This window comes from Stegodyphus dumicola, chromosome 1, assembly GCF_044657685.1.
Source record: "Stegodyphus dumicola isolate Sdum_Otavi_A_Nest chromosome 1, ASM4465768v1".
NCBI classification, from domain to species: domain Eukaryota; kingdom Metazoa; phylum Arthropoda; class Arachnida; order Araneae; family Eresidae; genus Stegodyphus; species Stegodyphus dumicola.
In genome coordinates this window covers 77,324,625-77,396,713 of record NC_140768.1, presented here as the reverse complement: position 1 = coordinate 77,396,713, position 72,089 = coordinate 77,324,625, and the positions used below count along the sequence as shown (strand labels likewise).

Genomic DNA, 72,089 nt, shown 5'->3' with positions numbered 1-72,089 from the left:
AGTTTATTCTGAGTAGATTTTCTTCTATCCACATATTATACACTTTAATTATCCATTGTTAAAGAACTTCACTTATCCCCTATACTATTCTTAAATTACTAGATAACGTTTACACGCAAGCAACTCTCCATCGAACCTAGTAACTAGTTTACTTTCGCCGTAGGTAATGCCGTGTGTCTTGCGTTTAATTTAGTATCAAATATCAGTGCTCCTAAAACAATTATTAGGTATTTTAGGACAAATACACACACTGACACAAATTCAAACACAAATGGTTAAATGTTTTAATTTCGGACAATGCAATGAAACGTTTATCTGAAAACTTACAAAAAATGATGGAAAAACAATCTGTACTTTATATGAAAGCCTGCACTCTTTATCGTGAAAGGAACGGCAGCATTATCTTAAAGCTAAAAAGCTAAAAAAAAAGGAAGCCGAAACCAAAGAATAATATTGATTTATGGTAGGAAGATTCACCCATTTCTAAATCAGAAGCTTTAGAAAAGACAAAAGCAAATAAAAATTTAAAAATTTAAAAAATAATCACGGGGCAAAAATTTTTAAAAATGAGTTATTTATATATATAAATACTTTTTAAAAATTTTATGTACATATATATTATATATATAGGAACAGATGTGGGCGTCAAAGAAGAGAAGAAATCAATCTCTTATAAAACTGAACAGATGACTTGACCAAAAAATTTTTAAAAGAATTTTTGGGAAGGTTAAAGTATTCATCATCATCTTTTGAAAAACTCGAAATAAGCATTACTAGCATGTTATTCTTCAGATTTTAATAAAGATAACTAATTTCTAATCCGGCATCTAAGTTTACCTGTAAGGTATTTCCTCTCTCCTTTCCACATGCCTTCGGGGTATAATTGAAAGCATATTCGAGGCGTATCCATTGACGCGAATCTCGTTTGAGTGGTCCAGGGTTCGAGTCTCGGCGAGGGCATTGTACGTTTTTCACATCTCTAGGATAAATAAAAATTAATAACGCTACAAACTGTAATAAAGTTGTAGAGGCATTAGGTACTTTGGAAGCAGACAAGATGAAAAATTAACAAAGCCTTCGCCGGGAATCGAACCGTGGAACTCTGGAATACCGGCCTAGTGTGCAGACCACTACACTCCGAAGGCACGCCAAGAAGAAGAAGGTGGGAGAAATACCTTATAAAGTAACTAATTTCTTCTCTTATAAACATCCAAATTTCGCCTCAAATGGCATTAAAAAACAACAGAATGCGTTAGTTCATGTCTTGGCAAAATATAATATGATATGATGCAATTAAATAAGACACTTCGCCCCCCTCCAATGAGTTATGGATCCATGGCTATAATATCATAAGGATGACTATGAGTACTGTTACAAGATATTACCACGACCTCAAGATTAAAAAAATCGCATAATTATATCCTAAAAGCTGTTCATAAATATTTCATAGATGCTCAAAGTTTTTACTTTAAAAACTTATGAACTAAAGTACTGCGATTCACTTTATGAAATAAAGCACTGCGAATATCAGATTCAAGTGTACCAGGTCAATTTTATAATTCAGTTTGGTGAACTACACTGTGCAAAAATTAAGGACGAAGTCGAAAAATTAGCATATCAGCTGAACGAAGAGGCAGAGCGGACAGAAAAACCAATCAGGAGATTAAGTAAGGTGATGTACGGTAGCACATGCGCAGATATGCAGGTAGACGTAATGGGGGAGTGTCTGAGTAGTATAAATCATGTTGTCGGTGTAAGATCAGTATTTCTGGGAAAGAGATTGCACGCCGTATAGCAGTTAAAATCACACCGAGTTGCTGCCTCAGCGAGAAATGGCGAATAATCAATCTGTTAGACGACATCTGGATGCTTTTACCCGAGTTCGAATCATTGGGAAGTTGGAGGAAGGCCGCAGTGTGACAAGTGTAGCTGCAGAGTTCGGAATTGCTCACAGCATCGTTTCACGACTTTGGAGACAATTTCAAACTACAGGAACAGCTATCCGGGGGTTTAGTAGTGGTCGTCCACGAGGAACCCCCCCCCCGCAGATGACCGGTGTATTGCCTTACAGGCCAGAAGAAACAGGTGGCAGACAGCGGGAGAAATCGCTAGACACACGACACAGGCGACTGGAGACCGATATCGCGTTTTACCGTGGCCAGAAGACTGCACGGTGGTGGTCTGTTTGCACGACGCCCTGTACGGTGTGTACCTCTAACGCCTGCCCATCGGAGAAGGCGTTCTCTGTGGTGCCGGGAAAACCAGAATGGGAGAGACAATGAATGGGGACGAGTACTCTTTACAGATGAGAGCAGATTCAGTCTGAGTAACGATTCTCATCGCATACTCATCTGGAGAGAGCGGGGAAGCCGCAATCATCCCTCGAACATCATTGAAAGGGACAGGTATGGAGGTGGCGGTGTTCTCGTTTGGGGAGGCATCATGCTTGGTAGTCGTACAGACCTTTACATCTTCGACGCAGGTTCAGTCAACGGGACCTGTTATTGTAACGAGATTCTTCTTCCATATGTGCGTCTTTTTAGATACGCTATGGGTCCGCAGTTCCTTTTCATGGACGACAATGCACCATGTGATCGCACAGTAGCTGCCGAACAGCTCTTAGAGAGTGAGGATATTGAACGTATGGATTAGCGGCACGATCTCCGGATCTCAATCGCATCGAGCATGTATGGGATTTTCTAGGCAGACGCTTGGCAGCTCGTACCTTACCACTAGTAACGATTCCGGAGCTTCGATTGGCGCTGCAAGACGAATGGGCAGCAATGCCTCAACAACTCATTGACACCCTCATTCTCAGCATGGGCAGACGATGTGAAACCTGCCTAGCAGTCAGGGGAGATCATATCCCCTATTAAAGACCGGATGTTTCTTGCTGGACACCCATCACAGGGATGTTTCGGCCTTCAGTCGCATTGCGCTCCATGCTACTTTTTCAATAAAGCTTCTTTTTATCCCTCTGATTTCTCTTTTAGTAAGTGTTGCTTACATTACTCATGTCCTTACGTATTGGGGATCTTACGGTATTAAATGTGTTGATTTGGAAAGCTTTTGTACAAAGTTATATTGAAAAAACCGTCTCGTCCTTAATTTTTGCACACCAGTGTATATCATAGTTAAATAAGTTATCCATCCTCCTCAGCGGCGATATGAACTTTAAACAAAAATTAAAGTCACGGTCCTATGGCATAAATTATGCATATACAGGTTTAAATGATTAAATGGTTAAAAGCTTGTTGCAGCCTTATTCTGCATTAGAGGTTTCTTGTAGTTTTTAAAATTAATGTTTTCAAGCCTTAGCTGATATAGACAATTTTAGATTTCAAAATTTATTTCCACGGAAGCCTTTACGGCTTACAGTAGATGAATACGTTCTGATATTTATTGATAATTTTTTACATTTTTCAATGTTGTTATTATTATTATTTTAAGCTTCAGATTTGTTTCTTCTTAATCATAATCCCATTACCTTCTTTTTAAGCAACGCTGATGACTCTTTCTGTGAACGCAATTGATTCAGATTGCTCTTCATCAGAATCATTGTCTTCATTATATTTATTTGTTTCATGACTCATGTTAATTAACTCATGTTAATTAATCATCATGTTAATTAACCTCATTTAGTTCTTCATCGGCCATTATTTCCTCAATATCTGCCTGAGCTAAATCCTCAAAACCTTCTCCTCCTATAGTTTGAACCAATTTAGTGATCTGAGAATATTCATGCTCTAATGGTAATCTATCATTCTTAGCTTTAGCAGCTTCCGGTCACATTGCTTTCCAGCATGCGTTGAGCGTTGATTGTTTAATCTGAGTACATGACAGTCCAACATGCTTAATACAATCCAAGATTCTAAATTTCTTACAAGCATCCATAAGAGTAAGAGATTCATCATTCTCCATTTGTTCTAAAATATACCTGAAGGTTTTTTTAATATACAATGCCTTAAAATTTTAAATTATTCCTTCATCCAATGGCTGTAATAAGGGAGTTATATAATTTTTGGTAAAAAGATAACTTCTACATTTTCGTTTTGAAAATTTTGAGAATGACCATGTGCATTATGAATTAATAGAAGAGCCTTAAGAGGCAATCCCTTTTTACTTAAATAATTTTTGACATCTGAGACAAACATGAAACCATTCATTGAAAGCTATGGCAGTGACCTATGCTTTCTTATTAGCCATCCAATAAAGGGGAAGGTTATTTATGTTTATTCCTTTAAATGAGCGTCGTATTTTTGAATTGTTAATACAATCTTCAGGCGATTATATTATGAAACCAATGGTATAATCGCCTGAAGCGTTGCGTCAAAAAAGAACTGTTATACGACTTTTCGCTACCTTATGACCACTACTCGTAGTTGATCTTCAAGCTTTAGCTAAATAGGTTCTTTCAGGCATTTGTTTCCAGAACAACCCGGACTCTTCAGCATTGAACATCTGATGAGAAGTGTAGGAGTTGGCGGCAATGATTTCAGCAAATTTTGGTGGATAATTTGTGCTGTATCCGAATCAGCAGATGCACTTTCTCCTTTCAAGTTTACCTTATGTAAAGAATGTCTTTGTTTAAATCTCTCAAACCAACCATGTCTTACGGAAAACCATACCTTTCTTTTATCTGACGAAGTCGACGGTGACTGATTCTTAAGCGCTTTATAAATCTTTAAAGCCTTATTTTTAATAACATTAATATAAATTGGAATCTGTTTTTGATTTTGCCCTTCTATTCATACCAATAATGCCTTTTCATTTTTCATTGTATTATCTCTTACTTATGAAATTTTGCTCTTACTGCTGCAAGTTCCAGTACTACACCTTTTTCTAACAGAGTCTTCATTTTTTCTAATTGTCCTTATTGTTGCTTCATTCATGGCGTAAAATTTAGCAACATCTATTACATCTATTACGTAGACGATCTAATATTTTTTTGCTTCTAATGAAATAACTTTTCTTTTTACTGGAATTTTTTTCAAATCTTTTGGCAATATTAAACCTTAAAAAACTTACATAAATTATAAAAATGCCACAAAAAATATAAATATAAACTTACCAGTAAACATTCAAATATGTAGATAAAAATTATTTAAGCGTTGCTGCTAAAATACTGACACTGCACTAGTTCCATGAACCAAATAGCTTTACTATTGTGAAGTGTGTATACCCTTTTACAACATGAGGAATACCCATCTTGTTGTTGCCGCCAAGGAATGGCATTTAAAAATGACTTCAAATATATGTATTTGCGTATATGCAGCCGAATATACATTTTTAACTAGTTTTTGAAATTCGTTAATTTTTAAGCCGTGTAAAACCGAAATCGTGTAAAACGAGCACCGTGTAAATCGAGGAATAGCTGTATTTTGGAGTATGAAAATTATTCTTATAGTACTATGATATCACATTTATAAAGTTTTTTTTATTCTTAGTGGGGAATAAAGTAACTCAGTGTAAAAATTAGCACAAATAATCATGGATACTACTGACTAGAATTTCATTGAAATTTCGTACAACTACAAATATTGCGGCTGTACTACAGATATTATGGCTGCTGCTGTCACTAAACTGTTAAAATCTCTTTCATTCTGTCGACAAAACACTTCAGCCCCAGAATGTAAAATTACTACTTCTACCGTAACAACAACGCTTTTGATAAAAATTGATAAGAATACCAACAAAACTGCGCTCAGCATTAAATTTCATTCTTGCTTGCGCTAAGTATTTTTTGTGGATTTCTTCATTTATATATTATTGCGCTTTATCAAGCTATTTTTCATGCAATTAGTTTTACCATGCTGGTAATAATATAAACACGATAAAATTTCCAGTATCTGGAATTTCTTATTACCAGTATCTCTTGTTGTTCTATTGAATGCCATTTCAAATTATACATTTAATTAACTTATTCATATGTTTTAATTCAAAATTTTATTTATTTGCTTATTTATTTATTTTTATTGTTGTTGATAGCTAGAATAAAACAGTTAAAATACATAGCATTTTGAAAACGTTATTATATTTAAATTGAACCCATATACAGTCATTTAAATAATCTAAAACCTCATTTTGAACATAAAGTAAAATACTTTCTTCATTGATAAGCTACAAAAAGACAAAAAAGAGCAAAGTTAGCACCGTTAATAGAAATAACTAAAAATTTTTAACTTGCATTATAACAAGTACGTATTTTAGCTTAGATTTTTTGATTATTCGAATGCAGAATTAATTGAATCCAATTAATCAAAATCGTAAAAACAACCTTGTATTTAGCGTAAGTATATTGTAACACTCAATCGATTTCGAGGGCAGCTAAAGGTCCCTCCTCATCATGAGAAAGAAATACCTGGAAAGAAGAAAATAAAGGGGAAGGAGTCTCAGAAACACGTGGTCCTTATCAGCACTTTCTGAGACTCCTTCCCCTTTATTTCTTTCTCCTGATGAGGAGGGACCTTTAACTGCCCTCGAAATCGATTGAGTGTTACAATATACAAGGTTGTTTTTACGATTTTGATTGTCACATTAGCGTGTTTCTCTTCTAGTCTGAATCCAATTAGTCCAAATAATAGTGAACATGTGTATAAATCTATTCCACTTTCAATGCACAAACATACAAAGACATAAATCGAAATGCATATAGTTGAAAAAATATTAAATAAATATATAAATGGATACAAATAGAGACGATAAACGCTAAAATTTAATTAACTCGTATTTATCTTTCTGTGCTCAAAAAATGATATTCGAAGCAAAATATATCGCTTTTATTGCACAATGGAGGCAGATTTTAACATTCATTTGTAGATTTTAAGTTGCCTTGAAACTGGCCTGCAAAATATCCAGTCATTTAAAGATTTTTATTCATTAAATTTTAAAACAATTAGAGTTGAAAACAAAAGCAGATCATTCTTATTTTGGACAGTTATAGATAGATGTTATATATTTACGGTAAGTGCTTGAAAATAGTTATATTCGGAAGTCAGATTAATCTAATTAATTAAATCATATTCTAAATTTCAGCTATTCACATACAAAAGTGTTTTTAATCAGGATGTTAATTAGTTTTTAAGAGATTATTTGCTTATTTGCTTGTTTAATATAATTTCTGTTAATTAATTTGTAGGGTATATATTTATTTTAACTAACATTTATTTTAAGTTTAAACTATCTTTCCTGTCAAGTCTTACTTTCCCCTGGAACTGCCAATGCCAGAATATGTAAATTTGAGTAGAACGCGCAAGGATTCAAATTATCAGCGGAAGTATTCTGATTTAAATAGGAAGGAAACAAGTTCGAAGAGATTCTCTTACTTAGCGAGCGCGGAGGTAGTTAGCGAGAATTGAAGAACCCCGCGTTGCGGCCTATGTGCTTGGCGGGAGGAAGTGGTAATCGTTCCAGTGAGCTTCAAGTCTGCTGAATTAGCAGCGGTATTGTAAAACGCGGTGAGTTAGTTATTTTAGAGAGCCTCGTAGTTAGAATCTTGTCTTTACTTTCTTTTCAGGTTATTATTTTTATTTGACTGCCAAGTTGGCACAGTCTGTAAGCGTCAAGAGGACGCAATTGTAATTTATTACGTTGAATAAAAAGGGACTTAAACCCTTCACAAGGCTCTATCTTTTATACAAGCTTTCACAGTCACCTCTTGGTTGCGTGCAAGTTAGAGGCGCGCAACGTTATATTGGCGCCCGAACACCTATCGAACTGAAATGGCCGAAAACTGGATGGAAGCCGCTGGACAACACCAAGAAATGACAAGTCAGTTAGAAGGATTTGGATACCTGGTCCAGACTTTGAGAGCATCAATCAAGCCAAACGTCTATTTCGACGGAAAAAATTCGGTGGCGGTATTTCTCGAAGGTATAGAAAACCACTTTCAGCTCTACCCTGTGCCTGAAAGACAAAAAGTTGCCATCGTCACATCAGCACTAAGAGGACAGGCCGCGCTATGGTGGAAAAACATAGGAAAATTTCTTCTAGGTGAATTTGGAAGCCCGACGTATACATTTGAAAATTTCAAAAAAAGTTAGTAAAGGCCTTCCCCATAGTGAAAGATCGCGCACAGCTGGAAGCCGAACTATATAGTTTCTATCAACGGGATACAGCACAACTGACGGACTTTATTTTACGAAAAATCAAGCTAACGGATATGCTGTATGGAAAAAAACCCGATGCGGAGATAATTGAAATAATATTACCAAGATTGTTACCCGCTGTCCAAGACTACTTTGAAATTAGAAACCCAAGCACATTGCAGGAACTTTTCGAATTGACGGTGAAGTTTCAAAATCGCAGAATAGCGGAAAGAGCGAGATTGGAAACATATTCTCAACATACCCGAAGGAAGGAGGAAACCAGAAATGGAAATCGCTCGTATGGGGGAAAGAACTATCAAGCTAACGCATCGAAACTCGAAGGTCAAGGCCCAAAAAGAAAATTTGAAAATAAGCATCCGCGTACCCAGAAGACACAGACTGAAAGGAAAGCTTTAAACGACTAGAGGGGCCTGTGAAAGGGAGGGTCCAGACCCCGGAAGTTTTAAAAAAACCCTCAAATAGACATTTAAACACGGTCATCGTAAAAAACTCACAGCTACCAATTATACAAGTCCTGTTTGGCGATGTACCAGTAGAAGCCCTCATCGATACAGGAGCAGAAGGAAATTTCATGAGTGAAAAGTTCTTCAAAAAGAATTTTTATAGGATACGACTATTTAAAACCAGAAATACGGAAATTATAGCGGCGCAAGGAAAAACATGTCACTGCATCGGGAAATTATCATTAAACTTACAGGTAAAAGAGGAAAATCTCAAAGTATTAATTTTTGTGGTGAAACACCTGCAACACTCTCTTATTTTAGGTATGGACTTTTTAAGGGCCGCGAGGGCCAAATTAAATTTTCAAGATAGTTCCGTGGTGCTGAAGATGGACCAGAGGGTGGTGGAACCTGTGGAGACACCTGAATTGGACCTTAGCCATTTGAATGACCAGGAAAGTAAAGCAATACAGCAAGTGGTGAGTAATTTTTCTCATTTGTTTTCAGAAAAACCAGGAAACTGTCAAATCGTGACTCACAAGATTCAATTAAATGCCGAAAAACCTTGTAGGACTAAACCGTATCGCTATGATAAACAAACAGACTTAATCATCGAAGAACATATTCAGGAGATGTTAAAGAATAAAATAATAACGCCCATAAATAGTGAGTACGCGAGTCCAGTCGTACTATGTAGGAAAAAGAACGAGTTTCCTCCTTCAGATAAAAGGGCTTGGAGGTTTGCTATCGATTATAGAAAACTAAATAGTATCACTAAATTTCCAGTTTACCCTTTGCCGGTTATAGACGAGATCATTAGACAGATCAAATCGACAAGATATATGTCTACTTTGGACTTAACGTCTGGTTACTATCAAATAGCTATGAGACCCGAAGATATACATAAAACCGCGTTTATAACAAAATCGGGCACTTATGCATTTTTACGCATGCCCTTTGGGTTGTGTGGGGCCCCATCAACATTCCAGAGAGCTATGGACATTGTTCTAAAGCCTGTCCTAGGAAAATCAACTTTAATTTATCTAGATGATATAATTATAACGAGTAGTACGTTGGAACAACACATTAATGACCTCGAACAAGTTTTTAAATTATTAAAAGAGGCCGGTTTTACAATTAATGCCTCAAAATGCAAGTTCGCAACTAAAGAACTTAAATATCTCGGTTATAAAATTTCGCAAAAGGGTATAGAAACGCAAGATTCAAAAATAAAAGCTATTAAGAATTTCCCACCGCCCAACACCGCCAAGAAACTTTCATCTTTCCTTGGATTATGTTCTTACTATCGATCTTTCATAAAAGATTTCGCTAATATTGTTGAACCACTCTTAGTAATCAAAAGAAAAAAGAGTAAGTTTACGTGGACAGCGGAAGCTAACACAGCTTTTGAAAGATTAAAAGAAGCGCTTATTAATGCCCCTGTTTTAAAATTCCCTGAGGGGGACGAAAACCTGGAAATTGCAGCAGATGCGTCAGACTATGCGGTGGGTGCGGTTCTTATGCAAAATAACCATCCGCTGGCATTTTTTAGTAAAACATTGAATCAGACACAAAGGAATTATACAGCTACAGAAAGAGAAACATTAGCCGTATTAATGGCTGTACACAAATTTCGACTTTATTTCGGCAAATCGCCAGTAACAGTCTTTTCGGATCATGCGGCTGTTGGTAGACTTTACTCGGGAAAAAACCTAACGCCCAGGTTAATAAGATGGGCTTTAAAACTCCAAGAATATAATATCACAATAAAATATAAACCGGGTAAGGAAAACAATGTAGCTGACGCACTTTCTCGTATAAAACTGGACGATGAAGGAAATGAACTTAAATGCGCTGTGTTGACTTCAAAAATTTTAGATTCTAGAGATACGGTTATTACTGAACTGAAAGCTGATCCTGAATTTGGAAATATCTATGCTTATTTGAAAGACCCCGAAAGTTTTGAGCATACAGATATCGATGCGATAAGAAATAGAGCAAAAAACTATGAAATAATAGATAATTTATTATTCTATACGAAAACAACAAACGAAAATCTTGAGTATAAGCCAGTCATCCCAGCCTCGCTTCGATTAAGCATTTTGAGGGAGTTGCACGAAAAAAAAACAGCGGGCCACCTCGGGGTCAGAAAGACTATAAAAAGGGTACGCGAGGCGGTATATTTCCGCAATTATACAAAATAGTAACGGCGTATGTCAGGTCCTGCAATCAATGTCAGTTAATAAATGATATTAATTACAGCCCGGCCGGGTACTTAAATAGCATTCGCGCTACGTTTCCGAATGAAATTTTAGGAATAGATCTCCTTGGTCCCTTCTCCCAGAGCGAGTTAAATAAAAATCGTTTTCTTTTAGTAATAGTAGATCATTTTTCAAAATGGATAGAAATTGTTCCACTTAAACGCGCGTCAGCCGAAACAGTCGCAGATGCATTCTTACACAGATACATTTTAAAATACGGTGCACCGATAAAAGTCATTAGCGATAACGGAAAACAATTCATTAGTCAAATATTTGAAAACATATGCAATGGACTTGATATACGCCATATCAAAATGGTTCCGTATAAACCACAGGCTAACATAGCAGAAAGAGTTAATAAAAACATTGTAAAAATAATTCGCAGTTACGTGAGCACACATCACAAGCGCTGGGATGGCTACATAAATGAATTAGCTTATGCTTTAAGAACGGCACATCATGATACTACGGGAAAAACTCCAGCAGAATTATTTTTAGGCAGAAAGTTAATTACGCCTTTAGATAAATTATTCTTTGTGCAACAAAGAGAGCAGGAGTTTAAACAACAAGATGTGCAAAAGTTGATTGATCAGGCGCTTAAAACCTCGGATACGGCAAGAAATAGGCAGAAACTTTATTATGATAGAAAACGCCGCGAAGCAGATTTTAAAGTTGGGGATAAAGTATTGAAGCGGAAATTTTCTTTATCAAGTGCCCCAGACAATTTTATGGCAAAGCTAGCTCCAAAGTTTGAAGGCCCCTATGTAATTCAGGAAATCAAAGGGGAAGTATTATATCTTAAGAACGACAGAGGGGAAATCTGTAAAGCAAGTCCCGACCAGGTGAAAAAATACTATAATCCAAATGATTTTGAAATCCTTAAAAGTTTCTTGCAGGACTCAAGTAGGGCCAGAGACTGCATAGAAGGGCCAGAGACTGCAACAACTATTCCACCACCCAAGAAACGGAGAACTGAAGAGAGACCTAGCACTTCTACAACCCGGACGTCGGTATCAAAAAGAAAAAAGGATTTTCAAACTCCGGCGTTTAAGAAAAACAAAAATACAGATGAACCGGGTAAAGAAACCGTGGTAAAGAGAAAAACACCACCTACAAAGGATAGCAGGAGAAATTACACATCAAGGAGAACGCGCACACGGCCACAGAGTCAGGTGCCAGCAAGGCCGCCGTTCCGGAAACTGAAACGCCAACAGGAGGCACAAAAATACGAGGAACAGAAGAAATTCAAGAAGGACTCCAGACCGGAGGACGTCAAGACCAGCCGTCCCAGGCAGAAACGCAAAGGCCAACAACCAGACGATTACTCCGTCAAGAGGCCAGCATGTAGAGGACGCAAAAGAAAGAGCAACGTGGACGACACTCGGAGATCAATAACGAGAAGATTGACATCCATGAAACCTCTAACTTGGGATCAATTTTGTCAAAAACGGGTGACGGAGTTTCAAGAATCGAAAACTCAAAGATAAGTTAAAACCTTCTATAAATTTTTTTCTCTTTTGTTCCGAAATGTTATGCATAAGTACGAAGTTCTATGTTTTGACGAAAGTCAATATGTCTCGGTTGAGACTTAATTTTGTTTTACTTTATTTAGCTAAGGCAAAAGTATTATTTTCTTTAAGTGTAAAAGCTAACATAAAAAACAAGCATTTTCTGTTGGTCGAAAGACTAATTCTGTTATGTTAAAGCCAAAATTTGGCCGAAGATAAAAATAACTTCGTATTCTTGTATTAATAAGAATTTTAGTTTCAGTGGCGCCAGCTTGGCGAAGAATGAGTAAAGTAAAAATTTATTTTCTCTTATTCATTTTATGGTAAATTGTAAAAAGCATATGTATTAAACTTTTGTAAATGTATGTAAATACTTGCATGTTATGTAAAAGTAGAATTTAGTCTAGAAGCATAAAATTGTAGATGCTAAAAGTGAATGCTTAAAAGCAATGAAGTCAAAATTTAAGTATTAAACTGTAAAGTCATGCTTTAGAGCGAAAGCCTGCATGTTTAAAGATGAATGAGGGGGAAGTTAGAATGAATGTGTTTTGTAGGGTTCTCCACCTACATTTGAATTTTTAAGACTATTAAAGTAGCTCATTGAGTTGTAGAATGTCGAGTAAGGTGTGTCTATATGGTTGTTGAATTCTAACAAATCATGGTGGTTAGGGGAAGTGTTGTAAGACTAAAACACGAATATTCCCGTTTGACACCACACACGGTGGAGAGCCAGGGTAAAGTTAAATTAATGCTTGAAAAATTGAATGAATGTGAAGTAAGCAATAACTAAGAAAAACGAATCGTTTAAAAACAAAAATTTATTGTGTCAAGAAAGTGTAAATTATAATGTATGTAGAAAGATACTGATACTTATTCCTTCCAGATGCTGGAAGAAAAGACCAAGATTGATTGATGAAGTCCAGGAAAAGTTGCTGTAAGAAGAAAGCTTTGTAACGAGCAACAGAATTTTAGTATAATTGTTACATAAGATTTTTTTTTTTTTTTTTTTTTTTTTGTGTAAACGAGGTTCTCGCCAGTTGGTTCAGAATTAGATAAACTTACAACAGATCGTTTGTAGGACCTGCTTCCAAGTTTTCCAAATTCTGGCAGCGGCAAATGTAAGGTTTATATTTATTTTAACTAACATTTATTTTAAGTTTAAACTATCTTTCCTGTCAAGCCTTACTTTCCCCTGGAACTGCCAATGCCAGAATATGTAAATTTGAGTAGAACGCGCAAGGATTCAAATTATCAGCGGAAGTATTCTGATTTAAATAGGAAGGAAACAAGTTCGGAGAGATTCTCTTACTTAGCGAGCGCGGAGGTAGTTAGCGAGAATTGAAGAACCCCGCGTTGCGGTCTATGTGCTTGGCGGGAGGAAGTGGTAATCGTTCCAGTGAGCTTCAAGTCTGCTGAATTAGCAGCGGTATTGTAAAACGCGGTGAGTTAGTTATTTTAGAGAGCCTCGTAGTTAGAATCTTGTCTTTACTTTCTTTTCAGGTTATTATTTTTATTTGACTGCCAAGTTGGCACAGTCTGTAAGCGTCAAGAGGACGCAATTGTAATTTATTACGTTGAATAAAAAGGGACATAAACCCTTCACAAGGCTCTATCTTTTATACAAGCTTTCACAGTCACCTCTTGGTTGCGTGCAAGTTAGAGGCGCGCAACGTTATAAATTATTTTAATTTTAATTTCTTTTATTTTGAAAAAGTCTAATATTCGTCTTTTATTTAACTTTTCAAGTTCTAGGGTTTTTCTCGGTTGAAGGAGATATATCCCTTAAAATTTTTTGAGTATTATTTTAGTTTTAAAATGCAATTTATTGATTCGTCAATTTCAAATTTATACACAATGTACAGAAAATTTTTGCCTTTCTGGTAAATTTGGGTTTGTTAATCTAGTATAACTACTCGCGAAATTATTTGAAAAGAAGCTTATATTTTTATTAGAAATGGAAAGGATTTTTTCATGCTTCTGAAATCAACTGTAGACGCAATTTTATGCATTTTCCCCATCTGTTTTCTGATAAATTTTGGGAAGAAGTTTTGACGCGAAAATTGGTACATTTTTCAAGGGAGGGGGCAAGACATAGTTGACGTTAAAGACAAAAAGGGTTGATTTGAGAGAAGAAACAAATACAAATTTTCTGTTATTTTGCTCTTGGCGGGGAGTGCTGACTCTCCTCCATTGTTCTTGAATTTACATCTCAGTAGATGGTGTCACATCACAGTGAAACATGTCGCTCATTGTAAACTTTTCAAGTTTTGCTTAACCGACCTGAATGAATGATGTGTATATCTTGTATAAAATATCTCTTTGTATTTGTGTTTATTTTCATCTGCTAATCGGCTAGTATTTTTTCCATCCAAAATTAAACTAGTTAAATAGTGACAACGCTTATGCAGATGCTCACATCACGTGACCACACACTTTCGCTGCACAAGCGTTCATTGCACATCTTCATGTTGCAAACTTTGCATTCATATTTAGAATATTCAAGGATTAAATCTGATTATTTCTTTCGCTTTTTATTGTATTTTATTTTATGTATTTGCTTATAATTTTGTATATTTCTAGGCAAAACCTAGGAATGTCCAAAACAATCAGATGCCTTCATGCAAATTGTCTGACAAACGGTGTCACCCATCTTCTAGCTATCAATCTTGACTCCTAACTATCAATCTTAGGACTAGATGTGCAGAAGTTTTTAACATTATGCGTCCTCATGACATTTATTTGCAAGAGCTGGAATACATCGGGTAAAATATCCGATAATCGCGGCCTACAGAGGAGGTTGAAGTTGAATTTTCGACTAATTTTAAAATAATTTCCTCTTCTCTGAAACACGTCTTTTATGTTAGGTGCGGCTAGGGGGTGTACTTAGCTCTCTGCATTATGATGTCGGCCCTGACTGAATGTCAAGCGGGTTTATCCTATTAATACCCTCGTAAACTGCCATGGGGTCTAAACCTATAGAACTCCCCCCACTCCGGCATTCAGTCTGAGTTCTAGCGATGTCCCGTCTAGGCCTTGTCGTCGCCCGTTAAATACAGGACCATTGCAACTGCCTTTTAAAAGAACACCAAATGAGCAGACCTGGCCTTAGCCTTAACACGGCTGTATCGCCTCAACCCCTGGAGGCTATTCGAGGACGCGCAACCCCCCGGTCAATCCAGAGGTACTTAAATGTTTCACATAGCACAATTTTAAGTACACAAGCACAGGTGGTCAGCAACACATCCACCGAAAATGAAAAAAGTCACACTGTTAGACATCAACTATCCATCAATGTTGACAAAAGGGAACCTATCCCCCAAGGACAACCTCTGATACCTGGCCATGTAACATCTCCGCAACCAAGAAGTAGACAAGACGGTCGCTGCCGAGGCGTGAACCTGCCACCGAATAAAAGAGGGCTCTAGTCACTGTGAAAACAGTTTATTTACTCCAGAAGTCGAGGCTGTCTACATATTGATCTAACCAGTACGCTGGGATGGTCAGTCCCAGCTGACCCCCAGGGATGGTCATTCGAACATAATTAGCCCAGGCGAATCTGATTACCAGGGGAGCCACGAGGAGGCCTATATCAGATTAGGACAGTAAGAGGCTATGTAGTGGCGCGTCACTACCCCGTAGCTATACCCACTCTCAGAAGGTCCATACCAAGCCCCGGGTTTACTCACCTAAAATCGTAATACACTCTTAAAAACAACCAGAGCTAAAACTACACCCCCATTGTGCAAAATTACTTGTTTAGAACCGTGGCCGAGTCTACAGCATCGCCACTGATTCGAATGACTCCGAATGATGGAATAACGAGCACAGGCCAGACAAGGGGCCGATAGGACGGACAAAAGTCCAATGCAAGCCAAATGGCGGCTTATCCGAGATTTTAATGAAAATGTAACGAAGTTACATAAAACTCCCAGGGAAGATGAAAGGCAATGCATTGCCGGCAACAACCACGGTATAAAAACACACTAATTATAAAGACTAGTGGTCAGAACCGTTGGACTTTCATATCAGTAAAATTACGAGCCACCATTTGACCACCTTACAGATCAGCTGTGGGTAGCTGATCAACTTAAACATAGCGAATGCATGAAATAAGGCCCATTCAACATTAAAAAATTAAAAGATCCGCGTTCCCAGTGGGCATGTGGGATTCTTCCCAAGTGACCATTTCAGAATCCGTTCACTAGATTCGAGGAATCATCTGGTGATATAGCAGATCCTAATTGCGAGGGGAAAACGGCTGAGACATAATTATTAATACTAATTACTGAGACATAATTATTAATACTAATTGAATTAATTAATTTCACAGACATAATTATTAATACATAGACATAATAGTCTCGTTAAAACGACGAGCCACCAATTTAAAAACCTAAACGGCAAACCCAGGCATCCGCATACTAAATCCGAGACGGTCAGAAAGCCGTGTCAAGTACCACACCGTGACTAGCCAATAGGGCTATAGTAGTACTATCTACAGCAGCCACTCTGTCTTCTAAACATATAGAACTGCCCCCACTCCGGCATTCAGTCTGAATTTTAGCGATGTCCCGTCTAGGCCTTGTCGTCGCCCGTTAAATACAGGACCATTGCAACTGCCTTTTAAAAGAACACCAAATGAGCAGACCTGGCCTTAGCCTTAACACGGCTGTATGGTCCCAACCCCTGGAGGTTATCCGAGGAGGCGCAACCCCCCGGTCAATCCAGAGGGACTTAAATGCTTCACATAGCACAATTTTAAGTACACAAGCACAGGTGGTCAGCAACACATCCACCGAAAATGAACAAAGTCACACTGTTAGACATCAACTGTCCATCAGTGTTGACAAAAGGGAACCTATCCCCCAAGGACAACCTCTGATATCTGGCCATGTAACATCTCCGCAACCAAGAAGTAGACAAGACGGTCCTTCTCCCGAACATAGTTAGCCCAGGCTGGGTAGATAAGCCCCAGCTTGGTTACGTAGTGGAGCCACGAAGAGGCCTATGTTCGAGCTAGATCAGTGAGAGGCTATGTATTCATTATCGTCTGCCCTATAGTCTCGACATCCTCTCGGATTGGGCCAAGTCAAGCTCCAGGTCGCCTTCCACTAATGTGGCCAGATCCGGACCACCCGTCCAGGCCTTTTCCTTGAGAAGGTTCAACTATTTACCACCACTCGTAAACACAACCAACCAGAACTAGAACTACACCCCCATTGTGCAAAATTACGAGGTTTGATGACAGAAGAAGAGGGATCAAAGACCAAAGATCTAAGCCTTAGTGTATTTTCCAGCAAACCTGGAACGGAACTGAAAAGTGAGTGCTGTGAAGACTGTACCTATAAACTATTTACCACCACTCGTAAACACAACCAACCAGAACTAGAACTACACCCCCATTGTGCAAAATTACGAGGTTTGATGACAGAAGAAGAGGGATCAAAGACCAAAGATCTAAGCCTTAGTGTATTTTCCAGCAAACCTGGAACGGAACTGAAAAGTGAGTGCTGTGAAGACTGTACCTATAAAACAATTGACAAAGGCCTGGTTCTGTCCTCTTGCCTGTCCTGTATACTCGAATTTCACCATGTACTGAGGCCCTTCGTACTGTGCAAAATATCGTCATGATGAATTCTGTTCAGAATGTCACCTGAAAGGTATTTCGTATGTAATGAATTGAAATTTTCGATAAACTACGTATTATTCATCGAATTATAGTATTACTATATAATTACCAGTATTGTTGCCTCTTTGAATTCTGAAAGCCTTTACCATCTATAAAACACCAAAATGAAGATCACAAATAACATAAATTATTTGTCTTTAATATGTTGAGAGCTCTATCTTTTGATAAATAAAAAGATTTTTAATGAAGAAGATAGAAAGCAAAATATTGAAAAGAAATTATAAACTATATTTTCAACGATTTAGGACAATTATAAACTAAAAGTTATGCAGCGTCTAATATCCATCTTTTTTTAATAATCTAAAATGTAAACCAGTATCATAAACTCCGAATCTATATAAGGAATTGCATTTTTACGCCTTTTTTCGATGCGGGAAAAGAAACCTTATATTCGAGTTAAGGAAACATTCCTTAAGTCTTTTTGTCGTATCTCATATTCCAACTCGTTATCAGGACAAGTGCAGCAAACTGGTTGAATTTATCTCGTTTTCTTGCTTTTGTTCCTAATGGGCTCAAAGTTGAAACGATAGTGACAGAAAAATGTTGAATCATGGTCCTTCCTATATAATTCATCGAATAAAATTGTTTCGGTTAATAGAAGCATTAACAACATTTGGATGTTCCAAGCATGGAAACGACAACTTTGATTTTCGTCACTGTGTTAATAGCACTTGTATCACTTTTCATATCATGGAAGAAAAGGGGACAAAATCCTTTACCTGGTCCTATGGGATTGCCGCTTGTAGGCTATATCCCATTTATGACGAGAAAACCCTATATTAAATTACAACAGCTTGCAAAAATCTATGGGCCTGTTTACAGGTAAATTTACAATAACTATAAATCTATTCATTATAATTATTATGTTTTTAAGATAATTTTGATTCATCTAAAAATAACTAAAATTAAATATATGTGATAATTTTTTGTTTCTGAATAATATTTAACTAAATTTTATCAACAAAATAAAGTGTTTCAAAAGAACATACAGTTTATTTATATTTCAAATAGCAAAGTTAATATTTTGAACAATTATTAAAGTTCTCAAGAAATTTTTAAATAGCAATAGAAATGGTTATTTTTCTAGTTTGTTAACAACCTTTTTCCATTGTTTAAAAAAAACTATATTTTGAAGTATGCTATTTCTTCAAATTCTTCAGAATTTTTATTTGATCATTTTCCTAATAAAATTTTTAAAGCATTAACAAAATTATGGGAACGTACCTAGAAAAGGGAAAAAAGATGTACAACGTAAGGATGTATGTAGAAAAAAGCGCTAAGTAAATCTTCTGTCGTGTGAAAAATTTATACAGTGCTTCCTTTTTATATAAAGTCTTACACTTTTCTTTAACTTTTGAATGAAAGGCTTTAGAACTGTAGAAATTTAGTTTATTAATAGGAAATAGACTACTATTTAGAAACTACACGGTACTATCTATTTATAAAGCTTTCAATAATTTTATGAGAAAAATTGATGAAGTTAAAATTCCTATCTTCTTTTAAATTTCAATCGCATCGAAACAAGAAAGGCAAAAGTTTCCAGTTACAAAGTTTTAGGGCCTTTTTATTTAGTTAAGTATAAAGGTCAAATAAAAAACGGGCAGTTGAAAATGGTCAACTAGAATCTCGGCTTGACCAATAGTTCTACTTGATTACTCGACAAATTTGAAACTTCATTTTTCCTGTCCCAAAAGTGCAACTTACGATATACATGAAATTTTTATGTAACGTTGTTCTAACATAGGTATCTTGCTTTAAATCGGAATTTTTCTGTAATGTAGTACTAGTGTTTTCTACATTTCAATTCTCTTCCTACAATAATGCCTAAATACCAAATTTTGAAACAAATGCACTAAGAATTCTGCATTTTTATATGTTTGAAGAGTGGCGCTAGTTTTCCACTTGACGTTAAAAATAATTTCAGTCTTCTAATTTACGCTAAATGGCCATGTGACTATTTTATGAGAATTTTGAGATTCCGTTTAATAATTTCTTAATGGCAATAATTGTGTTATCTTCCAAAAAGGATATCTTGCACGTTTTAAGAAACTTGTTACGGCTTCAGAGACATAATTAAAGGAGTTTTTCAAGAAACAAGTCCTGTAAAAAGCTCCAATAAGATTTCATATATTTAGAATCGTCTGCTTTACCAAAGGTAAATACTTTGAATTTAATATGCAACAAAAGCATGTCGCTAGAGATTAAATATTAAAAAAATTTTCTGTTAAATTAACTTTTAAATATGTGAGAATAAATGTAAAAAGTTATCAAACATTTTCTATCACACAGTTAAACATTGTTGAGTTAATAATTATCAACAGAATTTTCATTTAGCAATTATTAAAAACAGCAAGGTTATAGGAAGCAAAAACTTGTGTTCCAAAGAAAATAATTAATTTATTAATTATTTAAATTTATTAATTATTAAAATGAGCATATCTTTAGAATTTCCGATACAGAGGCTAGCGCGCTGAAGATAAAAGGTTTTGTTTCCGTACAGTGTTGCCATTACTTGCTTTAAAATCGTTTAGTTTTTTTTAATCAAAAATTCGTTTAAGTGTTACAAATTATGAAATCGATAATAAAACAAATTTCAAATTCAAGTTAGGGCTTCCACATGCCCATACTCTATGAAAGATTACATTATTCAAATTTTGATGGCTCTAGGAACTGTTGTTTTAGCACAATGCGAGAAACATACATACATTCATGCAGATTCTTCATTATTTAATTTCTTTAAATATAATGCAGGGCGATATTATTTGTTAGTAACAATTTGAAAAGTGATTCGTCGTTGATTGTTTTCAACGCAAAATGCCAAAAACGAAATTAATAGTCCTTCAGAGCAAATTGGCCCTTTGAACTAATAATTATTTGAAATCTTCAGCTTGTAGACCGATACTTTAAAATAAAAAATTTGATATTACTATTTTTTAAATGCTTTAATTAAAAAATAATACTTTTAAAATTTTATTTAAAAACAAACAGGAAAAACTCGCATTTCGATCATATAAAAGATCATAAAATACCTGCATGCCTGGAACAGAAAAAACTCGTCTTTTCGATCAGCAAAACAAAACAGAAAACAGAAATCTCATAAAATCATTTATTGTGAGACAGATAGATGAACGGAGAGAAAGAAACTATAATTTTCTCTATGTAGAATCTTATCGGACCTATAACTTATAATAAGCGAGTCAACTGGATAGGAACATTCCTGCATTCATAGATGTGTACAGATGTTTTTCTTAAATAAACTAAGGATCCTAGATTTTAAAAATTCTTTAACTATTAGTTTATTTTTTATCTTCCTGGGAGAAGTGAACCCGCTGAAGATAGAGAACCGCAGTTCACTCACGAACTAAATTCGAAGACCCGATTTACTTGACTAAACGAACGGTGGTTCACTAAAAGAGAGATATAGCTCTTGAGAATTCACTCACTTTAAGAAGCTTTTGTTAGAAAAGTGCCAGGAAATTTCGATTCCTATTTTAGGGAAGGAAGGTACTCATACCTTTCTTCTCCAATCTTATAAGCTAGTTTAACATTTCCTAACGTTTGGACATTTTTATTTATGAATTTTATCGTTAGTTCTGAGTAAAAAAAAAGAATTTTTAAGGAATCTCAAAACTACGTTTGAATTAAATCAGTCCACGGAGTTATCAGTTCGACTGAGTCAATCCGATCTCACTGCTGATTCGAATCGTTCCTCTCTTTGATCGAACTTCACGCATCGCTCTTGATTCACTCATCGTTTACGATCTTTTTCGTCAAGTCTTGTTAGTGAGCAGTGAGTCATAAAAAAGAACATATTCAGTTTAGTGAGCGAAAGATTCTGATCTGATCCCATAAAAGAGTGGTTTTATCGCAACTAGTATACAAACAAGAAATGTATAAGCATATTAAATCTTGAGAAGATAAAAATGCTGTGCTAGTTCTAAGAAAAACTTGTGTCATGAGAAATGACAAATTTTATCGTAAAATGTTAATGAAACGAAATATTCTGTTTAAACTAATTTTATTATTTTAAAGATATACTCACGATAGGATACAGCAGTTCCTGCCCTGAGATGCAGTTAAAATTAAAAATTTTATGTGGATTCTGCTATGTGAGGCGAAACTCACTTTTGGTTTAATCTAAATACTAAGCTAACTTTTTAGACTGACGAACTTTCGTACCATCTTAACTACACACTATGTAAATATAACATGAACAACTAAACACTATGTAAATATAACATATGTAAACAACCAGAACACTATGTAAATATAACATAAACAACTAAAATATCAACATAGAGTATTTAATTTATTTCCCTTACCAGGGAATGACAGGGAAACAATGAGTTTACTCATAGAAAAATTTCAAAGGTCTATATCCTAGCACCTGGCTTTACCCATTGTACGACTACTGCTAACCATTTAATCGAAGATGTTTATCTATATAGTTTGTAGAAATATATATAGTTTGTAGAAAATCTATATAGTTTGTAGAAATATATATAGTTTGTAGAAAATCTATATAGTTTTTATAAATGTTTATCTCTAGAGTTTGTAGAAATATCTCTCGCACTGAATGGCAGAAGAGAAACTTAATTACAAACTAGCTTAAATTTGAAATTCCTTTTTCTTAGGCACACATGTTTACCCATATAACACTCTTCCCATTTATATATTCCGGCGAAACAGACGAAACGATAGGACTAGAAGACATATTTTAATGTGAGAAATAAGATGGTAATTAAAATTAACATTACAACGTTAATAACAAATTAAGGGTATGCTCATCGTATTAGTATTATAAAAAATTTTCTGTTATCTTTCGTTGTCATAAATCTCCTTGTCATAATTTTTATATCAAAATATTTAAAATTCTATACTGATAAAAGCAATCCATTAAATTTTGTAGATAAAAAGGTTGAATGAAGGAAACTGATATGATATAGTGTTATAGCAAAACTGAAAATATAAAATAATGCGTGGTGTCCGCATGACATTAATGTTCTAAACTTACGCAATACCTAAATTTCTCGCCTAGCGTTTGTTTTACTGCGTATATATATGCAGCAAATATGCATTAGCCGCACATATGCAGTAGGCGCCTCTTAATGTGATCATCGTTATCATTTGGATAGTCTTATTTAATCAGTCCCGCCCATTTGTATACGAAAACATGGAACATGCATCACTTATTTGAGATTAGTAAATCAATTAATGTTATCAAATTCCTAAGGAAGGAATATTTATAGAATCTCACGTGTTTTGGTAACATACATTAAGTCAAGACTGCTACTTAAGCGACTTATCACTAGGTCTAGATAAGCAAAAAGAAACTTAATGAAAGGTCTTGAAAATTCGTTTATTTAAAACTGAATAAACTAAGCAGATAGCACACCTGGTGCTTACAGCTAAGCCAACATTTATGGTGTCAACTCAAGTACAATTTTATATTAAAACTAAATCTAGTTTCTATTAACCAAGCACTACAGAGATATTTAAACGTGCAAGCTGGTCCTTAACCTAACACTGGCGTGACAGCACTTTCGGCGAGAATAAAGCAACGTTGTAGATAGAAATGCTTAATTTAGACTAACAACAAGTAACATGGCATTGAGCAGGCAGAACGCGTTCTGTCTAAGACAGTCTCAAACCCTCACTTAAATACACGCGAGCTAAATTTGCATACTGACAGGAAAACGGGAAGCGAGAAATGACTGTGTAGAATCGTACTATAAAATAACTGTTAAATTAACATATGTTTTTAAACTGTTGCTAAGTAAAGTTGCTAAATCGTAAATCCAAATACCAAAATGTAATATTTTGGTGTGAAAATGTACCATCAAATAATTTACTTACTTAGTAAATTGCGTTATGGATGCAATAACCTATAGATACATACAAATGTGTAAATAGAAATGTGTGATCTATGAAAAGAAATATGAGATCAAAGTAAACTTACCCCAAAGGATGATAATTCAAATATCACAAAATCAATTAATTTTTATTTTTCCTTTAACATAACTATTTCTGAATAAGCATTAAAGATAAAATAAGAGAATATCAGCCATATAGACGAACGTAGGTATTAAATAACATCCCCCCCCGGAACATGTAACACGCGTAATGCACATTACTGAAATAACGTTGAACTCAAAATTAAAGTCAGTCTTCTTCCATCTGTACAAATAAAGCTTCTGGTGAAAAAGGAACGATCAAAATCTAACGGCAGTAAATAAGCATACTTGGTGAACAATGCTTTTTTTTTTTTTTTTTTTCCTTTTATATCGGGAAAAGAGGAGACACGTGCGCACGAAGACTTTTCAAAAAGATAAAGTGGTTGAACAAAAATTATTAACCGCAGCCATATTCTACGAATCTGGAGAAGTCTTTCTTTTGCGTTGAACCTTCATTTCAAAATCTTACAAAAAGGAATTCCGTGGTTTTAAGGTAGAAGCAAACGAGAAAAAAAAAATGGTACATCGCAACGGCAGGAGAGGAACATCCAGAGGCTGTCCTACACCTCCGAACCCGAGCAGCAGAAGCAAAAGAAACGGTTGTGGCATAATTTTTTGCCTTGTCATTCTGCGGTTGCGGTTATCACACCTGACGCTTAAATAATGGGGAGGCTTGCCTGAACACAAAGTGAAACCGCTTGCTTGTGTAGTTAAAAAAAGTATAACTATTAATAATTGAAAATAGAATTACTTCGATTATTTACAGGCGTAAAGAACTTACTGTTGAACTTTAAATTTAATTGAAGAATAACATCTTTCTTCTCTTTGACAACTTGACAACAAATACCATGACCATGATTTAGTTATGTTATAAGGTATTTCTCCTGCCTTCTTAGTATGCCATCATGGTATAGTGGTTAGCACATTCGGCGCTTATTTGAGAGGTCCTTGATTCGAATGCCGGCGAAGGCATTGCTCATTTTCCATCTCCTCTGCTTTCAAAAAATAACCTAATGTATCTACAATATGATCAAGGGATTTATTAAAGCACTAAAACAGCATATTATTTCCGTGAAAGAAATGTTAGAGTCCTTTATGACACAAATAATACAAATGCAAGAGCAAACAAATCAGCAATGATAACTAGACGTTTCTGATTTGTAAATATATCTTGGAAATGCATTTCAGAAGGGATAGATATTTTAAACATATTCTCCTTTTAATAAATGATGAAATAGAAGATGTTGAAGAATTGAAAACGATGTCTCCAACTAGCATGTATTGTGAGGAATTTAGCGTTTGGGTGGATATTTATGAAAAAAAAAAACTCTCAAAATGTAGCAACAATAACAAAAGAATAGGCCTGCCAGTTGCAAACAAATCCCAGCGAACCATGGAATCAATATTTTGATATTAATATAAGCGATGATGATGATGAAATCGGTAAATTCCAACAAAATGTTGAGATGAAGGACGGTCCTCGTTTCACTATTTGTGGAAATACTCATACATTTTATGAGTATTAAAATTAAGAGTACAGCATCTGTCAGATACTTTCCAGAAACGTTATGAATATGAACAGTTCGTAGGCGAATTTCAGCGTAATATTTGCAAACAATCAAATATTAATGACCTTTTAATAATAAAAATGTTTCACTCCTGTTACTTAAAATTTTTACTTACATAAAAATGTTTTACTGAGGATAAAATGCTTTACTCTGTACAATGTTGCCACTTTTGTTTTCAAATCATTGAGCTTATTACTTAAAAATTTATTCAAGTTTTACAGAAAATGAAATGTAAAATTCTAAATTCAAAATTCGGGCTTCCAGATACACACGTTCGATTAAAGGGCTACGCTAATCAAAATTTGATGGTTCTAGGTTTTTCCGGCGTAGTTTGTGAGCGTCAATTAAACGCAGCTGTTATTTTTAAAGTGGAATAAAAAGGGCTTTAAAACCTTCTTACGTGTTGGTGTAAATTTACAGTTCAAAGCAGTCACTACCACAGTTGCTGACAAGTTGGGGCCACACAATACTACATTGGCTCCCGAACATCTTACGAACTCAGATGGCCGATCACTAGATGGAAGCTCCTGTACAACTCCAACAGCAAGAAATGGCGAACCAGTTAGAAGGGTTTCGATACCTGGTCCAAACGATGAGAGCATCTATCAAGCCAACCGTCAATTTCGACGAAAAAATTCGGTGGTGATGTTCTTAGAAGGCCTCGAAAATCACTTCCAGTTATACCCTGTGCCTGAAAGCCAAAATGTTGCCATTGCCACGTCTGCACTAAGAGGACAGGCCTCACTATGATGGAAGAGTATAGGGAAATTTTTATTAGGAGAATTCGGAGGCCAAACATATACCTTTGAAAATTTTAAAATATCATTATTAAAGGCCTTTCCCATACTGAAAGACCGAGCAAAGCTAGAAACCGAACTTTATAGTTTTTATCAACGTAATATGGAAGATTTGACGGACTTTATTCTGCGAAAAGTTAAGCTGACAGACATGCTGTATAGAAAGAAACCCGACACAGAGGTAATTGAAATAATTTTACCAAGATCGCTGCCTGCTGTCCAAGATTACTTGGAAATCCGAAATCCAAGCACCTTGCAGGAACTCTTCGAGTTGGCAGTCAAGTTCCAAAACCGTCGAATAGCGGAAAAATCTAGAGGGGCATCGTATTCTCAAAGTCTCCGAAGGCAATTCTCAAATCAACAAACCGGTAACACAAATCGCTCTTATGGGGGAAAGAGCTATCAAGCCAACTCATCGAAGCTCGAAGATCAAGGCGCAAAAAGGAAATTTCAAAACAACCGTCCGCGTACCCAAAAGACTGAAGTTGAAAAGAAAGCTTTAAACGATTAGAGGGGCCTGTAAAAGCGAGGGTCCAGACCGGAAGTTTCGAAAAACCCTCAAGAAGATACCTAAACACGGTCGTGGTAAAGAATTCACAATTACCAATTATGCAAGTCCTGGTTGGCGATGTACCAGTGGAAGCCCTCATTGATACAGGGGCAGAAGGTAATTTTATAAGTGATACATTTTTCAAGAAGAATTTTAATAGGTTACGGTTATTTAAAAATAAAAATAAAAAAACAGAAATTATAGCAGCCCAAGGAAAAACCTGTCAATGAATCGGGAAATTATCATTAAAAATACAGATAAAAGATGTGAGTCTTAAAGTATTAATTTTTGTGGTGAAAAATCTACAGAATCCAGTCAACTTAGGCATGGAGTTCTTAAAGGCCGCAAAAGACAAAGTCAATTTTCTGGATAATTCGATCATGCTGGAAATGGATCGGAGTGTGGTGGAGCCAGTGAAAGAACCTCAGGTAGACTTGAGCCATTTGAGTGTCCATGAAAGCCAAGCCATCCAGCAAGTGGTGAGTACTTTTTCAAACTTCTTTTCAGAACGGCCTGGTAACTGTCAAATTGTAACACATGATATACAACTAACTGCCGATAAACCCTGTAAGACTAAACCCTACAGGTATGATCAACAGAAAGAACAAATTATTGAGGAACACATTAAGGAAATGCTGCAGAACCAGATAATAACGCCCATAAATAGTGAGTACGCGAGTCTAGTCGTACCATGTAGGAAAAAGAACGATTTCCCTCCTTCGGATAAAAGGGCTTGGAGGTTTGCTATCGATTACAGAAAACTAAATAGTATTACTAAGTTCCCTGTTTACTCTTTGCCGGTGATAGAGGAAATTATTAGAAAGATTAAGTCTACGAGATACATGACTACGTTGGACTTAACGTCTGGCTACTATCAAATAGCTATGAGACCAGAAGATAGACATAAAACCGCGTTTATCACAAAATCGGGCACTTATTCATTTTTACGCATGCCCTTTGGGTTATGTGGGGCCCCGTCAACATTCCAGAGAGCTATGGACATTGTTCTAAAGCCTGTCCTAGGAAAATCGACTTTAATCTATCTAGATGATATAATTATAACGAGTAGTACGTTGAAGCAACATATTAAAGACTTGGAAGAGGTTTTTAAATTACTAAAAGAGGCCGGTCTTACAATTAACATATCAAAATGCAAGTTCGCGACTAAAGAACTTAAATATCTGGGTTATAAAATTTCGCAAAAGGGTATATAAACTCAGGATTCAAAAATAAAAGCCATCAAGAATTTCCCACCTCCCAATACCGCCCAGAAACTTTCTTCTTTCCTTGGGTTATGTTCTTATTATCGGTCGTTCATTAAAGATTTCGCGAATATTGTTGAATTGTTGTTAGTAATTAAAAGAAAAAAGAGTAAGTTTACGTGGACAGCAGAAGCAAATACAGCATTTGAAAGGTTAAAAGAAGCACTCATCAATGTTCCTGTTTTGAAATTCCCGGAAGGGGACGAAAATCTGAAAATTGCAGCAGACGCGTCGGACTATGCCGTAGGTGCGGTTCTCATGCAGAATGGGCATCTCTTGGCATTTTTTAGTAAAACTTTAAATTCTACTCAAAGGAATTATACAGCTACAGAGAGAGAAACATTAGCCGTACAGAAATTTCAAGTTTATTTCGGCAAAGCGCCAGTAACAGTCTTTTCGGATCATGCGGCTGTTGGTAGAGTTTACTCGGGGAAAAACCTAACGCCCAGGTTAATAAGATGGGCTTTAAAACTTCAAGAATATAATCTAATAATTAAATATAAACCAGGGAAAGAAAATAATGTAGCTGACGCACTATCCCGAATAAAACTGGACGATGAAGGGAATGAACTCAAATGCGCTGTGTTGACTTCTAAAATTTTAGATTCTAGAGAAACAATTATTGCTGAATTGAAAGCTGATCCTGAATTTGGAAGTATTTAGGCTTATTTAAAAGACCCCGAAATCTTTGAACATACAGATGTCGCAGCAATAAGAAGTAGAGCAGAAAACTATGAAATAATAGATAATTTATTGTTTTATACGAAATCAACAAACGAAAATTTTGTGTATAGACCAGTCATCCCAGCCTCTCTTCGATTGAGCATTTTGAAGGAATTACACGACGCGCCAACATCGGGTCATTTAGGGGTCAGAAAGACTATAAAAAGGGTACGCGAGGCGGTATATTTCCCGCAATTGTACAAAATAATAACTGCGTATGTCAGGTCCTGCAATCAATGTCAATTAATAAATGATATTAATTACAGCCCGGCCGGGTACTTAAATAGCATTCGTGCTACATTTCCAAATGAAATTTTAGGCATAGATCTTCTTGGTCTTTTCCCCCAGAGTGAGTTAAATAAAAATCGTTTTCTTTTAGTAATTGTAAATCATTTTTTAAAGTGGACAGATATTGTTGCACTTAAACGCGCGTCAGCCAAAACAGTTGCAGATGCATTCTTACACAGGCACATTTTAAAATACGGTGCACCGATAAAAGTCATTAGCGATAACGGTAAACAATTCGTTAGCCAAATTTTTGAAAACATTTGCTCTGGACTTGGCATACGCCATATCAAAATGGTCCCGTATACACCACAGGCAAGCATCGCAGAAAGAGTTAATAAAAATACTCGTATTGTAAAAATAATTCGAAACTATGTTAGCACACATCACAAGCGCTGGGATGACTACATAAATGAGTTAGCTTATGCTTTAAGAACAGCAAATCATGATACTACTGGAAAAACACCAGCAGAATTATTTTTAGGACGTAAGTTAATTACGCCACTAGATAAATTATTCTTTGTGCAACAAAGGAAAGAAGAATTTAAACAAAAAGATATACAAAAACTTATCGATCAGGCGATAAAAAACTCGGATACCGCAAGAAATAGACAGAAACTATATTACGATCGAAAACGCCGTGAAGCAGATTTTAGAGTAGGTGATAAAGTGTTAAAGCGGAAATTTTCTTTATCAAGTGCTCCAGCTAATTTCACTGCAAAATTGGCTCCAAAGTTTGAAGGCCCCTATGTAATACAGGAAATCAAAGGAGTCGTATTGTACCTTAAGAACGAGAGAGGGGAAACCTGTAAAGCAAGTCCCGACCAGGTGAAAAAATATTATAATCAAAATGATTTCGAAATCCTTAAAAGTTTCTTACAGGACTCAAGCGCAAAAGAAGTGGAAATTCCAGAATTAACGCCGCCCGCTCCACCACCCAAGAAGCAGAGAACAGAAAAGCAACCTAGCCCTTCTACAAGTCATTTTAGGGTCCCGAAAAGAAGGAAGGAAAATGGCCAAAGTCCAGCATTCAAGAAGTGCAGGAAATCAACGCCGCCTCGTAAAGAATCTTTGGTAAACAGGAAAAGACCAGTTACAACTTCCCACAGTAGAAAATCTGCGTCGAGGAAACCACTTCCAGGGCCAGATAGTAAGGAGCAAACAAAGCCGCCGTTCATGAGAAGAAAAAGATAGCAAGAGGAAAGAAAAGATTGGCACCAGCAGAAAAAATTCAAGCAAGAATCCAGACCGGAGGCCACCAAGACCAGCCGTCCAGGGACCCAACGGAAAAGACAGGAACCCGAAGACTACCACCCCAAGAGGCCGGCGTACAGAGGGCGAAAAAGTCACCATGGAGGAAACTCGAAGAAATCAAAAGAGGAGATTAACTTCCATGAATTCTGTAACTTGGGATCAATTCTGCTAGAAGAGGATGTCGGAGTTCCAAGCATCGAAAAGTCAAAGATAATTTAAAATCTTCTATAAATTTTTCTTTTGTTCTGAAATGTTATGTGTAAATACGAAGTTCTATGTGTTGACGGAGGCCCACCAGCGGCCGAGCGGTAAAGTCGCTGAACACTGGTAGTTCGGTTCGAGGTTCGAATCCCGCGAACGGGCTGGCTGCATGGGCGTTTTCGTGGTTTTTCCCATGTGTAACGTGTATACGAGCCAGTTTCCCTTAGAAAGTCCTCCACGAAAGGCATCCCTCCCTTTAGGCAGATAGCCCTCGAGGCTTTGCCATAATCACACACACACACACACACACACTATGTGTTGACGGAAGTCAATTTGTCTCGGTTGAGACTTAGTTTTGTTTTACTCTATTTAGCTAAGGCAAAAACATTATTTTCTTTAAGTGTAAAATCTAAGAGCAAGCAGTTCGTGTTTGTCGAAAGACTGGGTCTGTTATGTTAAAGCCAAAATTTGGCCGAAAGTAAAATAACTTCGTATTCTTGTATTAATGGAAAATTTAGTTTCAGTGCCGCCAGCTTGGCGAAGAAAGCGTGAAGTAAATTTTTGTTTTCTCTTATTCATCTTATGGTAAATTGTAAAAATCATATGTATTAGAATTTTGTAAATATAGGTAAATACTTGAAAGTTACATAAAAGTAGAATTTAGTCTAGAAGCATAAAATTTTAGATGCTAAAAGTAAATGCTCAAAAGAAACGAGTTAAAACCTAAGTGTTAAACAGTAGTTAAAATCATGCTTTAGAGCGAAAGCCTGCATGTGAAAAAATGAATGAGGAGGAAAATTAGAATGAATGTGTTGTTAGGGTTCTCCACTTACACTTGAATTTAAGAATGTTAAACATAGCTCATTGAGTTTCAGTATGTTGGATTAAGGTGTGTCAGATTTGGTCGTTTGAATTCTAACAAATCATTGTGGTTAGGGGAATTGTTGTAATACAAAAACACGAAGATTCCCGTTTGACACCACACATGGTGGAGAACCAGGGTAAAGTTAAATTCATGTTTGAATATTTGAATGAATGTGAATGTAAGCAGTTAAATAAGGAAAAGAAAAGGATCGAAAACGAAAACATTATCGAGTGTTAAGAAAGTGTAAATCATAATGTATTTGGAATATACTGATACTTATTCCTTCCAGATGCTGGAAGGAAGAGAAAAGGATTGATTGATGAAGACCAAACAGCAGAAAGGATCCTGTAAGAAGATATTGTAGTCTAATCATCTACAGAAACGATTGTAAATGTTTTAGGCGAATGTTTGTTTTATGTGAACGGGGCTCTTGAGTCTTAGGTTAGAATATGGAAACTTTTCAACAGGTCGTTTCTAGGACCTGCTTCCAAGTTTACCAAATTCTGGCAGCGGCAAATGTAGGGTTTATACTTATTTTAACTAACATTTATTTTAAGCTATCGTTCTTGTCAAGCCTTTACTTTTCCCTAGAATTGCCAATGCTAGAGTATGTAAATTGTAGTAGAGCGCGCAGTATATTCAAATTTAGCAGAAGTAAGTTGAGTTTAAATAGAAGGGAAACGAGATTGTAAGTGTGCTTCTTGAATCGCGAACGTGAAGGTTGCTAGGTAGAAATTTAAGAATCGCGCGTTTCGGCCTGTGTGCCTATCTCGTCAGTTTGCTGAATCTTTCAACTGCTTAATTAGTAAGCTCGCTGAATCTCAGCTGTATTTTAGAACGCGGTTAGGTTAGTTAAGATCTCAGAGCCTCGTAGGTAGTGATCTAGCTATTTATTCATCCAGTCGTTATTTTTCAGTTTTACATTCTGTTTCGGTTAAACCGTCAGGTCGGCGTAGTTTGTGAGCGTCAAGTGAACGCAGCTGTTATTTTTAAAGTGGAATAAAAAGAGCTTTAAACCCTTCTTACGTGTTTGTGTAAATTTACAGTGCATAGCAGTCACTACCACAGTTGCTGACAAGTTGGGGCCACACAATACTACAAGCTTAATTTAAAGAACATGTTGAACACAGCTTTTACAGTGCTTATGCGGCTTGCATGGCAATTCACAACTTAATAAGCTTAAGATGTCTTAAACTTATTCTTCGAAAAAAATAATATAATATTTGACTTTTATAGGGCAATTCTCTTTAACATAAAAGCAAACTGGAGAGCTACATAAAAAGCCTACAAAAGAGTGCTCAATATTTTTAAAATAAAGTTTTACTTCCTGTAGTTAATGCTTGATGATTTGTTAAGTACATTCAAATACTCAGTACAGTTGTTCAAATACAATTCTTCTCAAGATGACTTTATATTCATCAGAATGTTTGATATGATCCTCTGTACAATCCTTCCATTTTTCAGAAACTCCAGACTTAAAATAAGCTGCAAGTTTAGCACACTATGACCCTCTTATTGGTTTTATTGAAAATAAAACCATAAAGTGACCATAAACCATAAAATAAAAGTGATGATAAAGATCATCATATGTGCAATGCGCATATAGGCAAATTAATGCTTACATACAAACAACTCTCCATCGAATATAGTAACTGACGCCTGTAACTCGACTATCTTGCTTGCTTTCCCCACGTGAACGCTAAATTTTGCATTTGCCAATGATTCTGAAATATCAATTACACTCGGACATTAATTCAAACCAAATTGTTTAAAATACTTTCAATGCAGATAAATGTTTATCTGAAAAACCTACAAAGACGGCTGGAGACAAACATGTATTTTATACGAAGGTCCATACCCTTTATATTGGGAGGGATGGTCCCATTATCTCAAAAAGCAAATAAAATAAAAGATAAGAAAACCAAATAAGATAGAACTTGGAGATACTCTTGGGAGATAGAATTTCTTACTTTAAAATTGGAAGATTCAGGAAAAATTGAAGCGAAGAATAATAAGGAAGATAAAAAACAATTCCTGAATAATATAATGAAAAACCAGAACAAAATGAGAGTAACGGACCAGACGGAGTGTAAACGAGAACAGAAACGGAGTGTAAACGAGAGCAGAAACGGAGTGTAAATGAGAAGAAACTCAAACTTTTAAAAACTGGATAGAAGGTTTGACTAAAAAGAGCTAAATTTATGGCCAAAATAAAATTGATAAGATTAACTTATTCATTTTTAACTTTTGAAAAATTTGAGGTAGGCATTAGTACTTTGTTAGTTTTCAGATTTCAATTAAGATGACTAATTTCTAATCCGACATCTAGCTAACTATAGTAAATTAGAATCTTCGAACTCTAAGAAATTTTCTTCTTTCAGTGCAAATGGTATTAAAGGAAATCAGCATTAGTTAAGACACTTCTGGTAAAAATATAACATGATTTAATGCTATTAAATAAGATGCTTCTTCATCCTAATAATAAAGTTAGAAAGCATCATAAATAACCGTCCTTGCTTATGATGGTTGGATTCCTTACGACTTCTAGCTTAGTATTTTCGACATACATGAAACTTTATGGGTAGTTCTGAAGCAATTATGTGATTTTGTTGATATTCAGGTAGTGGCAATGTCTTATGATGACGGTTATTCCATATGATGATTTCTAAATTTATTACTTCTCCACACTAATAAATCATCATAAAGAAAGACCGTCATCATAAAATACTGTCGCAACCTCAAGATCAACAAAATCATAACATAATTACTTCAAAAAAGCTCATAAATTTTCATGATTTTGAAAGTTTTCAGTTTAAAAAACTTTCCAAACTAATGGACTGCGATTCTGCTATGAAAATCAGTTTCACTTATTCCAGCTCACATTTTTACAGTTCGATCTGATAAATTACGTTGCACTCTAATAGTTCTACTACCCCTTTTGGCCCTCTTTAATCTTTAATAAAAAATAATAATAATAATAAATAAAATAAAATAAAGTCACGGTCCTGTGATATTAATAACACAAAAGTTATGGTTATTTTGGTAGTTTTAAGTTTGTTGCAATCTCATATTCAACATTAGAGTTTTTTTTATTTTTAAAACTAACATCTTTATAGTATTGAGTGTCGAGCAGTGCCGACAATTAAGATTTCAAAATTTTAATCTGAGGAAGTTGTCTTGTATAGGGAATATTCGAAATCCATTCAGTATAAAGTAGTCTAGGACTTATTTCAAAGCTTACAATAATTTGAATATCTAAAATTTCTCTATAGTGTGCACTGTAATGAAATTCGAGAACTTTTTAATGATTTCTCCTTTCAGAATACAATTAGGCAGTCACAATGTGGTGGTTCTTTGCGATTTCCAGTCAATAAAAGATGCTTTTGCAAGCGACGCTTTCATGGGAAGACCTGCTGACCTCCCTTTTGAACTCAGCGAAGAAAGCATTCGTAATTAATACAGTTTGTTTGCTTATACTTATTTTTTGGACCATAAAATTTATTCTTAGAATTGTATAGTATCATTGATACATACAATGTAAAAATTAACTTAAATAAGAATAACATTGCAGACGCGAGTCTAACGGGAATTCAGTACAACTATCGCTAGAGAATTTATTTCAGTTGCTGCCATTCTCATCACCCTTCTTTCGATAAAGCAGTTAAACTTCTCAGTGTACAACTGGTGCTTCTAGCATAACAACAGCACTGATAAAAATTGATCTGGTTCCAGTGCAGCTTCATTCAGCAATATATGTGATTCTTATTTGTAATTTTTTTTCTTTTTTTTTTTAAATTTCTTTATTTATTATTACACTACATAAAGTTATTTTCCTCATAATAAGTACATCATACTCTTAATAACAAAGTTATTTTCCTCATAATAACGCTGCACAAAGTTATTTTCCAATTTTTTCCCTCAATGATGCGTAATAAATATTTATGAATAGTATATGAAAAACTACTTTTTTAAATTATAGATGATATTATTCAAATTTTTAACTTTTTTTTTTTTTTTAATTTCCTTCTTTCTTCCTTTTTTTTAATATTTGTAAGAGTAAATTTTTACATTCACCATATTATCGTCTGCTACTTTACTTTAACTGCATTTAAATTGAAATGTTTAAGAAAGTTCGTTAGATGTTTATTTTCACAATGTTTTTTAGCAAACAGGACGTTGAGAGTTTGGGTCATGTCCTAGCTTTAAATACATATATATATATATATATATATATAGATATAGATATATTTACATTAATTCTCTTAGAAAGAATGTTTTAAGTAGCTAATTTTCTCTCGTATTATAGATTGCATAAAAGACATGATCTTTAGTATAATTTAGATTGTTTTAGCCGATATAAGAATCGGGTTACTCGGTGGTGAAGAATAAACACTGCTGGACTGTTTTATTTCTTTGTCATTTAGCAAAAAATCTTTTAATTAAAATATTTATCCTTTGGACTTTGCTCTATACTTTGTTTATAGTTAAAATGTCTAGAAAATGAAGAGCTGTCTTCAGCCGAAACGCAATTGATGTAATTGATATTTTAAAAAATTTGACAAGAATGCAAAATTTATGGAAGTGTAACAATCGAAAAATCTTAATTTTCTTGTGGTGAGCACCGAAAACAAATGTAGAAGGAAAGAAGAAAATTAGGGAGAAAAGTAAGTAAAACTTTAAAGCGGAATTTGGCTGTCAGAAATCCCAAGGCGTTTCGAAAAGTTGGATGCTTTTGAATATACTTTCAGAATACTACAAGGAATTTAGGTGTTCAAAGAGAAAACACTTGGACGTGTACACCAGCAAATACCATCAATTGAGCTTGTGGCTAACGGAAAAGACAAAAACGATATCATTGCAGATTAAAGTGAAGAACGGTTGGTTTCCGCCTATATGTTGTATAAATTTAAATTACCTTATAGAACATCATATTATCTTAAACGGAGAATCCCATGATTTCTTAGTCGAATTATTTGAATATTCAGGAATTTATCCAGTGATGTATTGTGGATGTCACCTAAAGACGTTTTCCCTCTTGATGAATCTAGTCTTTCCTTTTATCTCATGTCTTCAAAATGCTTAGCCTCTAATGACTGGTAAAGGCTATAACCAAATACTGAAGAAATGGATTGAATTGGATTATTAAGTTACGTGAAAGCAGGGCTATCTGCCTAAAAGGAGGGATGCCTTCGTTAAGAACTTTCTAAGAGAAACCAGCTGGAATACACGTTACAATGAGAAAAACGAAAACATTCATGCAACCAGCCAGTTCGGCGGGATTCGAACCCCTGACGAACTATCAGTGTTTAGCGACTTTACCGCTCGGCCGTTTGTGGGTCTTTATGAAATGGAAATCGATAACTTTATTTAAAATGAATGTCAGAAATACCAAGATGTTTCGAAAAGTTGGATGCTTTTTAATATACTTGCAGAATGCCTGAAGAAAACCAACAAGCCATTAAGAAGAAAAAAATAAATTTTCTCATAAAATTTAGTATTTTTTTAATTTAAAACATTTTAAACTTATGATATTTGATTCTTGCGATATCAAAAATAAAATATTTGACTAAAGTATGAATAACACTTTAAGAACGATAAAATTGTGTAAAGCAATGAGCACAATGATAAAGCTGTTTAAAGCAATATATGCAAGTTGTCCTAAGTTAAAATGTCGGTTATACATCTTTCTCATTTATATATCTTTTCTGAGCGGAACATTGAAAGGCGTGTTAACTGCGCTTTACTGTATTTTCTCTTTTAATATATGCAGTTTTGAAATGCATCGTAGTCTGCGGGTCACAAAGTATTCTTCCGGAAGAAATGCAATTCAAATAAATAAAATCAAATTCTGGAAAATTTATATTAATAAATGTATTTCAAATGCTCAGTTCGAATAAATAAATAGAAAATTTTAAAACAATTATCTGAAAAAACAATGCAATACAAACAATTTAAACAAAAGTTTAAAAATTTAAAAATTGCCTAAAATAATAACTATGACAAAAAAAGTCATAAAGAAAACTATTTTAAAAAATTATCGCTGCACCTTTTATTTAAACTAAAAATTTATTTAAACGCAGTTCGAATCGTTAAATAAAAATTTTTAAAACAGTTATTCGAAAGAAACCATTCAACTTAAACAATTAAAATGAAATTCGAAAAAGAAAAAATTACTTAAAATAATAACAATTATAATTAAAATATAATATAAAGAACATTATTTGAAAAAAGGAGGTTATTGTAACCTTTTTCCTCGCTCACATTCAATGTAAAAATGGAAAGGAAAATATGTTGCCATATATTAAGAATTTGCCAAGTGAACTATTCTTGGCGCAAACTGAAAGAAAAGCGCCAACATAAATTTGTTAATTTCTCTGTAAATTTCGCAACAAATTTTACAAAATTTCATATTTAGGCATAATTTGAGTCGTAGAATCAAAATATGGAAAAACTTTATATGTTATTTCAGAAAAAGTCCGATTTAGTGTCAAAATACCTATGTTGGAATAGAGCTACATATATGTAAATCTAATATATATCCTAAGTCGCGCTTTCGAAAAATGAAAAACGGTATTTTAATATCGTCAATCGGCCCAGTAGAACGGGAGGTATACTAAAACTGTCCCCCCCCTCTTTTTTTTTTTTTTTTCCCCGAAATGTACGTTTTCAGATGCCTTGAAAATGGTTTGTAAAATAACTTAATGCTTTAAGCTATTTCATTAATTCAAATTTATACTGATTAAAATTAGTCTTTGAGAACAAATACCAGATCATCGATTTTAGAAGATTATAGACAAATCATATATGTTTACAGAAATGCTCTAAAAGAGTGGCTACAGTCTTTGGCTTTATGAAAAGTGACATAAGATATATATACTTGAAATTATAAAGAAGGAAACTTTATGGTAATTTCTCTTTTTCATCTCAAGAGGCCCACCAGCGGCCGAGCGGTAAAGTCGCTGAACACTGGTAGTTCGGTCCGAGGTTCGAATCCCGCGAACGGGCTGGCTGCATGGGTGTTTTCGTGGTTTTCCCCATGTGTAACGTGTATACGAGCCAGTTTCCCTTAGAAAGTCCTCCACGAAAGGCATCCCTCCCCTTAGGCAGATAGCCCTAGTGTGCTTTGCCGTAATTAAAATACACACACACATACACACACACTTTTCATCTCAAGATTTCTGAAAAGCAAAAGAGTAGAATTACGAGATATCTATTTATTAAATGCGCGTGCTCCTGTATTTTTACTTTTTCGGCGTACCTTTCTCTTAAAAATCGTCACGCGCTGCATTGCACGGGGAAATGAAACAATTTTAATTACAATTCTACTAAAAATAGCAAACTAAATACAAAAACCGTAACAACACCTATGTTTATTGCCATATTGTTACCCAAAACGTTTTATTGCATTGTAAGTCAATTAGAATGTGTTGGATATTAGTTGATAGATATATTTGATGACAGCATATGGAATGACATGATGTTCAATATAGTCGCAAACTATGCTTATATGCAAACTGTTGTATGAATTCCGATAAATATTTCCAGCCCTTTATAAATATATATTAACGATTTATTTTCATATGTATATTTTAATAAACTGCGATGTCTTTTCATTTTTATTTTAGGTACCGGAGCATTCTTAGATCTTCCATGGAAAGAACAAAGGAGATTCTCCTTGCATATGCTTCGTGATCTTGGATTCGGTAAAACGCGCATGGAGGAACATATAAAAGTAAACTTTTTTCCCTATCAATAACTGCATGTATACGTGTTCATAGTTAATTACTTTTAATATTAAAACAGAACATTTTTCCACTGTTAGTCCGGTTGTTACCTGATAAAATTTGATTTTCCGATAAAATAAAATAAAAGACTAGATTATAGCAAAGCAACGTGACGGTTATCTGTCTAAGGGTAGGGATGCCTTCTTAGGAGACTTTTAAACGAAATTGACTCATTGTATATATATGTTTACTTATGCTTATACATGAGAAAAACCGCAGAATCTTTCGTGCAGCTAACTCGCTAGCCGTAATTTTGTGTCTAATTTGAACTACTTGAATTTAGCGATTTTACCGTTCAATAGCTGGTGAGCGAGAAATATCTTATAAGGTTCTAGTTAATTCACGTGTCCTTGGTTACTAGAGCTTTTATGGGAGTGTCTAGAGACTATATGCTTGTCTCCTTACAGCTACAAAATATAAGAAGGGTTAAAATAACCTTTTATTCACTCAATTAATAACAGTCGGCCCCTTCTCGAGCTTACAGGAAAAACTCCACTTGAGAACTTAAGATGCAAAATAAGAAACTAAACTAATTCTAACAAGCTAAATTTTAGCTAAAGCTGCATTATGGGCCAACTCAGTTACTAACCGAATCTTTCGTGCAGCTAACCCGCTAGCCGTAATTTTGAGTCTAATTCGAACTACTTGAATTTAGCGATTTTACCGTTTAGTAGCTGGTGAGCGAGAAATATCTTATAAATTAATAATTAAACCTCAATGGCGAATACTAAGAAGTTCTAAGCTTCTCTACTGAAGTTCCAAATGTCGCTGTATGCCGCGATTATTATTAACGCGATTATTGTGCCCACAACTTATTCCTGCTATCATTAGTTTGATGCCTAGACTGGTGCTTCAGGTAGAGGAATGCATGACTTTGGGTCTAGAAGACAGCATAGAAGGTGCAGGTGGGAATGTGACCGGTTATCACGTGAGTAGCAAAGACATCTGGTAAGTCAAGGCGTATCCAAAGCAGAGCATTTAGTAAAGTTCAACAAAAGATGGCTTCACTTAATCATAAATGCAATTCGTTGGTCACGTGATGAGCGTCCATAGCATTGAAAATTTCTCCAATGGTCTCTCATGGAGAAATAATTGCAATTTTAAAACACAAATTTAAATAAATAAGTAGGTAAGAACACAGTGAGATACAGAATAAACTGCTTGAAACTCACTGGAAAGGTTCCTTGCAATAATGAGCATTACAAGAGATGGATAGAAGGAGAAAATATAGACCACCATCAGCTTCATAAATCAGAAACGAAAAATTTTAATAAAAAGAAACTAAAGTAAAAATTTTCTTTCTTGACCTATGTAGTAATTGACTTTAAAACAATTTTTTATATTACTTGTTTCTCCTAATGACAAGCAGCTGGGAATTTTGTGTATTGATGGAGATTTTCCGATTTTTGCACCAATCTTGGATTATCGGAATGTTTTCCTGCAGTTTCTAAATTGCATGGTTTATATTAACAGACTTGTCTGCCTGGGCAGTGTCATCTGCATAATATGTCAGCATTTAACTATGATAGTAATGCATTTGTGGGAAGTAGAGAACGGGCCCAGTTACTGACCCTTGAGGTACCTTAGCTTGAATTTTACTTTCCGTGGAATATGAGCCTTTCACGAATAATTTAAAATTTATATTTTTCAAGAAGGAAAGAATAATCATGATGACTTTTCTCACAAAGTTCAAGTTGATGAGTTTGTGAATTAGATTCTCATGGCATACGCGTTCGAAAGCTTTCGCTACATCTAGCATGAGAATCACTACATAAAGATTCGAATGCAGAGCAGCACCAGCGAATTCAATGAGCCTAAGCAGCTGTTTCATGGTTGACAATTTCTTACGAAACCCGAACAGTTAGAGAGAGAGAGAAGAGTGAAGTGATGTTTGATTCCAGCTAAAATGAGTCTTTCTAAAATATTGCCTAGACTTAATGAAAGGCTGATAGGCCTGAAGCCATCAGGCTTGGAGCAGTCCTCGCCAGGTTTTAGAAGCATGATGATTTTCGCAGTTTTCCAAGTAGTGGGAAAGTAGTCCACTGGAAGTGACTTTATTTTCCCAACAAATACTGGTTCTACTTTTACATAAAAAAAGCGATACTGAAACCTTCTCCTGGTAGGGAGTTGTGGGTGGAAAACAAAAATTTAAAGGAAAGGGTTTGAAATTTATAATAAATATTATAAAATTAAAATAATCCTTAGAAGCTATGGCGCACAAGGTAAGCTCCCTACGCTACACAAGATTGTAAATTTATAAGACTACCTATCTGAAATTTTAGGAATTTTGAATCTACTCATGCATATCATGTTAATGCGCAGCATTTGTTGGCTACATTTGTAAGAATACCTACTCAGCTGTTTTGAGCCTTGACTCGGTTAAAAGCTGCAAAAATGAATAGGCAAATAAACAGAAATTTCTCGAAAGATGAATTAAAGTTAATTTTAAATTCCTATTTCTTTAGTCAATTTTCTCAGTGCTAGATAAATTTGGAACTAAATCACATGCATAACGTTTTCACAAATGTTGAAGATGTACACTTTTTTCTCTGTCTAGATAACAATATAAAATTCTCCTTAGTTACCTAATGCATGTCTAGACGACTATGAATTTAAAATTTAAAGAATAATCTCTATAATCTTTCAGGTAAAACTTAGTTGAACCATTGCATAAAGTAAATATGTACTGAAAATATTTTCGAAAATTTAATATATTTCTTTAACTGATTTCTATAAGATTGAATTCTTTGGTACCTAGTAAAAGTGATTTCATTAAATTTAACTTTTCAAAATATTATGCTCGAATATATTTAAAAATATTATAGGTGTTTTCACTTTAAAAATTACGTAGAAAAAAAACAAAATTCTGTAATAATACTATTAAAATTAAATTAAACAGCCTTTACCTTAAACTATTACCTCTGAATTATTGTTACAAATGTATGCAACGGTAAATAAGTATTATAAACGTTATAACGTAAAAATAACTTAGTGCAGTACGTAATAACACCCAACATTTTTTCGGTTTATATAAAAATTAACTCAGCAATCGTGATCTCATGACACTGTGAGTTTTACCTTTTTAGTTATTAGAACTGTAATTACTAGTAGCAATAGAGCATCATGCTTAGAAGTTGTCGAAAAGTTAAGCAGTGAGATTATTCATAGCAGTAAAGTAGCAGCAGTAATAAAAAGCAGCAATATGAATACTGAAGTTAAAACTAACCAAATTAATCAAAAGTTGTGCTTGATGTGCCTCTTTAGTGTAAAGCTGATCCAATATAAGTGTAATATTCCATTTTATTATCTACTAAATGATGAAGTCTTATATGAGAGGTTCTCCGCTTAGTTTATAGTGTTAAGTTCTACAGGTTCATGGATTTCGAGTAATTAATGATAACAACAGTTTATAGAGAATCAAAACATAATGTAGTCGCCTGTAAGCACTATTATATAGGACAGTTTGAAAGATACGTTTATCGTCGTCGGTAGAGTACTACAAACACTCTGAAACAATCAGCAACACAGCCTAAAGCCAAAGCACTAAAATACAGCTCTCGACTCAGTCAATCACTCACAAGCTAATCTCTGAACTCAAGACATCCCACCAGCGGCCGAGCGGTAAAGACGCTGAACACTGGTAGTTCGGTCCGAGGTTCGAATCCCGCGAACGGGCTGGCTGCATGGGCGTTTTCGTGGTTTTCCCCATGTGTAACGTGTATACGAGCCAGTTTCCCTTAGAAAGTTCTCGACGAAGGCATCCCTGCCTTTAGGCAGATAGCCCTCGTGTGCTTTGCCATAATTGAATAATCCAATCCAATCCTGAACTCAAGACGCTAATTTCTCCCCGTACGGGCAACCCTACCTTCCACAGTATTTTCTAGCAAATCGCTAAGAATGCGTTCTAGAATGCTCTCGCTCCGTCTATGGTATATCGCCAATTTTGTCGCCAAAAATCGCAAAATACATGATTTCGCGCTAACTCTGGCAACTCTGTCTTTGACTGCCACTTTCTGGCAATCCTAACCTAGCTTTGCGGAGAAGCTATCTCACCGCTTAGCTGCTGGGCATTTCTCGACAATAACTATTCGCAATAATAATTTTCGCAACAATAGCTATTCAAGAATGTTGTTTGCGTATAATAAAATGAAAGCAAGAACGGAAGGTATTGCCGCTGTAATAAAAGATGATATTTTCTTCTTTTTTATTGCAATACTGCTTGGAAAGAGTAGACTAAGCATTGCAGCATGTTTGAAAATCTAGCACAACCTGTCACAAAATGAAATTATTTAACGGATTTACAACAGGTATACATTTCTGAACGAAACGAATAAATTAAATATTTTTATAGGTATTGATAATTTGTTACAGAATATATTTCTAATTTATTAGCTTCGCGATTCATTGATATATAATTGAAATTTATCTCAACAGTTGCCCTGGGGATAGAGTGCGTCATTTAGACATCATTTTGATAGAGACATCATTTTGTAGCTCATCACAAAATATGACACTTTAATGGCCTTTTGGAAATATGTAACATTATTTTGTGTAGAATCTTTCTAAATTGCCTGTAATGCAAATTTAAATTTTAAATCTTCGTAGTATGAAAGCATGTCCGGTTAGGAAACTTAACGTAATATATGGTGTTACTGAAATGTTTATCTTTTCGTCTATCATAACGATAAAAATTTCAAAGATTCTACCAGTATTACTTTTCTAGGAGGAGATTTTAGAACTGCTTCAGCGCATAGAAGACTACCACGAATCTCCTGTTAAAATTGGAGAGTTGTTAACCCCAAGTATGTCAAATAACATTGCCTCACTCATATTTGGTAAGAGACTCAAACCCGACGATCCTAAGAGGATAAAACTGGATAAGCAGTTGAACGAAGTCGACTTGCTGGTACGCTTTTCTGGCAGATCTTTTTCCCTTGGATCAGAGCTTTCATGTCATTCTTTAATCTCGGCAACAAAGGAAAACTATCAAGAGCCCTATCGGAAGTGAAGAGATATTGTAGGTATGTGATAATTTTCATAAACGGTTTGCATTTGGTTTATAAGGCATGTTAGTGCTATCTTCCCTAAGGCAAGGGATGGCTTAGTTGAAATTTGGTTTGTATCTACTTTACACATGGGAAAAAACCTAAAACGCCCGTGCAGCTACCCGTCCGTCTGGAATCGAAACCCAGGTCGAAGTACAATTGTTCAGCGATTTTTCCGCTCGTCAATTTGTGAGCACTATTTTCACAAACGAGTAATTTATTCTGTATGCTATACCATCATTAACCGTAGATATATGTACCTATTATATATATAAATGAATGTTTGCTTGCTTGTTTTTTATACAAATATACAATTTAATTCCGATCTTTATGAAACTTGTCACCCTCGACCTTCAAGCGAGAGGATGGTCACTGTGTACATAAAATTTCTCAAAACCCAGTCAGTAAGGTCTGCACTCTTTATATAAATAGATTTTAAGCTACTTTAATGAATTTTGAAAAAACATTCAGCGATTTAAAAGCTTTGCGTTGCCTCTCTGCAAAGTGTTAGATACGTATGTTTCAAATTTAATCCGAAAACTCGGCGATGTAAAAAAAAATTATGTTGCCACACTGGAAAACGCAATTATATTAATTTGTCTCAAATATAATAAGCAAACTCTGCTAATTAAAACAAATATATTTCTACTGCCCAAATTATCCTTCAGCAAGGCGTAAAATATTTAAATTTTCATTTCAAATTAACGTTCGCGTTATTGCATCACATGCATTTTCCTTGCTTTTTGAAAGTGAATTTGTAATATTCGCAGCTGTTTTTTTTTTTTTTTTTTTTTTTTTTTTTTTTTTTTTTTTTTTTTTTTTAAATTTCTAAGCTGTTGAACTACAAAAATATAGATTTTAGCAAAAATGTTATGCTCAAAGAAGGAAAATACCTAACGGCACCTTTAAAATCGTATTACGTCTTTCGAAACCCTTCATAGATTATTCGCTACTTTTATTTTATGTTCCAAACGTCAAAATGTTTTAAATAAAATAAATCTAATTACTTAAATGTATCTACATTTATAATGATTATAAATATTATCAAAATACATATAACCTTAACATTGAATTGTAAACATAAATTGAAATACTGTTGACATATAGGTTTAGAAAACTATTTAAGCAAGAATTGTTCCTACTGGAAATCAATCTGTTAAAATGTATATCAAAGCAAATTTTATGAGATGCGTACTTAAGGAAGTAATAAAGTAGAGTTTTAGAATATGTATTGATGAAATTAAGGGTAAAAAAAAGAATTATTCCCTTACATTTTATAATAACGCAGTTACGAGTTTTAAATAATATTTTTTTTAAAAATCCTTTTTTTTTATTCACTTTCAGAAATATTCAGAGAAAATTAAGTACATGGAAATGAGCACCAATATTTGACGCATTTCATTATTAAAATAGAAGCTGCTCTAATTTGAAATGGACCGAATAGAACATTAATTATAAATTTACTTTATCTAAGTAAATTTCGGTTTAAAAGATGCCTCAGAAGCTAAAAAATCATGTCATGTTTGAGAACGTATTTTAAGATGAAGCTATATAAATAGAAAAGAAATAATGCATAATTTTAATATTAATAATATACATGATTAATGTTAATGGCAGGTCATTAATAATATTAAAATTACTTTTTTATAAGTTAATTAATAATATTAAAATTACTTTATTACTTTGATCTTAATTTTTGTAATCCTTAGCTGAATAAAATCGAATTACCCTAAAATATTTTTCTCATGTAATTAACGAAAAAAATTGTGAAAATATTTCATTCAAATTAAAACATTCTGAGCAAACTGTTCCGTGAAAATATAGCATTTAATTCCGTTCAGGATGAAATGTTGTTTAAAAATGTATTATTTTCACATACTTAGGTTTCTGAAATATTGTAGAAAAAGAAACGATATACATTTATATGTATATTTATGACGTTATTACTAAATATTTACATCCGATCGTGTCAAAACCCAATTATGTTAATGTAAGTCACTGAATGTTTTGGTCATCGCGAAGGGATCGCAAGTGCTTCAAAGTAGTGTATGGGGAAAACCGGTTAGGACCTCTCCTTCTTACTTCCTACCGCCCTGATTGCTACCATCTGCGATGGTTTGTTGTCTCACTAAAAAGTATGGGCAAACGCTGCAAAGTTTTTGTGAAACTCTGGGATAGTCACACTCCTTATATGGAAGTTTTGTTTGCTGGTTTCTAACTTTAAATATCAATTTGTTTATTACTCATCTGATTTCATCCTATAATTCACAAAATTATATATTGTTTCCATCTTCATAAATAATGCTTGTTTTATTTCATGCATAAACACATTTGATACCTCCATTACAATCTGGTATTAATCAAAGATTTGCTTTTCCATCTTTGCTGATTTTACCGTTCGCATGCTTACATTCTGGAAGCCACTGTATGTGTTGTATAAATTGATTAAAAATGAACAGTAAAAGGAATAAACGTACAATATTGAAGTAGTGTTTCTAAAAGGAAATATGAAGAAGTGTTTAAAAAAGATAAATAAACAAAACTGAAAGCTGAAGTAATTTACCGTAATAGAAAAATGCTAACATTCATAATAATTATAAAATTCTAGTCTTCATTGTAAATTCATATAGCAATGAAACAACAACAAAATATAATAATAAACTGATTAAAAATGATGAATAGTGAAAGGAATAAACATATACTATTGAAGCAGTATTTGAAGTTTGTTAATGCTATTCCTATTAAACCAACCAATTTCGCTTTATCTAATCATTTTATTTTTTTCAGGGAGGAAATAGAGGAACATGAAAAGACATTAGATCCATCTAACTTACGCGATTTTATGGACGGATATTTACTAGAGATTAAAAAAAGAGCTGATGACCCTGACACTTTTTGAAATATAATATCTGTTAACCTCTCATTTTTTTACCACATTACACTCTATTTTACACATGCATTCCTAAATGTTCGATTTATGTTTCGGTAATATCATTTAATCATACGTGGTGTTGATGCAACGTATATACACGAAATCGATAGCATTCCTGGGTGACGTTTTACGCAATATGATGTCATAAAGAGTTTTTAGTTTTTAACCAGAAATTACAAGTTCTGTTGCAGTTTATTCACTTAGAATAGGAAGTACAATATAGTACAAAGAACGTACAAAAATAACACGTCCTTATATATTCTATTTTGCCGAAGATATAGTTTTCGATCATAAGTAAGGATGGAACCATTAAAATAATTATAGTATTTCCATACTTTTAACCCTTATCCACCTTAAAATAATATTACACTTTTTTCGTAGCGCGGCCTCAGAGACGGATCATATAAATTGTTTTAAAACACTGCTTTACACAATATCGCTTAAAAGAAACAAGATGTTGAATTACGAGTTCTGAATCCAGGTATTCCGAATTTGCAATCAGATATTTCCGTCAAATCTGAATTTAAATGGAAACATTCAAGGCATTAGATACGGAATTTGAAAATTGATTGAGCATTTTCGTTTAAAATAAATTCCAGCCAATACAGCAGATATGCTTTTATTAGTTTTCAAACTGGAATGAGACACTTGATTTTTTTCATAAAGAATATATTAAGTCTCCTGCTTACTTTATTCTTTCGATAAACTGCAGTGCGACTAAAATTGAATATTATTGCATTCTTCATAATTCTTCTTCTTGTAAAAACGCAACTTGCAGAAAAACATTATTATTTTAAAATTTTTATCATTCAGAAGCGGTTCTTGCTGATTTGTCAAGAGCATTCTTCGGTGCCGGAAGCGAGACAGTTCGTGTGTCTGTGGAATGGATTCTGCTTTTATGTGTTGCTTTTCCAGAAGTGCAGATAAAAATCCAACAAGAAATCGACGATGTCATCGGACGAGAACGATTTCCAACTAGAGCAGACAATCTGGAGATGCCTTTCACAGAGGCTGTTATTCTGGAGGTGAATAGATGGAAAACAATTGCGCCTCTGAATCCAATGAGATAGTAAGTTGCTTGATGTTTCATTTTTTTGAAAATAAACTTTATATAAGGAAGAAATAAATATATAGCTAGTGATTCATATAATGTTTGAAATTTTTTTGTATATGTAATAATATGAACTGGATAGTCCTAAATTATAAAATAATGCATATAATTTTACGATCATTGACCTCTTTTTTTAAACAAGTACAGTTAGAAAGAGCTTATGAGCAGGGGCTTGATTCAACCAATCTTGAGTCCTTTGTATAGCGTTCCCCCAGTGCTCTTTCTTTGCTTTTCTTCCTCCTATAATAAAAGATCTCCTGGTGCTACCTCTTGGGACTCCAGGGAGCTTTTGCTGTAGTTAGAGCAGGATGCGGAACACATGTCTGTTTACTTCTGTTAGACACCAGGCGTTCCAGTCCTCCGTAACCTATCTACCTATTATAAAATCAGACCTTGATTTATAGATAAATCTCCTTCAGCTAATTCTCGACTATCTGGTATTTCGTTTCTTTCGATGCATTGCCAAACACCATTTTATCTGCGATACCATTTTGGCTAGAATCTTCAGTCTTTTAAATAATATTTAAAGAACTCTACAAATAAAAGCAAACTCCAGATTAATTTACTAATCAATTTGCTTTGCTTTAATGGACTTCTGTAGAGGCTAATTTTTCAAATCATACTTTCAGGTAATAACTTGAAATATACTTAGAATTTCATACAGACAAATACATCTAATTTCTTACTTATTTCTTTTCATCGTTTCAAAACTAAAGTACAATTTAATCTATCTTTGCAGTCCCATGTCCATGCACATAATAAAATTTAGCCTCTTAAGCAAAAATTATTCTTTTGAATGTTTTCCTAATATTTTCGAAACAAAACCCATTCCTAATAGAGGTAAATGCATAAGTGTCGGAATGCTATAATTCTCGACTATCTGGCATTTCGTTTCATTCGATGCATTGCCAAAAACCATTTAGCCTAACAGCTTCAGTCTTTTAAATATTATTTAAAGAACTCGACATACGAAAGCAAACGCCAGATTAATTTACTAATCGATTTATTTTGCATTTAATGGACTTCAGTAGTGGCTAATTTGTTAAATCAGTTCCGAAAACATTTTTTCCTGCAAGAATTTGAAATACGTTTAGAATTTTATACTGAAAAATACATCTAATTTCCTATCGGTTTCTTTTAATCCTTTCGAAACTGAAGTACAATTAAATTTATCTTTGCAGCCACATAAAATAATAAAATTTAGCATCTTAAGCAAAAAATATTCTTCCGAATGTTTTCCTAATATTTTCGGAACAAAATTCATTCCTAATAGAGGCAAACGATTTTAAGGAAATAAATAAAACTTATTAAAAGTTTAAAGTTAATAAAATAATTATAAATATCTAAATACTATTTCGATATTTTATACATCGGTTTTTTCTACGTTTGTACGATACTGACGCTGTATTTATTTCCGTATTTTAGTTACATAGCTTGTAAGATTCTAGCTAAATTAAAGTTTACTTTTGCTGGTTGATCTTTACTTGAACTGTGAAGCGACTATTTGCTAAATTCTTCTGTATGACTGACAAGGCGTACGAAGGGTGAAAAGGCCCTTTCATTCAACTCAAGAAAGAATTTACAGTGGGCATCCCTGATGCGTACAAACTCAGGCAATGCTTTTGTCTGTAATTCAACAGGAATATAAGATTAAAACTAATCTTAAATAATCAGCCAACCCTGCAATACGTGTTTTGCAGGGTTCAACAATACGTGTTTTAATTTAATATACACGTTTTCTGTAATGAATTCTGGCTTGGAATATATCAGATAAAAATTAAGAAATCTTATAATGGAACAAAATTTGAAATTTTAAAAATTGTATGAGGATGAAGCATGCAATACATTTTAATATTTGCATATAATAAAATAATTCTACTATTTAAAACGTAAAATTCTAAATTAATTAATATTTCAGATCTCACTAATTGTATAGCATCTTATTTTACCACAATCGTTATCAAAGGTAGTTTTTTCCGCTAGGGGATCTATTTTAATATCTACTAATTAATAACTACAGGTATCAATTGGTATTATTATTATTATTTAAAATTAAATTAATTAAATTATTATTATTATTAATAATTAATTAAGTATTAAAGTAAAAATAACACGCCAAATAATGATTATTAGAGATGCTAATGCAGCAGTAATCAAAGGTAGTTTTCTTAAATTTGCAGCAATTTCATAGATTTTCTGAAAGTTACCCCTGATTTCTTTTCTCTTAATATCTCTAATAATAATGTTAACTGACATGTTTAATTATTGCATCTTTCGGTTTTTTCCTACCGCTAGGTTTAGTTCCTCGCGTCATTCTGTCGATGTTGTTTTCAATTCATAATGTTCAATTGATATTGTATATGAACTTCCTTATATTTACAGTATTATCATATTGAAAATAAAAGAATATATTTAATTTTTACTCAATGCAGATAATCATTTCAAAAGTAATTTATCTGGATATCATCCCAAAAGACTGAAACAAGTATTCTAACCACTTACACTACGAGATTTAGCACAAAGGAATTCTTTCATATCTGAAACCGCTGTTTTAGACCTTCAGACTTCCATGAGTGTTAACTACGAACATGTGTGTCTATTATAACTGATCCCAAGCATAGGTGACACTGACAGTCGTTTAGGACACCTAACTGAGGAGGATACCTATTAAGTTGTTTTCATAACGACACATAGTAAAAATGTATTTTGCTTTGAATTATTAATAGGTTAAACTTATATAGGCTACCAACTGTACAGATCGCTGAAAATCCTGGACGCTGGCTTAATACGATAATTCTTTACAGCTGTATGCCAATATACCCTGTACCATATTATTTTAGTACAAACTGTTAAGGCACGTATTATAATATTTTATTCAGTCATAATAATAAATCAAATATTTAGAAAATCTTACATAAAAACGATCTAACTTTTTACCTACTTTGCTTTAAAGCAATCCAACGCGAAATTCAATTGATTTCTTTTGTCACATTTTTGTCACTTTTTCTTAAGTCCAAAGGGGCTTTGTCACTGAAAAACTATTGTTTTCGTTTTGCGATTTTGCGTTGAAAACATTAATAGGCTTTATCACTTTTCAGATCATGGCCACCATATATTTATTATCGTCCTGCATTATATTTGAGATATTAAAATATGAAGAATATGCATAAATGTATGCAAGTTTCTGAAAATAAATTCCAAATTGCATAGTATGTTTGTTGTACACTGATGGAATAAATTAAGAGAATTTGCATATTTTACGGAATTGCATGAAAAGAACTGGACTCAAGGAAAAACCACTGTTTCTAGATACAAATGCAAATCTTGTACGGCAAATACATAAACATACACGTGTGTATGAAGGTCTAGGCGGAGCCAGCAGAAAAACAGGCTTTATATGCGAGTGAAGGGTAAGACGAACAGCGTTCGCTAGCACACCTCGGCTAATTTCTTGGTATTATCTTGCAGCAATTGGTTAAATTCACATCGGAACAGTAAAAATGAGTAACCACTAACGTTTAAATGATAGAATGAAAGGGCGAATACTAAAGAGGTTAGAGACTGGCCAATCGCAATTCCAGATATGCAGAGTTTAATTTAAGGCAGAGTTTAATTTATATGCAGAGTTTAATTTTGATAAGTTTATTTAACGCCCACCGTCGTGTGTAACTTATGGAAACAGTTCGAGGATACTGGATACATCGAGAAAAGACTAAGCAAGGTCGTCCAAGAGCCATGACGTTCAGAGAAGATCGCTATTTGTCCATTTTAGCGAGGCGTAGCAGAGGGGCTACAGCTTCTCAGTTGTCTCAGGACCTGTATGCAGCCACAGAAACCCGTGTAACAAGGGTGACTGTTTCCACCCTTGTTACACCCTATTCCATCCTTGTTGAATGGGAGAGGGTTTTTTGCCAGAAGTCCGCTGTTTGCGTCTCGCTCACGTCTACGAACAGGAGGTTCCGATTAGCATTGTGCAGGTAGCATAGTGATTAGAGTACGGAACTATAGGCGACCTTTCTGTTCACCGACGAGTCCCCTCTTAGCCTAAACACCGATTATCGCCGTATTTTCATATGGAGAGAACCAGGGACTCGCTACCTACCCTCCAATGTCCGCGAAATCAACAATTATGGCGGTGGCGGTGTAATGGTCTGTGCAAGCATCATGTTGGATGACTGCGCACCTCTCCACGTCTTTGACAGAGGATCTGTGACTGGTATGAGGTATAGGGATGAGGTCGGGGAGCCCTATATTAGTCTTTTCCAGGGTGCATGTGAGCCCCGACTTCATCTTACAGGACGATAACGCGAGGCCACATACAGCTCTTCTGATCGACGAATTTCTCGAGAGTGAGGATATTCGCCGAATGGATCGACCAGCCTGGTCCCCAAACCTTAACCTACAGAGCATGTCTGGAACGCTCTGGGTAGGTCAATTGCAACTCGCCCTCCTCCAAGAACCATACAGGACATCCTCCGAGAACCATTCAGGAACTAAAAACAGCGTTGCTGAATGAGTGGGACCAATTGCCACAAGCACTGATAAACTGCCTTATTTCCAGTATGACATCACGCTGCGAGGCCTGTATGTCTGTAAGAGGGGACTATACCCCCTATTAACCCATTTCTTTTGTGTCTTCTGCAACCGCTGTTTTAGACCTTCAAACTCCCATGAGTGTTGCACACGAACATGTGTGTCTATTATACCTGACGAATATTTATTTTGTTTGTATTATATCAACCTATGTTCACACCAAATTTTATTAAAATCTGTTCAGTAGTTCTGGAGATCGTAGATCAAACATGAAAATTCTCTTAATTTATTTCACTAGTGCATGTTTCTCTATCAGGTTCAGTGTTCCTCCTTACTTGCTTGGGGAACATTCAATGACCTGACTCGGAACAGGGAGCTTACTAAAGCTATGTTCAATAAATGTGGGAAGTAGACAAGATACACAGGAAGGGTATACGAAACCCTTTATTTTTCTCTCTTTACAATGACTTCCGGACTTTGGAATACAGAGACCAACCACTTGTGGTCTGAACGTAAGAATATAAAAATATTAACTAAATTCTAACTAAAGTAACTTTGGATTAATAAACAAGGGTCTACTTGAAGATTGGCCGTATATTAACAGAAAGGCCGTATGTAGTACAGAGAACTGTTAACATGCGACATGCGACGGGGGACGTGGGCACCACCCCTTTACCGTCGGTTAATTGGTGTAGCGCCACGTCCACCAATATCTAGAGTTGAACCTTGAGTCTTTCAAAAGAGCAATTACATGGCCATACAAGGGCTGTTAATATTTAGTATTACATTCTTGTTTGCTGGTTAACATATTCTATGGATAACGTGATTTACAGAGTTACATACTGACTTTGTCTCTCATTTCCGGCATACAATGCATATGCATTACCTGAATTACATTAATCTTACATTGCGTTGGATTACTTTTGTGTACAGTTACAGTTTTTAGCTGTACATTTCAATAAATATACCTACATTACTTGTAGATTGCATATAAATACAGTTTGCATGTACAGTTACATATGCCAATATTACATGTGCCTTGCGTTACATTATTTTTATATACATACATAGTCAGGCACGCCTGCTTCACATATTACTTAATTTTACCTACACTGCTTAAACTTAGGTTACATATATTTGCAGTTGCATATAGATACATGCAGATACATTCTGATTAATTTTTTAGATACAAATATTTACAAACATAATAGTCTTACAGGTTACTTACATTACATGTTATTTGGGTACTTATTGCATAATTTTCCAGTACATGAAATAGACATTCCAATACATACATTGCTTTGCGTTAGACATCCTACATCCCTTATTCATAATACAAAACATATATGTTACCCATGCATTTTTATTAGACATTTCTGCATTTATATTGCATTACTTTAAATTGCATAACTTACTTATACATAGCTTACTGATACACAAAAATATTTACATATATTACACTCCCTTACATTACTTTGCTTACAGATATATGCACTTTCATACATTCGTTATGCCTACATTATATATCGGTTCATTATATATGGTCTTACGGTATAATTTGCCGAAATTTATTTACACAGTACATGCACATTGTTAAATGCAACTGACTTTCCAGGTATGAATACAGGCAGTCTTTATACTGTGAGTTTCTAGTCTACATTATAGTTTCTTACAATTCACTTGAATGACAGTTTTCCTACATTGCAATACATGTCCTTTTTAAAATGCTTAAGTTGTTTTTACATGCTGGGTTGTTCTATGGCTGACACAAGTCTGTATCTAAGTCGGACAGTCTGTCCATCAACTGTACCAGCTTTTTAATAAAGTGCCGCTGTTTTATCATATATTTACAGAACGGCTGGCGATTTGTTTCAGGGAGATTGATATGCAGTCCTTCTGTTAATGGGCATGACGTTAGATAGTGCTCTGGTGAGCCTGAGTCGCCGCATGCACATTGACTTGTGTGACTTATGCCACGCTTGAAGAAATATTCCGGGTAGGGCCCATGCCCGGAAATGAACCTTACCAACTGTGCGTTCGCTACATTTCGGCTAGTGTCCACATAGCCGATGAAGTATGGGTCCTTCTCCCTGTGGTGCTTTGGTCCCATTCGTTCTGCCACATGCCAGTAGCCCTTAGGCGTAGTGTCTTCTTTAAATACGAATGCGGCCATGGGATGATAATTGGTGCATCAGGCGGGTCAGTTGTTGCCTCTTTGGCGAGTTGGTCGGCAAGTTCATTGCCATAGTGGCCAACATGAGCCTTTATCCACTCTAATTTTGTGCGGTACTGGGGGTTACTTCTAAGATCTCTCTGGATTCCCTGTATAATCTCCGAGGGATGATCTGCATTCCAAATGGCATATAACGATGATAAGCTGTCCGTTTTAATGGTGACATGGCTATGCTGGTGCGAGTGCAGGTAGCGAATCGCTTGTGCAATTGCCACTGCTTCGCTTTGAAAGACACTGTTATGTTGTCTTAACTGTCCCTTCCATTTCTCGATTGCGTTGTCTTGTTTCGTGGCGACATAGGCGCATCCCACTCTTTCGTCCAATCTAGACCCGTCTGTATAGATGGTCATTTCCCTTGAGTGATGAGTTGCAGTGGGATTAATTGAGATAAGTATCCCTTTGCCTTTCTCTGCCGGGTGGACGTCAAGAGGGCAGAAGTTTGTTTCGTACTCATCCGGGTAGTATGTTTCATCATCAAAAGTAACTGCCTTCTTAAGTTGCAAAATGTGTTGGCGTGCTGCCTCCTCCTCAACCCGGATGTGCAGGGGAAGGAGACCAGCAAGTACGTTAATGGCATCGGTGGAGGTGGTGCGGTAGGCCCGTGTGATTCCCAATGCGAATGGTCGTTGTATGCTGTTAAGATGTCTGACCTTCCTTCCTTGCATTGGGTAGGCCCATACTGCGGCAGCATACGTCACTATCTTCTCGATGACTGTCGTGTACAATACCTTTTGAATATGGGTGTTAAGCCCCCATTTGTGACCATAAAAGAGTTTCATTTGTTTGGCTATGGCTGCCGTCCGGAGTTTGAGATCCTGCACGTGAGGGATCCAGGTCATCTTATGATCAAAAGTGACCCCTAAATATCTTAGCTGGTCCACTATCTGCAGACGTTGGTTGTTAATCTTTATGGTGGGGCGTCTTACTAAGGATCCTCCTTTTTTCGGAATTAAAAGACTTATTTTAATTTGACTTATGTATACTAATTTGACTTTTGACTTATGTTCTGCAATTGTGAGTTTAAGTTTGGTACACTGGTCATGAAAGATCGCGCAAACTTCATTGCAATTTTTCTGTAATTTTTCTCGCGTGGTACCCTTTACGATAAGCGCCGCGTCATCCGCGTATGCAATGATTTTAGTGTGCGCCGGCCACGTCGCTGTCAGTACTTCATTGAACGTTAAGTTCCATAAATGCGGCCCGGCGCACGATCCTTGCGGACATCCTCTAGTTTGCACCTTTTCGATAATGCCTGCATTATGCACCGCTAATAGCTTCCGATCCTGCAGGTAGTTGCTTATTATACTATATATGTTACTTGGGCAATTGGCCCTTCGTAATGCCTGCTTGATAGCCGGCCACCACAGCGTATCGAAAGCATTCTTTAGGTCTATGCTGACCATAGCCGTGTGGTGGCCGCTGTGTCTATTTTCCAGAATTGTCTCCTTTATATTATGGAGAGCATGCACCGTCGATGAACCAGTCCTGAAGCCATATTGGCTGCTGCTGAGATAACCGTTGAGATGCAAGTGGTGGCGCAGTCTGTTGATGATTAGCTTTTCCAACACCTTCCCCATCGCAGACAAAAGGCAGATGGGTCTGAATGATGAGGCTTCTGAAGGATCTCTGTTTTTCTTGAGGAATAATACCACTTGCTCTATTTTATATGGTGTTGGAAAAAGTCCTACTGACAGAAGCTTATTGAAATAGCTTACGAAGAATGTAGGGTATGCCTTTATGGTAGCTTTTACGATTGTGTAGGATTTGAAGCTGCGAAGGCTTGAACACCTTCCCCGTTGCTATCTTGTGATGCAGCCCGTATATTTCTTTTGTATTGGAACAGAACTCTCTCCAAGATGTTACTTTGGCCTGGATGATCATCCTTTTGTATTTTGCTCGCTCTCTTTGAAAAATGGTGAGTGTGTCCGAGATGATCTCTAGCCGCCTCTCGTACTTCAATCTCCTTCGCAAAGCCCTGCATTTACGCTGTTGCTTCTGTAATGCGCCCGTCCACCAGTGCATTTCCTTTATCTTCTGAAGTTTTTTCTTGGGGAGATTTTGGTCACAAACTAATTGTAGGATGTTCTGTAGCCTGATGGAGAAATTCTCTAAGTCTGCCATTGTGTCTGCATGCTGTAGCGCCGGTTCAAGAGTTTCCAGGTGCCTTTTAACCTTCCTAGTGAAGGTAAGGAGCTTTCTACCTGGGAGATTGTACCTTTTAATTTTGGTGATAGATGTCGACTGCCGCAGAGAGTAAGTTATAAATTTGTGATCACTTAGACTTTCTTGATCATCTACTTTCCAATCTGTCAGTAAGAACGCTGCTTGCAAAGACGTAATAGTGAGATCGGGCCAGCCCCGAGCGAAGATTCTGTTGAAGGAGGGTGGCGCTTCTGCGGTATTGTGGATAACAAGATTTTTCGAGCTGAGGAAGTCCTCCAGTTCTCTGCCCTTTGTGTCCGTGGCACGATAGCCCCAGGTAGTATTATGGGCGTTATAATCTCCCCCGAAAAGTACGTATGGAATCTTTATCTTGTGTAAAACTTGCTCCATGAACCTTGCAGTGGGCCCAATTTCCACTGTCGGTGGCGAGTAGCTCGAAGCGATGGCCAAAGTAAGTGAATGAACTTCCAGGAGTACTGCAATGTTGTCTTGTTCCGCTGCGATTATAACCGGCGACCAGTCCGGCCTGCAACATACTAAAATTGCTTTTGGTGCATTATCTTTATCTATTTTCTGAAATACCGTCCATTTTACCGGGAAACCTACTGCCATCCCCTCTCTGACATAAGGCTCTTGACCAAGGATTATATCTATGTTCTTTTCGATTGCATATTGTATTGTTTGAGCGACTGCCGCTCTGGCGCGCTGCATATTGATTTGTAGTATTTTCACCGGTGTTTCTTCTGCTATAGTCTCTCGGTTGACAAGTACATCAGTTTTTGACTGGCTTCCGCTGTTTTGTGATATGATGCTATTATCAGTACTGGGTAATACTTCTGATATATGCCGCTGCACGTTGGTACTCTGGACACTCCGCTGCATATGCCGGGTGCCTGCAGTCATACCTAGCTCCGTGTCTCTCATTTGCATCCCGACAGTTAATGCATTCTGGAAGTTCGGCTTTACATTTGCTGGTGTGATGGGGTCCGGCGCAGTAAGCACAGAATTCCTTTTTGCAGGTACATTGGTCTTGTGTGTGGCCGAGCTGTTGGCACTTGTAGCATCGGCGTATTCCCAAGTACTCTGTAATTTTATGTGCGTGCCATCCGATGTAGATTCTTCTAGCTCGAAGGACTGCCTGGATACAGGAGGGGTCGCATTCCAGGACCCATTTAACACGCATTGGATTTCTCTCTCTGAGCTTGAAAAGGGCCTTGACATTTTTGGTTGAAATGCTTGTTGTCGTTGCCAATTCGTCGATGAGATCCTCCGGTTTAACGGAGTCTAAGACGTTGTGAATTGTGCAACGCGGTTTCCTTCGTTGTCGTCTGCGTAGGCTGGCATCGATGTTGGCTTTCTGCAATGCCTCTTCTAAGTTGTCGACGTCCTTCGCTGTCTTGCAATAGACCTCTATCTCTCCTTTTGCTGTGGTGGAAATCCTTTCCACTGCTACTTGCAACTTGCTGAGAGGCGCCTTCTCTTGTAGCTCTTTTCTCAGTTGTGTTTTGTTCTTTTGCGCAGAAGGTTTTAGGATTAGGCTGGGTTTCTGCGTAAGCTTGACGACCTCTGCAAACGACCTTGGCGTTGCGTCCTGTGCACCAGCAAATGCCTCTGGAACTGGAGGAGTGGCTCTTTGCTGAGGTTCACTTTGTGCTGCCGTGGGCGGCGTGTGCAGCTGGCTGCAGCAAACAAAAGTGGACGTATTCACACCTATCTCTGCAGTAACTGGCTTGGGCTTAAAGTCTTCACCCTCAATTGCTAAGCCCTGTAGGATACTTAGAGATTGCTGGACCCGATCTCGGAGATCCTGCGGAAGAAGATGCCTTCCCCTTCTGTAAGTGGCAGTGATCTGCCAGATGTCTTTGACAAGGGCTTTAACTCGGTCCTCGTGGGTCAATTCCGAGGTTGTCAGCGCATTTGTATCCAGTGGCTCTTGTAAATTTTGGGTGTCCGTGTTCTCTGGCAACACTGAGGGGTGTGTCATGTCACTTTAGTATCGCACGATCCGCTTTACGCTGAGAAAAATTCACTAAAAAACACTTGGTGTAGCTTAATGCACTTTTGCGAATATACACGATGCGGTAAGCACTGATGACACTTTCACTAGAGCACTCTTATGTGAGTAGACACTATGCACTAATTACTGATGACACTTTCACTAAGGCACTCTTAACAGCTAAACGCGATGCCCTAAACATTGTTTTTACTTTAACTAAGGCACTTTAATGCGAAGAATCGCAATGCACTTAATTTTGGTCAAATAGATAACATATGTCACTCTGTGCACAATTAATCAAGAACTATCTGTATACACCATTAAGATAACTTGACACTTGTTTAATAAATCATGAAAATCACTTTGTGCACGATAAATCAACACTAACTGCCTATGTCAAAATAAGAACACTCATTAAATAAATTACACAAATAACATGTGTCACACTGTGCACAAGTCATAAATAGTTAATTGTATATATCAATTAAAACTTCCTAAGCACTTGTTAATGATGTCACATATATCACTTGCACACAATTATCAAATACTAACTATAGATGCTAATTAAATTCACTAAGCACTTGTTAAACAATCGCATATATCACTCTGTGCACAAATTAATGGGAACTGACTGTATGTCAATTAAATTCGTTATTCAATATTAATACACAGTTGTTCAACAGTGAAGCAACTATGTCAATAAATACACTCAAAATTAAGACCACTGAAACAAGTAACGTGAAGATTTGTTAATTACAGGTAATTAACTTCACATACATTAATTAATCTATGGCACCTATCAGACTACAGTTTGCTTAGATGTCACGATATGCGGACTACACACAAAATAAATACCACAATGTTGTGAAATATCAAAATAAAGTTGCTAATAGCAGGTAATTAAATACACAATTAAAAACTTATCTGCGCTACTTAGCAAAAATCTGTCAATTAGCTTAGCATATGCTTCTTACTCAGTGCTACTGCACCATCGAAGCAGAGCAACACACAATTTAAATTTTAAAATTAGGAAAATTAATTACATTAATTAAATAGAAACCTGTATCTTAGTCATTGAAGTAGCTAACAAAAAGAGTACTTGTCATATTATGTAATTGATTACATCCGGCGGAAAATTAAATCAATTATATAGCTAAACTCGGAAAATAATTAGATATTTAATTATTGTAGAGAAAGCCTACCTTGGCCGTTATTATCTTATCTGTGCTTTCTGTACAGGATGCTGCTGCGGAACTGCGTAATCCAGATTATAGTCACACAACACTTAATTATGCAAATCACTGGCACAATCACTGGAAGATGTAAATTCTAGTCCGGAATAACACAAAGTTAATATCTCTAGTTGTACTCGTTCAAAAATTTCGATTTTTAAATATCCGTGATCCTTATCGCGTGAGGATTCCAAATCCAAGGGTCCCGACGAGCTACTCCAATTAGCCGCTTGATTAGCAAATTGTGCTAATAATCCTCATTCCTTCTTCCCGTTTTTGTTAGGTGAAAGGGAATGGCATTATTAACACACACGGTACTCACTGTTGACACAGCACTTTTCGCACACAGATGACGAAAATCTAAGTCCAAATAATTAACTCAAAAAATACTAACTCCGGAACTAAAGGGTCGATTGTCTCCAAATTTAGAATCCTGTATCCGCGAGCGGATGTTAGGAGGATTAGTGTTGGTCCCGAGTCAGGGGAACTAATTGGTTATTAATTAACGGCTTGTTAAAGAATGCCCGCTTACACTTGAACGTCCTTGACTATTTTCTCCTGCCCGTGGTGGGAGGGACGATTGCTTCCAACGTACGCTCCTTTGAACTGGTTCTCCTGCCCGTGGGGGGGGGGGACGATTGCTTCCAAGGGTCGCTCCTTTGAACTGGTTTTCTTGACGTGCAAAATATGCTAACTTAGAGTTTCAGAAAATTTTTAAAAATTGATAAAAAAAATCATCCACTTATCCAATTCCAATGAAACAACTTTTGTGGTAATGCTGGGAAGTTGCTCTTTCTGATGGTGTAAAAAATTATCCTCTGCGATGGACAACGGCGTCTCGACTGGGTGATAAAGCTAGCGGTAGCACAGAAAATGGCACAGAACAATGTAGTGATTTTCAACTTTAGTTTTACTCGCGAGTAATTGAAAAACATAATACCAAAATAGGTAACAACTCATTTCTCGCCTTTTTGGCGATAAAGGTAGACCTCACATGAGGTAAAAGTCTTGAATTCTGCCACTTGCAGTAAGAATGAGAGATTAACTTACAAAGGCTGCAAAGTAACATAAAGTTTTACTTATCTTTGTGATATTCGGACATTCTTTTTTCTGCCCAGTCCTGGAAGGTAGCAAAGATTAGCGTTTAGTTTATCTTCCTTCTTGTGCGGGCTCGCCCTTCAGTTCTTCCTCTATGAGCTTTCTTTTCCCTCCAGTTCGGTCACCCTTGAAGACCTTCTTTTTCGCCTCTGCCTGTGGTCTTGGCCGTTTGATGGCAGCTGGTCTTGGCGGAACCGGGACACTTCTCTCTCGTTCCTGCTTGGATCTCGTTGCTGGCCGTTCAAATTTTCCTTGTATCTTTGCCTCCGCCGCTGGTGTTACTTCCGCAATTCGTCGACATTTGCTGTGTAGAGTCCTGTACGATGGGTAGATCTTCCGTTTGGGAGCCGGGTTATAGTTGCCGTTATTTCTCCTGGCTCTCTTTGCATTCGTCGTACTTCTCCCTTCTTCATTCTGGAGGTGGTCGTGCGCTCTCTTTTCTGGTCGGTGGAACGGCTTCTTTTTCTTGTTACCTTCAATTTTCCAACGGGGAAACTTTCTTTTCAATTGCTCCTGCCTCCTAATGGCTTGCCGTTGTGCTTGTCGTTGTTCCACCTCTGGAGCTTGTGCCTGCCGTGCGGGATCCTGCAAAAGATCTTTAAATATTTGCATTTTTTTATTATTATTACATTATTTGCATTATTATCATTATTGTCATAGTATGGTTTTATCTGGTCAATGTTTGCGGAGCATGTTTCACCATTCCTGGCTTCATTCCTTGTTTGGTGTTTTCCTTCCTAACACCACTACAGCGTGAGTTATTTTTTCTATGACATATGGTCCTTCAAATCGTTGAAAAAATTTGGCGGTTTTATCTTCTGGTGCTGAAGAAAGTGAATGCTTAATTTTTAATACTTCATCTCCTACTTTATAAGTTACTCCCCGTCGTTTCAAATCATAATATAATTTCTGTTTTCTTTGTGCTACTTCAGTGTTCTTTTTTGCTTCTTTAATTAATTTTTCTATATCACCCATTTTAAATTCTGGGGCTCTTTGTTGAACATAAAATAATTTATCTAACGGCGTTATAATCTTTCTGCCTAAAAATAACTCAGCAGGAGTTTTGCCCGTTGTATCATGTTTTGCGGTCCTAAGGGCGAAAGCTAATTCATTGACATAGTTATCCCAGCTTTTATGAAAATTTTTAACATAACTACGGATAATTTTCACTATATTTCTATTGACCCGTTCAGCTATATTTGATTTCGGCCGATACGGGACCATTTTTAAATGACGTATGCCCAGTTTTTGGCACATGTCTTCAAATATATTACTTACAAATTGAGGACCATTATCCGATATAACTTTTAGGGGCGCCCCGTATTTTAAAATATATTTATTTAAAATAGAATCAGTAACTAATTTCGCGGAGGCTCGTTTTAAAGGAACAATTTCGGTCCACTTACTAAAATGATCAACCATAACAAGGAGATACCGACTTTTATTTAACTGACTTTTTGGGAAAGGGCCCAATAAATCCGTGCCAATTATTTCATTTGGAAATTCGGATTTAATACTATTTAGAAACCCGCCGGGTGGAAATTAATATAATTAACTGCTTGACATGTTGGGCAGGACTGGACATACGCCCTTGTTAACTTTTGCAGTTCAGGAAAATAGACTGCCTCGCGTACGCGTTCGATAGTTTTTCGAATACCAGCATGAGAAGCTAATAGGCTGTCGTGTAACTCTTGCAGGATATTTAATCTAAGACTAGCTGGGATAACAGGTCGAAATTCATTGTTGGAATTTGCAGTTTTTGTATAAAATAATAGACCATCTATTAGTTCGTAATGGGCCGCCCTATTTCTTATCGCCACAATATCTTGGTGGCTAAAATTTTCAGGATCCTTTAAATACTCATAAATGTTTCTAAACTCAGGATCCTTACCCAGTTCGGTTATTACAGTTTCTCGGGAATTTATTGTACATGCTGTGATCATTGCCACCTTTACAGTATTACCTTCTTCATCTATTCTTATTCTGGATAGGGCATCTGCTACGATATTTTCCTTTCCGGGGTGTGCTTGATTACCAGATTATACTCTTGTAACTTGAGTGCCCATCTTATTAACCTTGGGGATAAGTTTTCCCTGAGTACAATCTAGTTACCGCCGCATGATCAGAATACACTGTTATTGGCGCCCTTCCAAAATAGACTCGGAACTTTTGCACTGCTAACAGAACTGCAAGTGCCTCTCTCTCGGTCGCGGAATAATTTCTTTGTGTTTGATTTAAAGTTCGACTAAAAAATTCCACGGGCTGCTGATTTTGCGAAAGTACCGCTCCTACCGCATAATCCAAAGCATCCGCTGAAATTTCTAAATTTTCATCTTTTTCAGGAAATTTCAAAACCGGGGCTTGCGTTAATGCTTGCTTTAATTTTTCGAAAGCACTATTGGCTTCGGCCGTCCACGAGAAGCTTGCCTTTTTCCTTTTTAATTTTAACAATGTTTCAGCAATAGCTGCAAAATATTTTATAAAGGACCTATAATATGAACAAAGTCCTAGAAAAGAAGAGAGCTTCTTCGCCGTATTTGGCGGCGGATACTTTTGCACAGCAATTATTTTTGATTCGTCTGTCTCGATTCCTTTCTGAGATATTTTGTAACCTAAGTATTTTAATTCAGGGGCTGCAAATTTGCACTTTTCGACATTAACTTTTAGACCGGCCTCATTTAATAATGAAAACACCCGTCTTAAATCCTGTACATGTTGGTCCAGATTATCACTAGTAATAATGATCGTCTAAATAGATAAATGTGGACTTTCCAAGAACAGGCCTTAGCACAATGTCTATACATCGCTGAAATGTTGCCGGTGCCCCTGAAAGGCCAAACGGCATACGCAGGAATGCATAAGTGCCAGACTTGGTTATAAAAGCAGTCTTAGGCACGTCTTCTGGTCTAACTCCTATTTGAAAATAACCAGTTGTTAAGTCTTAGGCACGTCTTCTGGTCTTACCCCTATTTGAAAATAACCAGTTGTTAAGTCTAAAGTCGTCATGTATTTGGTAGACGTTATGTTCCTTAGAATTTCTTCAATAATAGGTAACGGATATACCGGATATTTAGTCATGGAGTTAGTTTAATTTACCATAGTCAATCGCAAAACGCCACCTTTTTGGGTGTGTTACTGGATAGTCATTGTTTTTCTTACATAAAACAACCGGGCTAGTATAACTACTTGAGATGGGCGTTATGATCTTTTTACGTAACATATCTCTAATGTGCCACTCTATAATTTTTTCTTTATTCTTATCATACCGGTATGGTTTGTGGCGAACTGGCAGTGAATCTCCGGTGTCGATACTATGGTTAGTAACTTGAGTAAATCCTGGAATATCACTAAATAACGAAGCAAATTCACTTACCACTTGTCGGATTTTTTGTTGCTCTTCCTTAGGCAGGTGGTCAAGGTTTAACATTGGTGGTTCTGTTTTCTCTTCTCGAACTGGTTTCATCGTCAGCTTAAGGGACGCTTCGTTAAGATCCAGTGTTGCTTCTGCCTCTGAAAGAAAATCTATTCCTAAGATGATATGTGCTTGCAGATTCTTTACTATAATAAACATAATCTTTACTTGTTCGTCCTTGATACGAACGTATAGCGGTAATTTACCTATACACTTGCATCTTTCTCCCTGTGCAGCTAACACTGTCGTATTATCTGAATTATATATGCGGTATTTCCGAAAATACTTCCTAAAAAAAGCTTCTGCCACACAGGAACACTGCGCGCCTGTATCCAGGAGTGCGGTGGCTGGGATGTTATTCACCAACACATCAATCTTTGGAAGAGTCAAATTTTTCACCATCACTGTATTTAACTTGAAGGAAGAGGGGTTTTCTTGGCCTTCGGATTTCCGCACCCTCCCGTCAGCAGAAATCCGTTTTAGTTTAAATCTTGGGTTTTTTTTTTTTTTTTTTTTTTTTTTTTTTTTTTTTTTTTTTTTTTTTTTTCCCATGCTTTCCTTCTTTTTCCACTGGCCTTCAGACTTTTTTCCTGGATTGCTATTGAACTGTCGACGTTCGCCGGCTGTTTTTGGATGCTCGGGTTTCCTTGCCCACTGATTCGCTTTGCTTCCGTAGCCGTGTGCTTGACTTTGCTGTGGTCTTGGCGCACCAAATTGGTTTCGTTGCTCATATTGGCGTCTTCTTTCAATGCCCGCCGTTCTTCTACTTTCAAACTGGATTGCTAGCTCAAATAACTTTTCCAGTGTAGTCGGATTCCTTAATTCAATAAAGTCTTGTACTTGGGGAAGTAACCTCGGCAAAATCACTTGAATTATCTCAGGATCCGGACGGTTTCCCTACAAGAGTTTGAAGACGTGAATTTTTCTTAAAATAAAGGTGGAAACATTTTCGATTCGTTGCTGATATATGCAGAAAAGTTCCGTTTCTAATTTTGCACGATCCCTTACGACAGGGAAGGCTTTTACTAGGGCAGTCTTGAAATTTTCGTAAGTAAAGGTGGGACTTCCTGCTTGACCCAAGAGACTTCTGCCTATACATTTGAACCAATTAAGCGCTTGGCCCCTCAAAGCGCTGGTAGCTAAGGTGACTTTCTGGAACTCATACACGGGATACATCATGAAGTGGTCCTCCAATTTTTCCAAAAAACTGGTTACCGGTGAGTTTCCATTAAATGTTGCTTCTGGTTTCATTGATGCGCGCATGGTCTGGACGATGTAACCAAATCCTTCCAGGGCGGCAGCTGGCATTTCTGGATTCTGAGCCGCTTCTGCAGGCAGCACAGGTTCTTCTTGAAACTCGGCCATTGTTATTCTTCTCCGTCGGGCGCCACTATCAGGTTCAGTGTTCCTCCTTACTTGCTTGGGAAACATTCAATGACCTGACTCGGAACAGGGAGCTTACTAAAGCTATGTTCAATAAATGTGGGAAGTAGACAAGATACACAGGAAGGGTATACGAAACCCTTTATTTTTCTCTCTTTACAATGGCTTCCGGTCTTCGGAATACAGAGACCAACCACTTGTGGTCTGAACGTAAGAATATAAAAATATTAACTAAATTCTAACTAAAGTAACTTTGGATTAATAAACAAGGGTCTACTTGAAGATTGGCCGTATATTAACAGAAAGGCCGTATGTAGTACAGAGAACTGTTAACACTACGATACGTTTAAAATTATCAAGAGGATTAAACCTCTGGCCTTGAAGGCAACTAGCAACCGAATAAAACTGCTAAGGCAAGCGGCCTGCTTCTACTAACTCCTTCCTCTCTCTTGCTTGGCAAAAAGCCACAACTTAAGTACTTGACGTTCGCAAGACAAATTTGCATAAATAATTTAAAGCTTTTAATTCTGGCCGGAAGTAGAAAATAAGAAGTGATAGTAAAGATTTAAAATAAAATAAACGTTAGTAAAACTTAAGATCCTTACATCTCTAGGTACCATTGTGATAAAACAACGGTACCTAGAGCTACCAAAATTTGAATAAAGTAATCTTCCATAGAATATGGGCATATTTAAGCCCTGATTTGAATTTGAAATTTGTTTTATTATCGATTTCATATTTTGAAAGACTTTAACGAATTTTTGATTAACAAACTCAACGATTTAAAAGCGAGCAATAGCAACACTCTACGGGGAAAAAAACTCTTTATCTGTAGCGCGCGGAATTGTGCATCGGAAATTCTAAAGATATGCCCATTTTAAAATTATTTTGCGACATTGTTGTTAAACTGAATTAAATGGTTTAAGTGCAAAGAACATGAAATTTAATAAATAAAAGTAACACAAAAAAGTTAAAAAAACGGCCCTTTTGGACGGAATTTAAAATCTGAAACATTTCAGATTTTAATTTTTTGTAATTTAATTTATAATTGCTTTTTTTTTTTGCGAACGTTTAGAAACATCTGAGTATATGCGTATGGGCTACTTTCGTATCATTTACGGAGCTTCCAAAAAACCTATGCATTTTATTCGATTTCTTGTCCTCTTGTTCTCTTACATTAATAATTTGTATCAAATGTGTAATTAAGTGAATTTTACCTTCTGATGCACATATTTTTCAGCACATTAAAGGATACTGAGCTGAACGGATATTTCATCCCAAAACATTCTCGAGTTCTTGCAGTCCTATATGCAGTTCATCATGATAAGAAACTCTGGGGAAACGATACTGACGTGTTCCGACCTGAAAGATTTTTGAGTGAAAATGGAAAAAAAGTTGTTAAGCCTGATTACTACATTCCTTTTTCTATTGGTATGCATTTTCTACGCTTATTACAATACTTTTTGTTTAGGCACAGAAATTACGATTTTAAAAGAGTTACACTTTTGTAACACTTTTTTTGGCTACGTACATCTTTAATGGAATTTTTTTTTTTGCTACAATAATGATTTAAATTAATTTAAAATGTTTTTATTTGTAACCATATAGATATTTTTAATTTAATTTCTGATTCATTGAAATATTCAGATCCTTCTTCCTTACTTTTAGCTTCCCTCTCGCATCACTTGATTCATAATTCTGTCACTTACTTGTTCAAAACGAAAGTTAAAAAACCTCCCATCAACTGGAAACGTCTGACCGATAACTGCAGAGAAATCGGATAAGAGATAATTTTAAGACCTTTATTATGCCTCACGATGTCTACTATGGTAAATAATAAACAGACTACGAAATCATCAGTCATGTGTCAATCCAAAATGCAATTTGTTGAAGAAGTACGCTCCCGCTGTTGGCAAAAGAGTTGTATTTAAATAGGATTTGTCTGTTACAAAGACTCTCAGAATATTTCCTGGCCGCTATGCTATGTTGACGAAGTTCTGCTTTCACAGACTGCTGATGTTGAAAGCTCCACAGTAGATGGCTTGAAAGTTTAAAATCCAGAAATAACATTCATACGGTAATGAAAGTTAATGAAGGATTCTCCTTTATAGAATCTCTTTCTGTTTCGGAAGCAGTGATGGTCTAACATTTATCTGCGCACTACACATAGCCGAAGCCGTTGTTAAGAAGCAGCATCATATCAGTCCTGCTCGCAAAATAACTATATGCGATGGCATGGTGTAGAGTAAGCGTACCCTTATATTCTTTCTTTCTGGTGCACTAACAGATCAGCGTTACATTGATATGATCACTGAGTCATTCTTACAAGGTGTCTCATGTTTTTCAACATGAGAACATTAGGGTGCATGTCACTTGTGCTTTTCTGAATAATCTGTATGAACTTAATTTGCTACCGGTGAGTCCCCCCGTCTCCAGACTTCTCTGCCATTGAGCACATTTGAGACAACATAGGTCAGCTACTACAAGTTAATACTTTACAAGCCCAGTTGCTTGCAGTGTAGAAAAGCATTCCTCGGATAGCGATTACCAAACTCACTGATAGCATACTAAGGTATGTAAGTATATGTATTTATCGGTATATAGTTATAATGATCCATAGAGAATAAATGGAGATGATTTGAACATTTTTGTTTCTAGATTTTGTTATTTTGTATATGATTAAAAAATACTCCTATTAACTCTAGATGAACTGCTTAAGATTCCTAAACCGGAAATTTAAACTAGATTTGATTTTACTAGTTTAACTTTTAGCAAGTCTTTACCCTTTCCCTTCCTTGGTAGCAAACATATTAAGCCTACCTAGATGTGAGTCGTATTGATTCAGAATACATGGTCAAGTTTATCGCATGAGGATATCACAAGTGAAATCATTGGCTGTAAAAGAGAGACATTTAGCTTCATGTTATTTATTCTACCACAGCGAATCAAAAACTAGTAATTGAATTTTTCAAATAATATTATGCTGTCTTTGTAAAAGCAATACGTGAATTTTGCTATATGAGACGGTTTTTAAATTACTTAATTAAATTTACTTGTTTAATTGGACATGGAAAGAAACTTGTGAGTGACAGCTACGCTCGAGACATAAGAACCCCATAGATAAAACAATAAGTATTTTGCAACAATTTTCTGATAGTATATTCATTTAATGATACAAAAGATAACTGACTTCATTTTAAAATAAAGGCACTCAGTATCTCCACGGACAAAAAAAAAAAAATAAATAAAAAAATAAAAATAAATAAATAAATAAAATAAATAAAAAATATTTATCAGGTTTTATCAGAAAGGTTATGTTTTTCAAATAAACAAAAGCAGTCATAAGTGAGACTTGATACTTGCTTCCTTGAGACTCGTATCTTGCCAGTTTAAATTAAAAAACCTTAAACTAAAAATGATATGAACTTTATGTTAATCAGAATGATTTCTTATTTTTTCTGTTTGAACTACAACTAGAATTACGCGTATTACCAATGAATTATATTATTCATTCCATCCAATGTATGAGCTGTTTTTTGAAAATAACTTTTATGAAAACTTTATGAAATAACATTTATTATTTATTCTTTGTTAATTATCTCATAGGAAAACGATCCTGTCCTGGAAAATCACTCGCAGAAGTGGAAGTATTCTTATACGTAACAGCAATACTACAAAAATTCGATGTTTTCATGCCACCAGGAAAAGTACCGGATCTTGAAGGTGTCCTCGGAATAACATTGCAACCTAAAAGACAGGAATTAATTTTCAAATTAAGGCAATAAAGGAATCTATATTTTAAAAGTTTATGGCTTAGCCTCTCAATTTGATCAAACGGTGTACAAGCAATGAAGATGTAGACTTTAGTGGAACAGATAACTTGGATCGCCATGACAGTAAATTTACTGAGTTTTTAGCATAATTTATTGATATGGACGAGGAATTAGTTAGCAAAATAAAAATTTTAATTTTGCCTTTCGTTATTTTTTTTTTTTTTTTGGGAGTCTGACATAAAAATGAAGATGTATTTATACGTTAATTATTTCGAAATAATTAGTTAGAGTTATTCTGATGAATTATTTACCATTCTTTAAGGACAGACCGTCAATGCGCACAGTAACTATTCCTTTTCTAAAAGTAACCTATGATCAGCCTTGTCAAAAATTAAATAAATAAACATAGAATTAAACAAATGAATGAAATAAAATAAAACGTTGTAGGGTTCCTCACTCTTTATGTCTAAATGAACATCGAGGAAACTAGTGAAGTGTTTAGCGAGTTATCGCTGAGTTCAAATAACTAAAGATATAGTCTCAAGAAGGGTTAAACTAACCTTTATTTCACTCAAATAAGAATAACAGTTGGCCCCTTTCTCGGGCTTACTATAAAGCCTCCAATAGGGCTTACTCACAGTAAGAAATAAACTTTAACTAACTAAAGGGCCGAAGCTAAACACAAGTATCTAACGTAGTTGCCCTTAATTTAAACTAGCCGGAGAATAACAAAAGGCACGTAACATACGGCCGAGCGTTACAGTTTTAGGCCCGAATGCAAACACGCGTTACTTAAGATTCCTAGTTCTCTCTATCGACGTAAGTTGAACCTTCCTTTAATACTTCTTCTCACTCATTCAACGCGATTCTAAAACTCATTCTGGTGGGAAGTTGTAAGTGGAAATAAGAACTGATAGGAAAGGGACTTTAAAATTAGAATAAGTGTTATAAAATTAAAATATTCCTTATAAGGTAGTGGCATTTTCTGAATAAATTTTACATAATTTTGCTGAATAATACTCGAATACACCGAGTAGTTTTCAGTTACAAACAGCTGCGTTTGCTGACGAACCCTCGGATCCAAAACATTAATCTCCAACGCCAAATAAATGCCCTTCTGGGTAATGAGATTCAGTTCGGTAGCAACAAAGTGTTTAAGAATGTTTTTCTGTGTTTTTTTATGCTCGCATAAGATATGGAAGTCCGGGAAAATTTCATAGCCTGTTGTGCATTGTGATACTAGAAATCAAGCAATTTTAATTTCGAATGATTTAATAAAAAAATTAGAGTGAAAGATGCAATGACTTGAGTTACGTATTTAAGATCGTTTATTACTGCAATTTTAATGACGAAGGAAAAAAAGTTATGCCAAATGCTCGTTTTATTAGATGGTACTCCAAATGATGTAAATAATTATATATTAATATACTGCACCATTAAGAATCTAAATTGCAGATGAACTAAATTATTATTGTAATTTAAATGCTTTGATGCAGATTAAATAAACTAGCAGACTGAAATTTTTATCATCAATAAAACTCGTGTTTAAAATATTTCCTTATTTTAATTTAATCTATAAAATCAGGGTACTGCCTTATTATAATGGCCATTACACAGTCAGCAAAAATACTGGGAAACTTAATTACCCAGTCTATAAGGTACAAATTTCAAATGTCTTCAATGGCTTATGTGGTGGCCGCTACAACACAGAAGTTACACAGTTAGGACAAAAAAATCAATCGCTAATAATTTCCATTATCAAAATCACTCCTTTTCTGATGAAAGCTATTCATGGTGAGTTGTTTCAAGAAGTAGCGTCATGAATGCTGATTTACACCACCTTCCAAAATATTACTTAATGTTACTAACTCATTGGATTGTTCCTTCTTTACATCTTTATTAGAAGGATGACTTGCAACAATAGAGGAG

The 72,089-nt window shown here is 35.6% G+C and overlaps 1 pseudogene across 1 annotated transcript; it reads left to right on the top strand.

Moving 5' to 3' along the window:
- The first annotated feature begins 18,547 nt into the window (after positions 1-18,547).
- Positions 18,548-70,194, top strand: LOC118191251 (cytochrome P450 18a1-like; annotated as a pseudogene). Its single transcript, XR_015041091.1, has 8 exons — positions 18,548-18,828; positions 34,787-34,914; positions 39,091-39,197; positions 43,973-44,270; positions 47,082-47,191; positions 48,034-48,295; positions 67,628-67,818; positions 69,994-70,194. The product of XR_015041091.1 is annotated as a cytochrome P450 18a1-like (transcript).
- Positions 70,195-72,089: the final 1,895 nt, after the last annotated feature.